The sequence below is a fragment of the Lissotriton helveticus genome, chromosome 12, assembly GCF_964261635.1.
Source record: "Lissotriton helveticus chromosome 12, aLisHel1.1, whole genome shotgun sequence".
Taxonomy (NCBI): Eukaryota; Metazoa; Chordata; class Amphibia; order Caudata; family Salamandridae; genus Lissotriton; species Lissotriton helveticus.
Genome location: NC_136073.1, coordinates 665,603,331 through 665,675,419, shown reverse-complemented (window position 1 = coordinate 665,675,419; position 72,089 = coordinate 665,603,331).

The following is a 72,089-nucleotide window of genomic DNA, read 5'->3' as shown; positions in this document are numbered from 1 at the left end:
TGTGAGCAGCCTACGCTGTCACTTGAATAGCAATGAGATATTTTCTATACGTTCAAATATAGGTGCTAGAGTTGTGTGGAGAGTGATAGCAAAGGAGGCTTAAGATTTAGAGATATGCTAGGTTGAAAATGAATTTGAGATTTGACTGGTTTTTGAGACGTGGATGTTCATAATATTATAGACGTCATACTACAGATTAATAACCCTTTATCAAAATCTCTTTGTTGTTGTGTTGCATTGGTTTGGAAATATTCAAGTTCTGTTCATAGACTAACAGTGGACTTTTCCATTTGCAGAATATATTGAATGACCAGCAGAGGCAGTGTTTCAGAAGAAAATTTCTCTGAGTTGCTGAGACCAAAAAGAAACGAAAAAAAAATTCAGCAGCCTTCGGCGTGATTTACCTATTTAAATGGTGAGTCAAACTCTCAATTTATCATTTTGCTTGTCCTTAAAAGTAGTTCATAGCACTGGGGTCTTCCGCATGAATATTATTTGTCAAGAAGAAAGTGATAGGGATGGCGCTATGGGCATCATGATAGCTTTTTAAAGACGTTGATTGTCTACAAGGCTGACAATCCTATTTTAAATACTCATGCTAGCAATATGTCATCCGAGGAAATTAGTGTCTTTGAGGCTGGAATGATGTCTTGTATTAGAGCAATTGACTTACTCTCTCATGGAGGGAAGCTAATTTAACCTTCCTCCCTTCACACTGAATGTGGGACTCTTATACTGAAGAAGGATTGCTCTTTAGGATACTCTGTGTTCTTGTACCTCCGGCCCTCTTTGAAAGGGGAGCCCAATGCTTTCAATGTTGCCGAGCCCTTTCCCATTACACCTCCTACTTGGCTTTAAGTCATAATTACAGATCACTACCTACTGCGGAATTGCTAATGCCTCAATTTTCTGTGTAATTGTCACCGATGGCGATTGGTCAAGTGTTCCCTGACATCGTAAAGCTACAGCAGGATGTCATCTGACATGAGGGCGAGCAATAGGATACATTTATCATGGTAGTGAAATGGGTAGTAGGATAGACAGGACTCCCAGCTGAAGGCAAATATGGTGAGATGAATGAAGCAAGGGCATTATTTGAAACTTATTTGTTTGACGGTGTCGGAGATCATAATATTCTCAGGTGCTCTATAGGTTACCTGATAGGGATGTGCAAGAATGGAGACGTCAGAATCTGTTGTTCATAGTTTTTCTCATTCCCACTAACTGTAGCATAAACCTTCCTCCATAAACTTATCAGATCACTTAATGGTTATTGGTATACCATAACTTAAAAGAATTGCTGTGAGCAGCCTACGCTGTCACTTGAATAGCAATGAGATGTTTTCTATACGTTCAAATATAGGTGTTAGAGTTGTGTGGAGAGTGATTAGGATTTAGAGGTATGCTAGGTTGAAAATAAATTTGAGATTTGACTGGTTTTTGAGACGTGGATGTTCATAATATTATAGACGTCATAGTACAGATTAATAACCCTTTATCAAAATCTCTTTGTTGTTGTGTTGCATTGGTTTGGAAATATTCAAGTTCTGTTAATAGACTAACAGTGGACTTTTCCATCTGCAGAATATATTGAATGACCAGCAGAGGCAGTGTTTCAGAAGAAAATTTCTCTGAGTTGCTGAGACCAAAAAGAAACTGAAAAAAAAATTTCAGCAGCCTTCGGCGTGATTTACATATTTAAATGGTGAGTCAAACTCTCAATTTATCATTTTGCTTGTCCTTAAAAGAAGTTCATAGCAGTGGGGTCGTCCGCATGAATATTATTTGTCAAGAATAAAGCGATTACGATGGCGCTATGGGCATCATGTTAGCTTTTTAAAGACGTTGATTGTCTACAAGGCTGACAATCCTATTTTAAATACTCGTGCTAGCAATACGTCATCCGAGGAAATAAGTGTCTTTGAGGCTGGAATGAGGTGTCTTGTATTAGAGCAATTGACTTACTCTCTCATGGAGGGAAGCTAATCAATGCTTTCAATGTTGCAGAGCTCTTTCCCATTACACCTCCTACTTGGCTTAGAGTCATAATTACAGATCACTACCTAGTGCGGAATTGCTAATGCCTCATTGTTCTGTGTAATTGTCACCTATGGCGATTGGTCGAGTGTTCCCTGACATCTTAAAGCTACAGCAGGATGTCATCTGACATGAGGGCGAGCAATACGATACATTTATCATGGTATTAAAATAGGTAGTAGGATAGACAGGACTCCCTGCTGAAGGCAAAGATGGTGAGATGAATGAAACAAGGGCATTATTTGAGACTTATTTATTTGACGGTGTCGGTGATCATAATATTCTCAGGTTCTCTATAGGTTAACTGATAGGGATGTGCAAGAATGAAGATGTCAGAAACTGTTGTTCATAGTTTTTCTCATTCCCACTAACTGTAGCATAAACCTTCCTCTATAAACTTATCAGATCACTTAATGGTTATTGGTGTACCATAACCTAAAAGAATTGCAGTGAGCAGCCTACGCTGTCACTTGAATAGCAATGAGATATTTTCTATACGTTCATATATAGGTGTTAGAGTTGTGTGGAGAGTGATAGCAAAGGAGGCTTAGGATTTAGAGATATGCTAGGTTGAAAATGAATTTGAGATTTGACTGGTTTTTGAGACGTGGATGTTCATAATATTATAGACGTCATAGTACAGATTAATAACCCTTTATCAAAATCTCTTTGTTGTTGTGTTGCATTGGTTTGGAAATATTCAAGTTCTGTTCATAGACTAACAGTGGACTTTTCCATTTGTAGAATATATTGAATGACCAGCAGAGGCAGTGTTTCAGAAGAAAATTTCTCTGAGTTGCTGAGACCAAAAAGAAACGAAAAAAAAAGTTCAGCAGCCTTTAGGCGTGATTTACCTATTTAAATGGTGAGTCAAACTCTCAATTTATCATTTTGCTTGTCCTTAAAAGTAGTTCATAGCACTGGGGTCTTCCGCATGAATATTATTTGTCAAGAAGAAAGTGATAGGGATGGCGCTATGGGCATCATGATAGCTTTTTAAAGACGTTGATTGTCTACAAGGCTGACAATCCTATTTTAAATACTCATGCTAGCAATATGTCATCCGAGGAAATTAGTGTCTTTGAGGCTGGAATGAGGTGTCTTGTATTAGAGCAATTGACTTACTCTCTCATGGAGGGAAGCTAATTTAACCTTCCTCCCTTCACACTGAATGTGGGACTCTTATACTGAAGAAGGATTGCTCTTTAGGATACTCTGTGTTCTTGTACCTCCGGCCCTCTTTCAAAAGGGGAGCCCAATGCTTTCAATGTTGCAGAGCCCTTTCCCATTACACCTCCTACTTGGCTTTAAGTCATAATTACAGATCACTACCTACTGCGGAATTGCTAATGCCTCAATTTTCTGTGCAATTGTCACCGATGGCGATTGGTCAAGTGTTCCCTGACATCATAAAGCTACAGCAGGATGTCATCTGACATGAGGGCGAGCAATAGGATACATTTATCATGGTAGTGAAATGGGTAGTAGGATAGACAGGACTCCCAGCTGAAGGCAAATATGGTGAGATGAATGAAGCAAGGGCATTATTTAAAACTTATTTGTTTGACGGTGTCGGAGATCATAATATTCTCAGGTGCTCTATAGGTTAACTGATAGGGATGTGCTAGAATGGAGACGTCAGAATCTGTTGTTCATAGTTTTTCTCATTCCCACTAACTGTAGCATAAACCTTCCTCCATAAACTTATCAGATCACTTAATGGTTATTGGTATACCATAACTTAAAAGAATTGCTGTGAGCAGCCTACGCTGTCACTTGAATAGCAATGAGATGTTTTCTATACGTTCAAATATAGGTGTTAGAGTTGTGTGGAGAGTGATAGCAAAGGAGGCTTAGGATTTAGAGGTATGCTAGGTTGAAAATAAATTTGAGATTTGACTGGTTTTTGAGACGTGGATGTTCATAATATTATAGACGTCATAGTACAGATTAATAACCCTTTATCAAAATCTCTTTGTTGTTGTGTTGCATTGGTTTGGAAATATTCAAGTTCTGTTCATAGACTAACAGTGGACTTTTCCATTTGCAGAATATATTGAATGACCAGCAGAGGCAGTGTTTCAGAAGAAAATTTCTCTGAGTTGCTGAGACCAAAAAGAAACGGAAAAAAAATTCAGCAGCCTTCGGCGTGATTTACATATTTAAATGGTGAGTCAAACTCTCAATTTATCATTTTGCTTGTCCTTAAAAGAAGTTCATAGCAGTGGGGTCTTCCGCATGAATATTATTTGTCAAGAATAAAGCGATTAAGATGGCGCTATGGGCATCATGTTAGCTTTTTAAAGACGTTGATTGTCTACAAGGCTGACAATCCTATTTTAAATACTCGTGCTAGCAATACGTCATCCGAGGAAATTAGTGTCTTTGAGGCTGGAATGAGGTGTCTTGTATTAGAGCAATTGACTTACTCTCTCATGGAGGGAAGCTAATCAATGCTTTCAATGTTGCAGAGCTCTTTCCCATTACACCTCCTACTTGGCTTAGAGTCATAATTACAGATCACTACCTAGTGCGGAATTGCTAATGCCTCATTGTTCTGTGTAATTGTCACCTATGGCGATTGGTCAAGTGTTCCCTGACATCTTAAAGCTACAGCAGGATGTCATCTGACATGAGGGCGAGCAATACGATACATTTATCATGGTATTAAAATAGGTAGTAGGATAGACAGGACTCCCTGCTGAAGGCAAAGATGGTGAGATGAATGAAACAAGGGCATTATTTGAGACTTATTTATTTGACGGTGTCGGTGATCATAATATTCTCAGGTTCTCTATAGGTTAACTGATAGGGATGTGCAAGAATGAAGATGTCAGAAACTGTTGTTCATAGTTTTTCTCATTCCCACTAACTGTAGCATAAACCTTCCTCTATAAACTTATCAGATCACTTAATGGTTATTGGTGTACCATAACCTAAAAGAATTGCAGTGAGCAGCCTACGCTGTCACTTGAATAGCAATGAGATATTTTCTATACGTTCAAATATAGGTGCTAGAGTTGTGTGGAGAGTGATAGCAAAGGAGGCTTAAGATTTAGAGATATGCTAGGTTGAAAATGAATTTGAGATTTGACTGGTTTTTGAGACGTGGATGTTCATAATATTATAGACGTCATAGTACAGATTAATAACCCTTTATCAAAATCTCTTTGTTGTTGTGTTGCATTGGTTTGGAAATATTCAAGTTCTGTTCATAGACTAACAGTGGACTTTTCCATTTGTAGAATATATTGAATGACCAGCAGAGGCAGTGTTTCAGAAGAAAATTTCTCTGAGTTGCTGAGACCAAAAAGAAACGAAAAAAAAAGTTCAGCAGCCTTTAGGCGTGATTTACCTATTTAAATGGTGAGTCAAACTCTCAATTTATCATTTTGCTTGTCCTTAAAAGTATTTCATAGCATTGGGGTCTTCCGCATGAATATTATTTGTCAAGAAGAAAGTGATAGGGATGGCGCTATGAGCATCATGATAGCTTTTTAAAGACGTTGATTGTCTACAAGGCTGACCATCCTATTTTAAATACTCATGCTAGCAATATGTCATCCGAGGAAATTAGTGTCTTTGAGGCTGGAATGAGGTGTCTTGTATTAGAGCAATTGACTTACTCTCTCATGGAGGGAAGCTAATTTAACCTTCCTCCCTTCACACTGAATGTGGGACTCTTATACTGAAGAAGGATTGCTCTTTAGGATACTCTGTGTTCTTGTACCTCCGGCCCTGTTTCAAAAGGGGAGCCCAATGCTTTCAATGTTGCAGAGCCCTTTCCCATTACACCTCCTACTTGGCTTTAAGTCATAATTACAGATCACTACCTACTGCGGAATTGCTAATGCCTCAATTTTCTGTGTAATTGTCACCGATGGCGATTGGTCAAGTGTTCCCTGACATCATAAAGCTACAGCAGGATGTCATCTGACATGAGGGCGAGCAATAGGATACATTTATCATGGTAGTGAAATGGGTAGTAGGATAGACAGGACTCCCAGCTGAAGGCAAATATGGTGAGATGAATGAAGCAAGGGCATTATTTGAAACTTATTTGTTTGACGGTGTCGGAGATCATAATATTCTCAGGTGCTCTATAGGTTAACTGATAGGGATTTGCAAGAATGGAGACGTCAGAATCTGTTGTTCATAGTTTTTCTCATTCCCACTAACTGTAGCATAAACCTTCCTCCATAAACTTATCAGATCACTTAATGGTTATTGGTGTACCATAACTTAAAAGAATTGCTGTGAGCAGCCTACGCTGTCACTTGAATAGCAATGAGATGTTTTCTATACGTTCAAATATAGGTGTTAGAGTTGTGTGAAGAGTGATAGCAAAGGAGGCTTAGGATTTAGAGGTATGCTAGGTTGAAAATAAATTTGAGATTTGACTGGTTTTTGAGACGTGGATGTTCATAATATTATAGACGTCATAGTACAGATTAATAACCCTTTATCAAAATCTCTTTGTTGTTGTGTTGCATTGGTTTGGAAATATTCAAGTTCTGTTACTAGACTAACAGTGGACTTTTCCATCTGCAGAATATATTGAATGTCCAGCAGAGGCAGTGTTTCAGAAGAAAATTTCTCTGAGTTGCTGAGACCAAAAAGAAACGGAAAAAAAATTCAGCAGCCTTTAGGCGTGATTTACCTATTTTAATGGTGAGTCAAACTCTCAATTTATCATTTTGCTTGTCCTTAAAAGTAGTTCATAGCACTGGGGTCTTCCGCATGAACATTATTTGTCAAGAAGAAAGTGATAGGGATGGCGCTATGGGCATCATGATAGCTTTTTAAAGACGTTGATTGTCTACAAGGCTGACAATCCTATTTTAAATACTCATGCTAGCAATATGTCATCCGAGGAAATTAGTGTCTTTGAGGCTGGAATGAGGTGTCTTGTATTAGAGCAATTGACTTACTCTCTCATGGAGGGAAGCTAATCAATGCTTTCAATGTTACAGAGCTCTTTCCCATTACACCTCCTACTTGGCTTAGAGTCATAATTACAGATCACTACCTAGTGCGGAATTGCTAATGCCTCATTGTTCTGTGTAATTGTCACCTTTGGCGATTGGTCAAGTGTTCCCTGACATCTTAAAGCTACAGCAGGATGTCATCTGACATGAGGGCGAGCAATACAATACATTTATCATGGTATTAAAATAGGTAGTAGGATAGACAGGACTCCCTGCTGAAGGCAAAGATGGTGAGATGAATGAAACAAGGGCATTATTTGAGACTTATTTATTTGACAGTGTCGGTGATCATAATATTCTCAGGTTCTCTATAGGTTAACTGATAGGGATGTGCAAGAATGAAGATGTCAGAAACTGTTGTTCATAGTTTTTCTCATTCCCACTGACTGTAGCATAAACCTTCCTCCATAAACTTATCAGATCACTTAATGGTTATTGGTATACCATAACTTAAAAGAATTGCTGTGAGCAGCCTACGCTGTCACTTGAATAGCAATGAGATGTTTTCTATACGTTCAAATATAGGTGTTAGAGTTGTGTGGAGAGTGATAGCAAAGGAGGCTTAGGATTTAGAGATATGCTAGGTTGAAAATGAATTTGAGATTTGACTGGTTTTTGAGACGTGGATGTTCATAATATTATAGACGTCATAGTACAGATTAATAACCCTTTATCAAAATCTCTTTGTTGTTGTGTTGCATTGGTTTGGAAATATTCAAGTTCTGTTCATAGACTAACAGTGGACTTTTCCATTTGTAGAATATATTGAATGACCAGCAGAGGCAGTGTTTCAGAAGAAAATTTCTCTGAGTTGCTGAGACCAAAAAGAAACGAAAAAAAAAGTTCAGCAGCCTTTAGGCGTGATTTACCTATTTAAATGGTGAGTCAAACTCTCAATTTATCATTTTGCTTGTCCTTAAAAGTAGTTCATAGCACTGGGGTCTTCCGCATGAATATTATTTGTCAAGAATAAAGCGATTACGATGGCGCTATGGGCATCATGTTAGCTTTTTAAAGACGTTGATTGTCTACAAGGCTGACAATCCTATTTTAAATACTCGTGCTAGCAATATGTCATCCGAGGAAATTAGTGTATTTGAGGCTGGAATGAGGTGTCTTGTATTAGAGCAATTGACTTACTCTCTCATGGAGGGAAGCTAATCAATGCTTTCAATGTTGCAGAGCTCTTTCCCATTACACCTCCTACTTGGCTTAGAGTCATAATTACAGATCACTACCTAGTGCGGAATTGCTAATGCCTTTATTGTTCTGTGTAATTGTCACCTATGGCGATTGGTCAAGTGTTCCCTGACATCTTAAAGCTACAGCAGGATGTCATCTGACATGAGGGCGAGCAATACGATACATTTATCATGGTATTAAAATAGGTAGTAGGATAGACAGGACTCCCTGCTGAAGGCAAAGATGGTGAGATGAATGAAACAAGGGCATTATTTGAGACTTATTTATTTGACGGTGTCGGTGATCATAATATTCTCAGGTTCTCTATAGGTTAACTGATAGGGATGTGCAAGAATGAAGATGTCAGAAACTGTTGTTCATAGTTTTTCTCATTCCCACTAACTGTAGCATAAACCTTCCTCTATAAACTTATCAGATCACTTAATGGTTATTGGTGTACCATAACCTAAAAGAATTGCAGTGAGCAGCGTACACTGTCACTTGAATAGCAATGAGATCTTTTCTATACGTTCAAATATAGGTGCTAGAGTTGTGTGGAGAGTGATAGCAAAGGAGGCTTAGGATTTAGAGATATGCTAGGTTGAAAATGAATTTGAGATTTGACTGGTTTTTGAGACGTGGATGTTCATAATATTATAGACGTCATAGTACAGATTAATAACCCTTTATCAAAATCTCTTTGTTGTTGTGTTGCATTGGTTTGGAAATATTCAAGTTCTGTTCATAGAATAACAGTGGACTTTTCCATTTGTAGAATATATTGAATGACCAGCAGAGGCAGTGTTTCAGAAGAAAATTTCTCTGAGTTGCTGAGACCAAAAAGAAACGAAAAAAAAAGTTCAGCAGCCTTTAGGCGTGATTTACCTATTTAAATGGTGAGTCAAACTCTCAATTTATCATTTTGCTTGTCCTTAAAAGTATTTCATAGCATTGGGGTCTTCCGCATGAATATTATTTGTCAAGAAGAAAGTGATAGGGATGGCGCTATGGGCATCATGATAGCTTTTTAAAGACGTTGATTGTCTACAAGGCTGACCATCCTATTTTAAATACTCATGCTAGCAATATGTCATCCGAGGAAATTAGTGTCTTTGAGGCTGGAATGAGGTGTCTTGTATTAGAGCAATTGACTTACTCTCTCATGGAGGGAAGCTAATTTAACCTTCCTCCCTTCACACTGAATGTGGGACTCTTATACTGAAGAAGGATTGCTCTTTAGGATACTCTGTGTTCTTGTACCTCCGGCCCTGTTTCAAAAGGGGAGCCCAATGCTTTCAATGTTGCAGAGCCCTTTCCCATTACACCTCCTACTTGGCTTTAAGTCATAATTACAGATCACTACCTACTGCGGAATTGCTAATGCCTCAATTTTCTGTGTAATTGTCACCGATGGCGATTGGTCAAGTGTTCCCTGACATCATAAAGCTACAGCAGGATGTCATCTGACATGAGGGCGAGCAATAGGATACATTTATCATGGTAGTGAAATGGGTAGTAGGATAGACAGGACTCCCAGCTGAAGGCAAATATGGTGAGATGAATGAAGCAAGGGCATTATTTGAAACTTATTTGTTTGACGGTGTCGGAGATCATAATATTCTCAGGTGCTCTATGGGTTAACTGATAGGGATGTGCAAGAATGGAGACGTCAGAATCTGTTGTTCATAGTTTTTCTCATTCCCACTAACTGTAGCATAAACCTTCCTCCATAAACTTATCAGATCACTTAATGGTTATTGGTGTACCATAACTTAAAAGAATTGCTGTGAGCAGCCTACGCTGTCACTTGAATAGCAATGAGATGTTTTCTATACGTTCAAATATAGGTGTTAGAGTTGTGTGAAGAGTGATAGCAAAGGAGGCTTAGGATTTAGAGGTATGCTAGGTTGAAAATAAATTTGAGATTTGACTTGTTTTTGAGACGTGGATGTTCATAATATTATAGACGTCATAGTACAGATTAATAACCCTTTATCAAAATCTCTTTGTTGTTGTGTTGCATTGGTTTGGAAATATTCAAGTTCTGTTCATAGACTAACAGTGGACTTTTCCATTTGTAGAATATATTGAATGACCAGCAGAGGCAGTGTTTCAGAAGAAAATTTCTCTGAGTTGCTGAGACCAAAAAGAAACGAAAAAAAAAGTTCAGCAGCCTTTAGGCGTGATTTACCTATTTTAATGGTGAGTCAAACTCTCAATTTATCATTTTGCTTGTCCTTAAAAGTAGTTCATAGCACTGGGGTCTTCCGCATGAATATTATTTGTCAAGAAGAAAGTGATAGGGATGGCGCTATGGGCATCATGATAGCTTTTTAAAGACGTTGATTGTCTACAAGGCTGACAATCCTATTTTAAATACTCATGCTAGCAATATGTCATCCGAGTAAATTAGTGTCTTTGAGGCTGGAATGAGGTGTCTTGTATTAGAGCAATTGACTTACTCTCTCATGGAGGGAAGCTAATTTAACCTTCCTCCCTTCACACTGAATGTGGGACTCTTATACTGAAGAAGGATTGCTCTTTAGGATACTCTGTGTTCTTGTACCTCCGGCCCTCTTTCAAAAGGGGAGCCCAATGCTTTCAATGTTGCAGAGCCCTTTCCCATTACACCTCCTACTTGGCTTTAAGTCATAATTACAGATCACTACCTACTGCGGAATTGCTAATGCCTCAATTTTCTGTGTAATTGTCACCGATGGTGATTGGTCAAGTGTTCCCTGACATCATAAAGCTACAGCAGGATGTCATCTGACATGAGGGCGAGCAATAGGATACATTTATCATGGTAGTGAAATGGGTAGCAGGATAGACAGGACTCCCAGCTGAAGGCAAATATGGTGAGATGAATGAAGCAAGGGCATTATTTGAAACTTATTTGTTTGACGGTGTCGGAGATCATAATATTCTCAGGTGCTCTATAGGTTAACTGATAGGGATGTGCAAGAATGGAGACGTCAGAATCTGTTGTTCATATTTTTTCTCATTCCCACTAACTGTAGCATAAACCTTCCTCCATAAACTTATCAGATCACTTAATGGTTATTGGTGTACCATAACTTAAAAGAATTGCTGTGAGCAGCCTACGCTGTCACTTGAATAGCAATGAGATGTTTTCTATACGTTCAAATATAGGTGTTAGAGTTGTGTGAAGAGTGATAGCAAAGGAGGCTTAGGATTTAGAGGTATGCTAGGTTGAAAATAAATTTGAGATTTGACTGGTTTTTGAGACGTGGATGTTCATAATATTATAGACGTCATAGTACAGATTAATAACCCTTTATCAAAATCTCTTTGTTGTTGTGTTGCATTGGTTTGGAAATATTCAAGTTCTGTTACTAGACTAACAGTGGACTTTTCCATCTGCAGAATATATTGAATGTCCAGCAGAGGCAGTGTTTCAGAAGAAAATTTCTCTGAGTTGCTGAGACCAAAAAGAAACGGAAAAAAAATTCAGCAGCCTTCGGCGTGATTTACCTATTTAAATGGTGAGTCAAACTCTCAATTTATCATTTTGCTTGTCCTTAAAAGTAGTTCATAGCACTGGGGTCTTCCGCATGAATATTATTTGTCAAGAATAAAGCGATTACGATGGCGCTATGGGCATCATGTTAGCTTTTTAAAGACGTTGATTGTCTACAAGGCTGACAATCCTATTTTAAATACTCGTGCTAGCAATATGTCATCCGAGGAAATTAGTGTATTTGAGGCTGGAATGAGGTGTCTTGTATTAGAGCAATTGACTTACTCTCTCATGGAGGGAAGCTAATCAATGCTTTCAATGTTGCAGAGCTCTTTCCCATTACACCTCCTACTTGGCTTAGAGTCATAATTACAGATCACTACCTAGTGCGGAATTGCTAATGCCTCATTGTTCTGTGTAATTGTCACCTATGGCGATTGGTCAAGTGTTCCCTGACATCTTAAAGCTACAGCAGGATGTCATCTGACATGAGGGCGAGCAATACGATACATTTATCATGGTATTAAAATAGGTAGTAGGATAGACAGGACTCCCTGCTGAAGGCAAAGATGGTGAGATGAATGAAACAAGGGCATTATTTGAGACTTATTTATTTGACGGTGTCGGTGATCATAATATTCTCAGGTTCTCTATAGGTTAACTGATAGGGATGTGCAAGAATGAAGATGTCAGAAACTGTTGTTCATAGTTTTTCTCATTCCCACTAACTGTAGCATAAACCTTCCTCTATAAACTTATCAGATCACTTAATGGTTATTGGTGTACCATAACCTAAAAGAATTGCAGTGAGCAGCGTACACTGTCACTTGAATAGCAATGAGATGTTTTCTATACGTTCAAATATAGGTGCTAGAGTTGTGTGGAGAGTGATAGCAAAGGAGGCTTAGGATTTAGAGATATGCTAGGTTGAAAATGAATTTGAGATTTGACTGGTTTTTGAGACGTGGATGTTCATAATATTATAGACGTCATAGTACAGATTAATAACCCTTTATCAAAATCTCTTTGTTGTTGTGTTGCATTGGTTTGGAAATATTCAAGTTCTGTTCATAGAATAACAGTGGACTTTTCCATTTGTAGAATATATTGAATGACCAGCAGAGGCAGTGTTTCAGAAGAAAATTTCTCTGAGTTGCTGAGACCAAAAAGAAACGAAAAAAAAAGTTCAGCAGCCTTTAGGCGTGATTTACCTATTTAAATGGTGAGTCAAACTCTCAATTTATCATTTTGCTTGTCCTTAAAAGTAGTTCATAGCACTGGGGTCTTCCGCATGAATATTATTTGTCAAGAAGAAAGTGATAGGGATGGCGCTATGGGCATCATGATAGCTTTTTAAAGACGTTGATTGTCTACAAGGCTGACAATCCTATTTTAAATACTCATGCTAGCAATATGTCATCCGAGTAAATTAGTGTCTTTGAGGCTGGAATGAGGTGTCTTGTATTAGAGCAATTGACTTACTCTCTCATGGAGGGAAGCTAATTTAACCTTCCTCCCTTCACACTGAATGTGGGACTCTTATACTGAAGAAGGATTGCTCTTTAGGATACTCTGTGTTCTTGTACCTCCGGCCCTCTTTCAAAAGGGGAGCCCAATGCTTTCAATGTTGCAGAGCCCTTTCCCATTACACCTCCTACTTGGCTTTAAGTCATAATTACAGATCACTACCTACTGCGGAATTGCTAATGCCTCAATTTTCTGTGTAATTGTCACCGATGGTGATTGGTCAAGTGTTCCCTGACATCATAAAGCTACAGCAGGATGTCATCTGACATGAGGGCGAGCAATAGGATACATTTATCATGGTAGTGAAATGGGTAGCAGGATAGACAGGACTCCCAGCTGAAGGCAAATATGGTGAGATGAATGAAGCAAGGGCATTATTTGAAACTTATTTGTTTGACGGTGTCGGAGATCATAATATTCTCAGGTGCTCTATAGGTTAACTGATAGGGATGTGCAAGAATGGAGACGTCAGAATCTGTTGTTCATATTTTTTCTCATTCCCACTAACTGTAGCATAAACCTTCCTCCATAAACTTATCAGATCACTTAATGGTTATTGGTGTACCATAACTTAAAAGAATTGCTGTGAGCAGCCTACGCTGTCACTTGAATAGCAATGAGATGTTTTCTATACGTTCAAATATAGGTGTTAGAGTTGTGTGAAGAGTGATAGCAAAGGAGGCTTAGGATTTAGAGGTATGCTAGGTTGAAAATAAATTTGAGATTTGACTGGTTTTTGAGACGTGGATGTTCATAATATTATAGACGTCATAGTACAGATTAATAACCCTTTATCAAAATCTCTTTGTTGTTGTGTTGCATTGGTTTGGAAATATTCAAGTTCTGTTACTAGACTAACAGTGGACTTTTCCATCTGCAGAATATATTGAATGTCCAGCAGAGGCAGTGTTTCAGAAGAAAATTTCTCTGAGTTGCTGAGACCAAAAAGAAACGGAAAAAAAATTCAGCAGCCTTCGGCGTGATTTACCTATTTAAATGGTGAGTCAAACTCTCAATTTATCATTTTGCTTGTCCTTAAAAGAAGTTCATAGCACTGGGGTCTTCCGCATGAATATTATTTGTCAAGAATAAAGCGATTACGATGGCGCTATGGGCATCATGATAGCTTTTTAAAGACGTTGATTGTCTACAAGGCTGACAATCCTATTTTAAATACTCATGCTAGCAATATGTCATCCGAGGAAATTAGTGTCTTTGAGGCTGGAATGAGGTGTCTTGTATTAGAGCAATTGACTTACTCTCTCATGGAGGGAAGCTAATCAATGCTTTCAATGTTACAGAGCTCTTTCCCATTACACCTCCTACTTGGCTTAGAGTCATAATTACAGATCACTACCTAGTGCGGAATTGCTAATGCCTCATTGTTCTGTGTAATTGTCACCTTTGGCGATTGGTCAAGTGTTCCCTGACATCTTAAAGCTACAGCAGGATGTCATCTGACATGAGGGCGAGCAATACAATACATTTATCATGGTATTAAAATAGGTAGTAGGATAGACAGGACTCCCTGCTGAAGGCAAAGATGGTGAGATGAATGAAACAAGGGCATTATTTGAGACTTATTTATTTGACGGTGTCGGTGATCATAATATTCTCAGGTTCTCTATAGGTTAACTGATAGGGATGTGCAAGAATGAAGATGTCAGAAACTGTTGTTCATAGTTTTTCTCATTCCCACTAACTGTAGCATAAACCTTCCTCCATAAACTTATCAGATCACTTAATGGTTATTGGTATACCATAACTTAAAAGAATTGCTGTGAGCAGCCTACGCTGTCACTTGAATAGCAATGAGATGTTTTCTATACGTTCAAATATAGGTGTTAGAGTTGTGTGGAGAGTGATAGCAAAGGAGGCTTAGGATTTAGAGATATGCTAGGTTGAAAATGAATTTGAGATTTGACTGGTTTTTGAGACGTGGATGTTCATAATATTATAGACGTCATAGTACAGATTAATAACCCTTTATCAAAATCTCTTTGTTGTTGTGTTGCATTGGTTTGGAAATATTCAAGTTCTGTTCATAGACTAACAGTGGACTTTTCCATTTGTAGAATATATTGAATGACCAGCAGAGGCAGTGTTTCAGAAGAAAATTTCTCTGAGTTGCTGAGACCAAAAAGAAACGAAAAAAAAAGTTCAGCAGCCTTTAGGCGTGATTTACCTATTTAAATGGTGAGTCAAACTCTCAATTTATCATTTTGCTTGTCCTTAAAAGTAGTTCATAGCACTGGGGTCTTCCGCATGAATATTATTTGTCAAGAATAAAGCGATTACGATGGCGCTATGGGCATCATGTTAGCTTTTTAAAGACGTTGATTGTCTACAAGGCTGACAATCCTATTTTAAATACTCGTGCTAGCAATATGTCATCCGAGGAAATTAGTGTATTTGAGGCTGGAATGAGGTGTCTTGTATTAGAGCAATTGACTTACTCTCTCATGGAGGGAAGCTAATCAATGCTTTCAATGTTGCAGAGCTCTTTCCCATTACACCTCCTACTTGGCTTAGAGTCATAATTACAGATCACTACCTAGTGCGGAATTGCTAATGCCTCATTGTTCTGTGTAATTGTCACCTATGGCGATTGGTCAAGTGTTCCCTGACATCTTAAAGCTACAGCAGGATGTCATCTGACATGAGGGCGAGCAATACGATACATTTATCATGGTATTAAAATAGGTAGTAGGATAGACAGGACTCCCTGCTGAAGGCAAAGATGGTGAGATGAATGAAACAAGGGCATTATTTGAGACTTATTTATTTGACAGTGTCGGTGATCATAATATTCTCAGGTTCTCTATAGGTTAACTGATAGGGATGTGCAAGAATGAAGATGTCAGAAACTGTTGTTCATAGTTTTTCTCATTCCCACTAACTGTAGCATAAACCTTCCTCTATAAACTTATCAGATCACTTAATGGTTATTGGTGTACCATAACCTAAAAGAATTGCAGTGAGCAGCGTACACTGTCACTTGAATAGCAATGAGATCTTTTCTATACGTTCAAATATAGGTGCTAGAGTTGTGTGGAGAGTGATAGCAAAGGAGGCTTAGGATTTAGAGATATGCTAGGTTGAAAATGAATTTGAGATTTGACTGGTTTTTGAGACGTGGATGTTCATAATATTATAGACGTCATAGTACAGATTAATAACCCTTTATCAAAATCTCTTTGTTGTTGTGTTGCATTGGTTTGGAAATATTCAAGTTCTGTTCATAGAATAACAGTGGACTTTTCCATTTGTAGAATATATTGAATGACCAGCAGAGGCAGTGTTTCAGAAGAAAATTTCTCTGAGTTGCTGAGACCAAAAAGAAACGAAAAAAAAAGTTCAGCAGCCTTTAGGCGTGATTTACCTATTTAAATGGTGAGTCAAACTCTCAATTTATCATTTTGCTTGTCCTTAAAAGTATTTCATAGCATTGGGGTCTTCCGCATGAATATTATTTGTCAAGAAGAAAGTGATAGGGATGGCGCTATGGGCATCATGATAGCTTTTTAAAGACGTTGATTGTCTACAAGGCTGACCATCCTATTTTAAATACTCATGCTAGCAATATGTCATCCGAGGAAATTAGTGTCTTTGAGGCTGGAATGAGGTGTCTTGTATTAGAGCAATTGACTTACTCTCTCATGGAGGGAAGCTAATTTAACCTTCCTCCCTTCACACTGAATGTGGGACTCTTATACTGAAGAAGGATTGCTCTTTAGGATACTCTGTGTTCTTGTACCTCCGGCCCTGTTTCAAAAGGGGAGCCCAATGCTTTCAATGTTGCAGAGCCCTTTCCCATTACACCTCCTACTTGGCTTTAAGTCATAATTACAGATCACTACCTACTGCGGAATTGCTAATGCCTCAATTTTCTGTGTAATTGTCACCGATGGCGATTGGTCAAGTGTTCCCTGACATCATAAAGCTACAGCAGGATGTCATCTGACATGAGGGCGAGCAATAGGATACATTTATCATGGTAGTGAAATGGGTAGTAGGATAGACAGGACTCCCAGCTGAAGGCAAATATGGTGAGATGAATGAAGCAAGGGCATTATTTGAAACTTATTTGTTTGACGGTGTCGGAGATCATAATATTCTCAGGTGCTCTATAGGTTAACTGATAGGGATGTGCAAGAATGGAGACGTCAGAATCTGTTGTTCATAGTTTTTCTCATTCCCACTAACTGTAGCATAAACCTTCCTCCAGAAACTTATCAGATCACTTAATGGTTATTGGTGTACCATAACTTAAAAGAATTGCTGTGAGCAGCCTACGCTGTCACTTGAATAACAATGAGATGTTTTCTATACGTTCAAATATAGGTGTTAGAGTTGTGTGAAGAGTGATAGCAAAGGAGGCTTAGGATTTAGAGGTATGCTAGGTTGAAAATAAATTTGAGATTTGACTGGTTTTTGAGACGTGGATGTTCATAATATTATAGACGTCATAGTACAGATTAATAACCCTTTATCAAAATCTCTTTGTTGTTGTGTTGCATTGGTTTGGAAATATTCAAGTTCTGTTACTAGACTAACAGTGGACTTTTCCATCTGCAGAATATATTGAATGTCCAGCAGAGGCAGTGTTTCAGAAGAAAATTTCTCTGAGTTGCTGAGACCAAAAAGAAACGGAAAAAAAATTCAGCAGCCTTCGGCATGATTTACCTATTTAAATGGTGAGTCAAACTCTCAATTTATCATTTTGCTTGTCCTTAAAAGAAGTTCATAGCAGTGGGGTCTTCCGCATGAATATTATTTGTCAAGAATAAAGCGATTACGATGGCGCTATGGGCATCATGTTAGCTTTTTAAAGACGTTGATTGTCTACAAGGCTGACAATCCTATTTTAAATACTCGTGCTAGCAATACGCCATCCGAGGAAATTAGTGTCTTTGAGGCTGGAATGAGGTGTCTTGTATTAGAGCAATTGACTTACTCTCTCATGGAGGGAAGCTAATCAATGCTTTCAATGTTGCAGAGCTCTTTCCCATTACACCTCCTACTTGGCTTAGAGTCATAATTACAGATCACTACCTAGTGCGGAATTGCTAATGCCTCATTGTTCTGTGTAATTGTCACCTTTGGCGATTGGTCAAGTGTTCCCTGACATCTTAAAGCTACAGCAGGATGTCATCTGACATGAGGGCGAGCAATACGATACATTTATCATGGTATTAAAATAGGTAGTAGGATAGACAAGACTCCCTGCTGAAGGCAAAGATGGTGAGATGAATGAAACAAGGGCATTATTTGAGACATTTATTTGACGGTGTCGGTGATCATAATATTCTCAGGTTCTCTATAGGTTAACTGATAGGGATGTGCAAGAATGAAGATGTCAGAAACAGTTGTTCATAGTTTTTCTCATTCCCACTAACTGTAGCATAAACCTTCCTCCATAAACTTATCAGATCACTTAATGGTTATTGGTATACCATAACTTAAAAGAATTGCTGTGAGCAGCCTACGCTGTCACTTGAATAGCAATGAGATGTTTTCTATACGTTCAAATATAGGTGTTAGAGTTGTGTGGAGAGTGATAGCAAAGGAGGCTTAGGATTTAGAGATATGCTAGGTTGAAAATGAATTTGAGATTTGACTGGTTTTTGAGACGTGGATGTTCATAATATTATAGACGTCATAGTACAGATTAATAACCCTTTATCAAAATCTCTTTGTTGTTGTGTTGCAATGGTTTGGAAATATTCAAGTTCTGTTCATAGACTAACAGTGGACTTTTCCATTTGTAGAATATATTGAATGACCAGCAGAGGCAGTGTTTCAGAAGAAAATTTCTCTGAGTTGCTGAGACCAAAAAGAAACGAAAAAAAAAGTTCAGCAGCCTTTAGGCGTGATTTACCTATTTAAATGGTGAGTCAAACTCTCAATTTATCATTTTGCTTGTCCTTAAAAGTAGTTCATAGCACTGGGGTCTTCCGCATGAATATTATTTGTCAAGAATAAAGCGATTACAATGGCGCTATGGGCATCATGTTAGCTTTTTAAAGACGTTGATTGTCTACAAGGCTGACAATCCTATTTGAAATACTCGTGCTAGCAATATGTCATCCGAGGAAATTAGTGTCTTTGAGGCTGGAATGAGGTGTCTTGTATTAGAGCAATTGACTTACTCTCTCATGGAGGGAAGATAATCAATGCTTTCAATGTTGCAGAGCTCTTTCCCATTACACCTCCTACTTGGCTTAAAGTCATAATTACAGATCACTACCTAGTGCGGAATTGCTAATGCCTCATTGTTCTGTGTAATTGTCACCTTTGGCGATTGGTCAAGTGTTCCCTGACATCTTAAAGCTACAGCAGGATGTCATCTGACATGAGGGCGAGCAATACAATACATTTATCATGGTATTAAAATAGGTAGTAGGATAGACAGGACTCCCTGCTGAAGGCAAAGATGGTGAGATGAATGAAACAAGGGCATTATTTGAGACGTATTTATTTGACGGTGTCGGTGATCATAATATTCTCAGGTTCTCTATAGGTTAACTGATAGGGATGTGCAAGAATGAAGATGTCAGAAACTGTTGTTCATAGTTTTTCTCATTCCCACTAACTGTAGCATAAACCTTCCTCCATAAACTTATCAGATCACTTAATAGTTATTGGTATACCATAACTTAAAAGAATTGCTGTGAGCAGCCTACGCTGTCACTTGAATAGCAATGAGATGTTTTCTATACGTTCAAATATAGGTGTTAGAGTTGTGTGGAGAGTGATAGCAAAGGAGGCTTAGGATTTAGAGATATGCTAGGTTGAAAATGAATTTGAGATTTGACTGGTTTTTGAGACGTGGATGTTCATAATATTATAGACGTCATAGTACAGATTAATAACCCTTTATCAAAATCTCTTTGTTGTTGTGTTGCATTGGTTTGGAAATATTCAAGTTCTGTTCATAGACTAACAGTGGACTTTTCCATTTGTAGAATATATTGAATGACCAGCAGAGGCAGTGTTTCAGAAGAAAATTTCTCTGAGTTGCTGAGACCAAAAAGAAACGAAAAAAAAAGTTCAGCAGCCTTTAGGCGTGATTTACCTATTTAAATGGTGAGTCAAACTCTCAATTTATCATTTTGCTTGTCCTTAAAAGTAGTTCATAGCACTGGGGTCTTCCGCATGAATATTATTTGTCAAGAATAAAGCGATTACGATGGCGCTATGGGCATCATGTTAGCTTTTTAAAGACGTTGATTGTCTACAAGGCTGACAATCCTATTTTAAATACTCGTGCTAGCAATATGTCATCCGAGGAAATTAGTGTATTTGAGGCTGGAATGAGGTGTCTTGTATTAGAGCAATTGACTTACTCTCTCATGGAGGGAAGCTAATCAATGCTTTCAATGTTGCAGAGCTCTTTCCCATTACACCTCCTACTTGGCTTAGAGTCATAATTACAGATCACTACCTAGTGCGGAATTGCTAATGCCTCATTGTTCTGTGTAATTGTCACCTATGGCGATTGGTCAAGTGTTCCCTGACATCTTAAAGCTACAGCAGGATGTCATCTGACATGAGGGCGAGCAATACGATACATTTATCATGGTATTAAAATAGGTAGTAGGATAGACAGGACTCCCTGCTGAAGGCAAAGATGGTGAGATGAATGAAACAAGGGCATTATTTGAGACTTATTTATTTGACGGTGTCGGTGATCATAATATTCTCAGGTTCTCTATAGGTTAACTGATAGGGATGTGCAAGAATGAAGATGTCAGAAACTGTTGTTCATAGTTTTTCTCATTCCCACTAACTGTAGCATAAACCTTCCTCTATAAACTTATCAGATCACTTAATGGTTATTGGTGCACCATAACCTAAAAGAATTGCAGTGAGCAGCGTACACTGTCACTTGAATAGCAATGAGATCTTTTCTATACGTTCAAATATAGGTGCTAGAGTTGTGTGGAGAGTGATAGCAAAGGAGGCTTAGGATTTAGAGATATGCTAGGTTGAAAATGAATTTGAGATTTGACTGGTTTTTGAGACGTGGATGTTCATAATATTATAGACGTCATAGTACAGATTAATAACCCTTTATCAAAATCTCTTTGTTGTTGTGTTGCATTGGTTTGGAAATATTCAAGTTCTGTTCATAGAATAACAGTGGACTTTTCCATTTGTAGAATATATTGAATGACCAGCAGAGGCAGTGTTTCAGAAGAAAATTTCTCTGAGTTGCTGAGACCAAAAAGAAACGAAAAAAAAAGTTCAGCAGCCTTTAGGCGTGATTTGCCTATTTAAATGGTGAGTCAAACTCTCAATTTATCATTTTGCTTGTCCTTAAAAGTATTTCATAGCATTGGGGTCTTCCGCATGAATATTATTTGTCAAGAAGAAAGTGATAGGGATGGCGCTATGGGCATCATGATAGCTTTTTAAAGACGTTGATTGTCTACAAGGCTGACCATCCTATTTTAAATACTCATGCTAGCAATATGTCATCCGAGGAAATTAGTGTCTTTGAGGCTGGAATGAGGTGTCTTGTATTAGAGCAATTGACTTACTCTCTCATGGAGGGAAGCTAATTTAACCTTCCTCCCTTCACACTGAATGTGGGACTCTTATACTGAAGAAGGATTGCTCTTTAGGATACTCTGTGTTCTTGTACCTCCGGCCCTGTTTCAAAAGGGGAGCCCAATGCTTTCAATGTTGCAGAGCCCTTTCCCATTACACCTCCTACTTGGCTTTAGGTCATAATTACAGATCACTACCTACTGCGGAATTGCTAATGCCTCAATTTTCTGTGTAATTGTCACCGATGGCGATTGGTCAAGTGTTCCCTGACATCATAAAGCTACAGCAGGATGTCATCTGACATGAGGGCGAGCAATAGGATACATTTATCATGGTAGTGAAATGGGTAGTAGGATAGACAGGACTCCCAGCTGAAGGCAAATATGGTGAGATGAATGAAGCAAGGGCATTATTTGAAACTTATTTGTTTGACGGTGTCGGAGATCATAATATTCTCAGGTGCTCTATAGGTTAACTGATAGGGATGTGCAAGAATGGAGACGTCAGAATCTGTTGTTCATAGTTTTTCTCATTCCCACTAACTGTAGCATAAACCTTCCTCCATAAACTTATCAGATCACTTAATGGTTATTGGTGTACCATAACTTAAAAGAATTGCTGTGAGCAGCCTACGCTGTCACTTGAATAGCAATGAGATGTTTTCTATACGTTCAAATATAGGTGTTAGAGTTGTGTGAAGAGTGATAGCAAAGGAGGCTTAGGATTTAGAGGTATGCTAGGTTGAAAATAAATTTGAGATTTGACTGGTTTTTGAGACGTGGATGTTCATAATATTATAGACGTCATAGTACAGATTAATAACCCTTTATCAAAATCTCTTTGTTGTTGTGTTGCATTGGTTTGGAAATATTCAAGTTCTGTTACTAGACTAACAGTGGACTTTTCCATCTGCAGAATATATTGAATGTCCAGCAGAGGCAGTGTTTCAGAAGAAAATTTCTCTGAGTTGCTGAGACCAAAAAGAAACGGAAAAAAAATTCAGCAGCCTTCGGCGTGATTTACCTATTTAAATGGTGAGTCAAACTCTCAATTTATCATTTTGCTTGTCCTTAAAAGAAGTTCATAGCAGTGGGGTCTTCCGCATGAATATTATTTGTCAAGAATAAAGCGATTACGATGGCGCTATGGGCATCATGTTAGCTTTTTAAAGACGTTGATTGTCTACAAGGCTGACAATCCTATTTTAAATACTCGTGCTAGCAATACGCCATCCGAGGAAATTAGTGTCTTTGAGGCTGGAATGAGGTGTCTTGTATTAGAGCAATTGACTTACTCTCTCATGGAGGGAAGCTAATCAATGCTTTCAATGTTGCAGAGCTCTTTCCCATTACACCTCCTACTTGGCTTAGAGTCATAATTACAGATCACTACCTAGTGCGGAATTGCTAATGCCTCATTGTTCTGTGTAATTGTCACCTTTGGCGATTGGTCAAGTGTTCCCTGACATCTTAAAGCTACAGCAGGATGTCATCTGACATGAGGGCGAGCAATACGATACATTTATCATGGTATTAAAATAGGTAGTAGGATAGACAGGACTCCCTGCTGAAGGCAAAGATGGTCAGATGAATGAAACAAGGGCATTATTTGAGACATTTATTTGACGGTGTCGGTGATCATAATATTCTCAGGTTCTCTATAGGTTAACTGATAGGGATGTGCAAGAATGAAGATGTGAGAAACAGTTGTTCATAGTTTTTCTCATTCCCACTAACTGTAGCATAAACCTTCCTCCATAAACTTATCAGATCACTTAATGGTTATTGGTATACCATAACTTAAAAGAATTGCTGTGAGCAGCCTACGCTGTCACTTGAATAGCAATGAGATGTTTTCTATACGTTCAAATATAGGTGTTAGAGTTGTGTGGAGAGTGATAGCAAAGGAGGCTTAGGATTTAGAGATATGCTAGGTTGAAAATGAATTTGAGATTTGACTGGTTTTTGAGACGTGGATGTTCATAATATTATAGACGTCATAGTACAGATTAATAACCCTTTATCAAAATCTCTTTGTTGTTGTGTTGCAATGGTTTGGAAATATTCAAGTTCTGTTCATAGACTAACAGTGGACTTTTCCATTTGTAGAATATATTGAATGACCAGCAGAGGCAGTGTTTCAGAAGAAAATTTCTCTGAGTTGCTGAGACCAAAAAGAAACGAAAAAAAAAGTTCAGCAGCCTTTAGGCGTGATTTACCTATTTAAATGGTGAGTCAAACTCTCAATTTATCATTTTGCTTGTCCTTAAAAGTAGTTCATAGCACTGGGGTCTTCCGCATGAATATTATTTGTCAAGAATAAAGCGATTACAATGGCGCTATGGGCATCATGTTAGCTTTTTAAAGACGTTGATTGTCTACAAGGCTGACAATCCTATTTGAAATACTCGTGCTAGCAATATGTCATCCGAGGAAATTAGTGTCTTTGAGGCTGGAATGAGGTGTCTTGTATTAGAGCAATTGACTTACTCTCTCATGGAGGGAAGATAATCAATGCTTTCAATGTTGCAGAGCTCTTTCCCATTACACCTCCTACTTGGCTTAAAGTCATAATTACAGATCACTACCTAGTGCGGAATTGCTAATGCCTCATTGTTCTGTGTAATTGTCACCTTTGGCGATTGGTCAAGTGTTCCCTGACATCTTAAAGCTACAGCAGGATGTCATCTGACATGAGGGCGAGCAATACAATACATTTATCATGGTATTAAAATAGGTAGTAGGATAGACAGGACTCCCTGCTGAAGGCAAAGATGGTGAGATGAATGAAACAAGGGCATTATTTGAGACTTATTTATTTGACGGTGTCGGTGATCATAATATTCTCAGGTTCTCTATAGGTTAACTGATAGGGATGTGCAAGAATGAAGATGTCAGAAACTGTTGTTCATAGTTTTTCTCATTCCCACTAACTGTAGCATAAACCTTCCTCCATAAACTTATCAGATCACTTAATGGTTATTGGTATACCATAACTTAAAAGAATTGCTGTGAGCAGCCTACGCTGTCACTTGAATAGCAATGAGATGTTTTCTATACGTTCAAATATAGGTGTTAGAGTTGTGTGGAGAGTGATAGCAAAGGAGGCTTAGGATTTAGAGATATGCTAGGTTGAAAATTAATTTGAGATTTGACTGGTTTTTGAGACGTGGATGTTCATAATATTATAGACGTCATAGTACAGATTAATAACCCTTTATCAAAATCTCTTTGTTGTTGTGTTGCATTGGTTTGGAAATATTCAAGTTCTGTTCATAGAATAACAGTGGACTTTTCCATTTGTAGAATATATTGAATGACCAGCAGAGGCAGTGTTTCAGAAGAAAATTTCTCTGAGTTGCTGAGACCAAAAAGAAACGAAAAAAAAAGTTCAGCAGCCTTTAGGCGTGATTTACCTATTTAAATGGTGAGTCAAACTCTCAATTTATCATTTTGCTTGTCCTTAAAAGTATTTCATAGCATTGGGGTCTTCCGCATGAATATTATTTGTCAAGAAGAAAGTGATAGGGATGGCGCTATGGGCATCATGATAGCTTTTTAAAGACGTTGATTGTCTACAAGGCTGACCATCCTATTTTAAATACTCATGCTAGCAATATGTCATCCGAGGAAATTAGTGTCTTTGAGGCTGGAATGAGGTGTCTTGTATTAGAGCAATTGACTTACTCTCTCATGGAGGGAAGCTAATTTAACCTTCCTCCCTTCACACTGAATGTGGGACTCTTATACTGAAGAAGGATTGCTCTTTAGGATACTCTGTGTTCTTGTACCTCCGGCCCTGTTTCAAAAGGGGAGCCCAATGCTTTCAATGTTGCAGAGCCCTTTCCCATTACACCTCCTACTTGGCTTTAAGTCATAATTACAGATCACTACCTACTGCGGAATTGCTAATGCCTCAATTTTCTGTGTAATTGTCACCGATGGCGATTGGTCAAGTGTTCCCTGACATCATAAAGCTACAGCAGGATGTCATCTGACATGAGGGCGAGCAATAGGATACATTTATCATGGTAGTGAAATGGGTAGTAGGATAGACAGGACTCCCAGCTGAAGGCAAATATGGTGAGATGAATGAAGCAAGGGCATTATTTGAAACTTATTTGTTTGACGGTGTCGGAGATCATAATATTCTCAGGTGCTCTATAGGTTAACTGATAGGGATGTGCAAGAATGGAGACGTCAGAATCTGTTGTTCATAGTTTTTCTCATTCCCACTAACTGTAGCATAAACCTTCCTCCATAAACTTATCAGATCACTTAATGGTTATTGGTGTACCATAACTTAAAAGAATTGCTGTGAGCAGCCTACGCTGTCACTTGAATAACAATGAGATGTTTTCTATACGTTCAAATATAGGTGTTAGAGTTGTGTGAAGAGTGATAGCAAAGGAGGCTTAGGATTTAGAGGTATGCTAGGTTGAAAATAAATTTGAGATTTGACTGGTTTTTGAGACGTGGATGTTCATAATATTATAGACGTCATAGTACAGATTAATAACCCTTTATCAAAATCTCTTTGTTGTTGTGTTGCATTGGTTTGGAAATATTCAAGTTCTGTTACTAGACTAACAGTGGACTTTTCCATCTGCAGAATATATTGAATGTCCAGCAGAGGCAGTGTTTCAGAAGAAAATTTCTCTGAGTTGCTGAGACCAAAAAGAAACGGAAAAAAAATTCAGCAGCCTTCGGCGTGATTTACCTATTTAAATGGTGAGTCAAACTCTCAATTTATCATTTTGCTTGTCCTTAAAAGAAGTTCATAGCAGTGGGGTCTTCCGCATGAATATTATTTGTCAAGAATAAAGCGATTACGATGGCGCTATGGGCATCATGTTAGCTTTTTAAAGACGTTGATTGTCTACAAGGCTGACAATCCTATTTTAAATACTCGTGCTAGCAATACGCCATCCGAGGAAATTAGTGTCTTTGAGGCTGGAATGAGGTGTCTTGTATTAGAGCAATTGACTTACTCTCTCATGGAGGGAAGCTAATCAATGCTTTCAATGTTGCAGAGCTCTTTCCCATTACACCTCCTACTTGGCTTAGAGTCATAATTACAGATCACTACCTAGTGCGGAATTGCTAATGCCTCATTGTTCTGTGTAATTGTCACCTTTGGCGATTGGTCAAGTGTTCCCTGACATCTTAAAGCTACAGCAGGATGTCATCTGACATGAGGGCGAGCAATACGATACATTTATCATGGTATTAAAATAGGTAGTAGGATAGACAGGACTCCCTGCTGAAGGCAAAGATGGTGAGATGAATGAAACAAGGGCATTATTTGAGACTTATTTATTTGACGGTGTCGGTGATCATAATATTCTCAGGTTCTCTATAGGTTAACTGATAGGGATGTGCAAGAATGAAGATGTCAGAAACTGTTGTTCATAGTTTTTCTCATTCCCACTAACTGTAGCATAAACCTTCCTCTATAAACTTATCAGATCACTTAATGGTTATTGGTGTACCATAACCTAAAAGAATTGCAGTGAGCAGCGTACACTGTCACTTGAATAGCAATGAGATCTTTTCTATACGTTCAAATATAGGTGCTAGAGTTGTGTGGAGAGTGATAGCAAAGGAGGCTTAGGATTTAGAGATATGCTAGGTTGAAAATGAATTTGAGATTTGACTGGTTTTTGAGACGTGGATGTTCATAATATTATAGACGTCATAGTACAGATTAATAACCCTTTATCAAAATCTCTTTGTTGTTGTGTTGCATTGGTTTGGAAATATTCAAGTTCTGTTACTAGACTAACAGTGGACTTTTCCATCTGCAGAATATATTGAATGTCCAGCAGAGGCAGTGTTTCAGAAGAAAATTTCTCTGAGTTGCTGAGACCAAAAAGAAACGGAAAAAAAATTCAGCAGCCTTTAGGCGTGATTTACCTATTTTAATGGTGAGTCAAACTCTCAATTTATCATTTTGCTTGTCCTTAAAAGTAGTTCATAGCACTGGGGTCTTCCGCATGAACATTATTTGTCAAGAAGAAAGTGATAGGGATGGCGCTATGGGCATCATGATAGCTTTTTAAAGACGTTGATTGTCTACAAGGCTGACAATCCTATTTTAAATACTCATGCTAGCAATATGTCATCCGAGGAAATTAGTGTCTTTGAGGCTGGAATGAGGTGTCTTGTATTAGAGCAATTGACTTACTCTCTCATGGAGGGAAGCTAATCAATGCTTTCAATGTTACAGAGCTCTTTCCCATTACACCTCCTACTTGGCTTAGAGTCATAATTACAGATCACTACCTAGTGCGGAATTGCTAATGCCTCATTGTTCTGTGTAATTGTCACCTTTGGCGATTGGTCAAGTGTTCCCTGACATCTTAAAGCTACAGCAGGATGTCATCTGACATGAGGGCGAGCAATACAATACATTTATCATGGTATTAAAATAGGTAGTAGGATAGACAGGACTCCCTGCTGAAGGCAAAGATGGTGAGATGAATGAAACAAGGGCATTATTTGAGACTTATTTATTTGACGGTGTCGGTGATCATAATATTCTCAGGTTCTCTATAGGTTAACTGATAGGGATGTGCAAGAATGAAGATGTCAGAAACTGTTGTTCATAGTTTTTCTCATTCCCACTAACTGTAGCATAAACCTTCCTCCATAAACTTATCAGATCACTTAATGGTTATTGGTATACCATAACTTAAAAGAATTGCTGTGAGCAGCCTACGCTGTCACTTGAATAGCAATGAGATGTTTTCTATACGTTCAAATATAGGTGTTAGAGTTGTGTGGAGAGTGATAGCAAAGGAGGCTTAGGATTTAGAGATATGCTAGGTTGAAAATGAATTTGAGATTTGACTGGTTTTTGAGACGTGGATGTTCATAATATTATAGACGTCATAGTACAGATTAATAACCCTTTATCAAAATCTCTTTGTTGTTGTGTTGCATTGGTTTGGAAATATTCAAGTTCTGTTCATAGACTAACAGTGGACTTTTCCATTTGTAGAATATATTGAATGACCAGCAGAGGCAGTGTTTCAGAAGAAAATTTCTCTGAGTTGCTGAGACCAAAAAGAAACGAAAAAAAAAGTTCAGCAGCCTTTAGGCGTGATTTACCTATTTAAATGGTGAGTCAAACTCTCAATTTATCATTTTGCTTGTCCTTAAAAGTAGTTCATAGCACTGGGGTCTTCCGCATGAATATTATTTGTCAAGAATAAAGCGATTACGATGGCGCTATGGGCATCATGTTAGCTTTTTAAAGACGTTGATTGTCTACAAGGCTGACAATCCTATTTTAAATACTCGTGCTAGCAATATGTCATCCGAGGAAATTAGTGTATTTGAGGCTGGAATGAGGTGTCTTGTATTAGAGCAATTGACTTACTCTCTCATGGAGGGAAGCTAATCAATGCTTTCAATGTTGCAGAGCTCTTTCCCATTACACCTCCTACTTGGCTTAGAGTCATAATTACAGATCACTACCTAGTGCGGAATTGCTAATGCCTCATTGTTCTGTGTAATTGTCACCTATGGCGATTGGTCAAGTGTTCCCTGACATCTTAAAGCTACAGCAGGATGTCATCTGACATGAGGGCGAGCAATACGATACATTTATCATGGTATTAAAATAGGTAGTAGGATAGACAGGACTCCCTGCTGAAGGCAAAGATGGTGAGATGAATGAAACAAGGGCATTATTTGAGACTTATTTATTTGACGGTGTCGGTGATCATAATATTCTCAGGTTCTCTATAGGTTAACTGATAGGGATGTGCAAGAATGAAGATGTCAGAAACTGTTGTTCATAGTTTTTCTCATTCCCACTAACTGTAGCATAAACCTTCCTCTATAAACTTATCAGATCACTTAATGGTTATTGGTGCACCATAACCTAAAAGAATTGCAGTGAGCAGCGTACACTGTCACTTGAATAGCAATGAGATCTTTTCTATACGTTCAAATATAGGTGCTAGAGTTGTGTGGAGAGTGATAGCAAAGGAGGCTTAGGATTTAGAGATATGCTAGGTTGAAAATGAATTTGAGATTTGACTGGTTTTTGAGACGTGGATGTTCATAATATTATAGACGTCATAGTACAGATTAATAACCCTTTATCAAAATCTCTTTGTTGTTGTGTTGCATTGGTTTGGAAATATTCAAGTTCTGTTCATAGAATAACAGTGGACTTTTCCATTTGTAGAATATATTGAATGACCAGCAGAGGCAGTGTTTCAGAAGAAAATTTCTCTGAGTTGCTGAGACCAAAAAGAAACGAAAAAAAAAGTTCAGCAGCCTTTAGGCGTGATTTGCCTATTTAAATGGTGAGTCAAACTCTCAATTTATCATTTTGCTTGTCCTTAAAAGTATTTCATAGCATTGGGGTCTTCCGCATGAATATTATTTGTCAAGAAGAAAGTGATAGGGATGGCGCTATGGGCATCATGATAGCTTTTTAAAGACGTTGATTGTCTACAAGGCTGACCATCCTATTTTAAATACTCATGCTAGCAATATGTCATCCGAGGAAATTAGTGTCTTTGAGGCTGGAATGAGGTGTCTTGTATTAGAGCAATTGACTTACTCTCTCATGGAGGGAAGCTAATTTAACCTTCCTCCCTTCACACTGAATGTGGGACTCTTATACTGAAGAAGGATTGCTCTTTAGGATACTCTGTGTTCTTGTACCTCCGGCCCTGTTTCAAAAGGGGAGCCCAATGCTTTCAATGTTGCAGAGCCCTTTCCCATTACACCTCCTACTTGGCTTTAGGTCATAATTACAGATCACTACCTACTGCGGAATTGCTAATGCCTCAATTTTCTGTGTAATTGTCACCGATGGCGATTGGTCAAGTGTTCCCTGACATCATAAAGCTACAGCAGGATGTCATCTGACATGAGGGCGAGCAATAGGATACATTTATCATGGTAGTGAAATGGGTAGTAGGATAGACAGGACTCCCAGCTGAAGGCAAATATGGTGAGATGAATGAAGCAAGGGCATTATTTGAAACTTATTTGTTTGACGGTGTCGGAGATCATAATATTCTCAGGTGCTCTATAGGTTAACTGATAGGGATGTGCAAGAATGGAGACGTCAGAATCTGTTGTTCATAGTTTTTCTCATTCCCACTAACTGTAGCATAAACCTTCCTCCATAAACTTATCAGATCACTTAATGGTTATTGGTGTACCATAACTTAAAAGAATTGCTGTGAGCAGCCTACGCTGTCACTTGAATAGCAATGAGATGTTTTCTATACGTTCAAATATAGGTGTTAGAGTTGTGTGAAGAGTGATAGCAAAGGAGGCTTAGGATTTAGAGGTATGCTAGGTTGAAAATAAATTTGAGATTTGACTGGTTTTTGAGACGTGGATGTTCATAATATTATAGACGTCATAGTACAGATTAATAACCCTTTATCAAAATCTCTTTGTTGTTGTGTTGCATTGGTTTGGAAATATTCAAGTTCTGTTACTAGACTAACAGTGGACTTTTCCATCTGCAGAATATATTGAATGTCCAGCAGAGGCAGTGTTTCAGAAGAAAATTTCTCTGAGTTGCTGAGACCAAAAAGAAACGGAAAAAAAATTCAGCAGCCTTCGGCGTGATTTACCTATTTAAATGGTGAGTCAAACTCTCAATTTATCATTTTGCTTGTCCTTAAAAGAAGTTCATAGCAGTGGGGTCTTCCGCATGAATATTATTTGTCAAGAATAAAGCGATTACGATGGCGCTATGGGCATCATGTTAGCTTTTTAAAGACGTTGATTGTCTACAAGGCTGACAATCCTATTTTAAATACTCGTGCTAGCAATACGCCATCCGAGGAAATTAGTGTCTTTGAGGCTGGAATGAGGTGTCTTGTATTAGAGCAATTGACTTACTCTCTCATGGAGGGAAGCTAATCAATGCTTTCAATGTTGCAGAGCTCTTTCCCATTACACCTCCTACTTGGCTTAGAGTCATAATTACAGATCACTACCTAGTGCGGAATTGCTAATGCCTCATTGTTCTGTGTAATTGTCACCTTTGGCGATTGGTCAAGTGTTCCCTGACATCTTAAAGCTACAGCAGGATGTCATCTGACATGAGGGCGAGCAATACGATACATTTATCATGGTATTAAAATAGGTAGTAGGATAGACAGGACTCCCTGCTGAAGGCAAAGATGGTGAGATGAATGAAACAAGGGCATTATTTGAGACATTTATTTGACGGTGTCGGTGATCATAATATTCTCAGGTTCTCTATAGGTTAACTGATAGGGATGTGCAAGAATGAAGATGTGAGAAACAGTTGTTCATAGTTTTTCTCATTCCCACTAACTGTAGCATAAACCTTCCTCCATAAACTTATCAGATCACTTAATGGTTATTGGTATACCATAACTTAAAAGAATTGCTGTGAGCAGCCTACGCTGTCACTTGAATAGCAATGAGATGTTTTCTATACGTTCAAATATAGGTGTTAGAGTTGTGTGGAGAGTGATAGCAAAGGAGGCTTAGGATTTAGAGATATGCTAGGTTGAAAATGAATTTGAGATTTGACTGGTTTTTGAGACGTGGATGTTCATAATATTATAGACGTCATAGTACAGATTAATAACCCTTTATCAAAATCTCTTTGTTGTTGTGTTGCAATGGTTTGGAAATATTCAAGTTCTGTTCATAGACTAACAGTGGACTTTTCCATTTGTAGAATATATTGAATGACCAGCAGAGGCAGTGTTTCAGAAGAAAATTTCTCTGAGTTGCTGAGACCAAAAAGAAACGAAAAAAAAAGTTCAGCAGCCTTTAGGCGTGATTTACCTATTTAAATGGTGAGTCAAACTCTCAATTTATCATTTTGCTTGTCCTTAAAAGTAGTTCATAGCACTGGGGTCTTCCGCATGAATATTATTTGTCAAGAATAAAGCGATTACAATGGCGCTATGGGCATCATGTTAGCTTTTTAAAGACGTTGATTGTCTACAAGGCTGACAATCCTATTTGAAATACTCGTGCTAGCAATATGTCATCCGAGGAAATTAGTGTCTTTGAGGCTGGAATGAGGTGTCTTGTATTAGAGCAATTGACTTACTCTCTCATGGAGGGAAGATAATCAATGCTTTCAATGTTGCAGAGCTCTTTCCCATTACACCTCCTACTTGGCTTAAAGTCATAATTACAGATCACTACCTAGTGCGGAATTGCTAATGCCTCATTGTTCTGTGTAATTGTCACCTTTGGCGATTGGTCAAGTGTTCCCTGACATCTTAAAGCTACAGCAGGATGTCATCTGACATGAGGGCGAGCAATACAATACATTTATCATGGTATTAAAATAGGTAGTAGGATAGACAGGACTCCCTGCTGAAGGCAAAGATGGTGAGATGAATGAAACAAGGGCATTATTTGAGACTTATTTATTTGACGGTGTCGGTGATCATAATATTCTCAGGTTCTCTATAGGTTAACTGATAGGGATGTGCAAGAATGAAGATGTCAGAAACTGTTGTTCATAGTTTTTCTCATTCCCACTAACTGTAGCATAAACCTTCCTCCATAAACTTATCAGATCACTTAATGGTTATTGGTATACCATAACTTAAAAGAATTGCTGTGAGCAGCCTACGCTGTCACTTGAATAGCAATGAGATGTTTTCTATACGTTCAAATATAGGTGTTAGAGTTGTGTGGAGAGTGATAGCAAAGGAGGCTTAGGATTTAGAGATATGCTAGGTTGAAAATGAATTTGAGATTTGACTGGTTTTTGAGACGTGGATGTTCATAATATTATAGACGTCATAGTACAGATTAATAACCCTTTATCAAAATCTCTTTGTTGTTGTGTTGCATTGGTTTGGAAATATTCAAGTTCTGTTCATAGACTAACAGTGGACTTTTCCATTTGTAGAATATATTGAATGACCAGCAGAGGCAGTGTTTCAGAAGAAAATTTCTCTGAGTTGCTGAGACCAAAAAGAAACGAAAAAAAAAGTTCAGCAGCCTTTAGGCGTGATTTACCTATTTAAATGGTGAGTCAAACTCTCAATTTATCATTTTGCTTGTCCTTAAAAGTAGTTCATAGCACTGGGGTCTTCCGCATGAATATTATTTGTCAAGAATAAAGCGATTACGATGGCGCTATGGGCATCATGTTAGCTTTTTAAAGACGTTGATTGTCTACAAGGCTGACAATCCTATTTTAAATACTCGTGCTAGCAATATGTCATCCGAGGAAATTAGTGTATTTGAGGCTGGAATGAGGTGTCTTGTATTAGAGCAATTGACTTACTCTCTCATGGAGGGAAGCTAATCAATGCTTTCAATGTTGCAGAGCTCTTTCCCATTACACCTCCTACTTGGCTTAGAGTCATAATTACAGATCACTACCTAGTGCGGAATTGCTAATGCCTCATTGTTCTGTGTAATTGTCACCTATGGCGATTGGTCAAGTGTTCCCTGACATCTTAAAGCTACAGCAGGATGTCATCTGACATGAGGGCGAGCAATACGATACATTTATCATGGTATTAAAATAGGTAGTAGGATAGACAGGACTCCCTGCTGAAGGCAAAGATGGTGAGATGAATGAAACAAGGGCATTATTTGAGACTTATTTATTTGACGGTGTCGGTGATCATAATATTCTCAGGTTCTCTATAGGTTAACTGATAGGGATGTGCAAGAATGAAGATGTCAGAAACTGTTGTTCATAGTTTTTCTCATTCCCACTAACTGTAGCATAAACCTTCCTCTATAAACTTATCAGATCACTTAATGGTTATTGGTGTACCATAACCTAAAAGAATTGCAGTGAGCAGCGTACACTGTCACTTGAATAGCAATGAGATCTTTTCTATACGTTCAAATATAGGTGCTAGAGTTGTGTGGAGAGTGATAGCAAAGGAGGCTTAGGATTTAGAGATATGCTAGGTTGAAAATGAATTTGAGATTTGACTGGTTTTTGAGACGTGGATGTTCATAATATTATAGACGTCATAGTACAGATTAATAACCCTTTATCAAAATCTCTTTGTTGTTGTGTTGCACTGGTTTGGAAATATTCAAGTTCTGTTCATAGAATAACAGTGGACTTTTCCATTTGTAGAATATATTGAATGACCAGCAGAGGCAGTGTTTCAGAAGAAAATTTCTCTGAGTTGCTGAGACCAAAAAGAAACGAAAAAAAAAGTTCAGCAGCCTTTAGGCGTGATTTACCTATTTAAATGGTGAGTCAAACTCTCAATTTATCATTTTGCTTGTCCTTAAAAGTATTTCATAGCATTGGGGTCTTCCGCATGAATATTATTTGTCAAGAAGAAAGTGATAGGGATGGCGCTATGGGCATCATGATAGCTTTTTAAAGACGTTGATTGTCTACAAGGCTGACCATCCTATTTTAAATACTCATGCTAGCAATATGTCATCCGAGGAAATTAGTGTCTTTGAGGCTGGAATGAGGTGTCTTGTATTAGAGCCATTGACTTACTCTCTCATGGAGGGAAGCTAATTTAACCTTCCTCCCTTCACACTGAATGTGGGACTCTTATACTGAAGAAGGATTGCTCTTTAGGATACTCTGTGTTCTTGTACCTCCGGCCCTGTTTCAAAAGGGGAGCCCAATGCTTTCAATGTTGCAGAGCCCTTTCCCATTACACCTCCTACTTGGCTTTAAGTCATAATTACAGATCACTACCTACTGCGGAATTGCTAATGCCTCAATTTTCTGTGTAATTGTCACCGATGGCGATTGGTCAAGTGTTCCCTGACATCATAAAGCTACAGCAGGATGTCATCTGACATGAGGGCGAGCAATAGGATACATTTATCATGGTAGTGAAATGGGTAGTAGGATAGACAGGACTCCCAGCTGAAGGCAAATATGGTGAGATGAATGAAGCAAGGGCATTATTTGAAACTTATTTGTTTGACGGTGTCGGAGATCATAATATTCTCAGGTGCTCTATAGGTTAACTGATAGGGATGTGCAAGAATGGAGACGTCAGAATCTGTTGTTCATAGTTTTTCTCATTCCCACTAACTGTAGCATAAACCTTCCTCCATAAACTTATCAGATCACTTAATGGTTATTGGTGTACCATAACTTAAAAGAATTGCTGTGAGCAGCCTACGCTGTCACTTGAATAGCAATGAGATGTTTTCTATACGTTCAAATATAGGTGTTAGAGTTGTGTGAAGAGTGATAGCAAAGGAGGCTTAGGATTTAGAGGTATGCTAGGTTGAAAATAAATTTGAGATTTGACTGGTTTTTGAGACGTGGATGTTCATAATATTATAGACGTCATAGTACAGATTAATAACCCTTTATCAAAATCTCTTTGTTGTTGTGTTGCATTGGTTTGGAAATATTCAAGTTCTGTTACTAGACTAACAGTGGACTTTTCCATCTGCAGAATATATTGAATGTCCAGCAGAGGCAGTGTTTCAGAAGAAAATTTCTCTGAGTTGCTGAGACCAAAAAGAAACGGAAAAAAAATTCAGCAGCCTTCGGCGTGATTTACCTATTTAAATGGTGAGTCAAACTCTCAATTTATCATTTTGCTTGTCCTTAAAAGTAGTTCATAGCACTGGGGTCTTCCGCATGAATATTATTTGTCAAGAATAAAGCGATTACGATGGCGCTATGGGCATCATGTTAGCTTTTTAAAGACGTTGATTGTCTACAAGGCTGACAATCCTATTTTAAATACTCGTGCTAGCAATATGTCATCCGAGGAAATTAGTGTATTTGAGGCTGGAATGAGGTGTCTTGTATTAGAGCAATTGACTTACTCTCTCATGGAGGGAAGCTAATCAATGCTTTCAATGTTGCAGAGCTCTTTCCCATTACACCTCCTACTTGGCTTAGAGTCATAATTACAGATCACTACCTAGTGCGGAATTGCTAATGCCTCATTGTTCTGTGTAATTGTCACCTATGGCGATTGGTCAAGTGTTCCCTGACATCTTAAAGCTACAGCAGGATGTCATCTGACATGAGGGCGAGCAATACGATACATTTATCATGGTATTAAAATAGGTAGTAGGATAGACAGGACTCCCTGCTGAAGGCAAAGATGGTGAGATGAATGAAACAAGGGCATTTGAGACTTATTTATTTGACGGTGTCGGTGATCATAATATTCTCAGGTTCTCTATAGGTTAACTGATAGGGATGTGCAAGAATGAAGATGTCAGAAACTGTTGTTCATAGTTTTTCTCATTCCCACTAACTGTAGCATAAACCTTCCTCTATAAACTTATCAGATCACTTAATGGTTATTGGTGTACCATAACCTAAAAGAATTGCAGTGAGCAGCGTACACTGTCACTTGAATAGCAATGAGATCTTTTCTATACGTTCAAATATAGGTGCTAGAGTTGTGTGGAGAGTGATAGCAAAGGAGGCTTAGGATTTAGAGGTATGCCAGGTTGAAAATGAATTTGAGATTTGACTGGTTTTTGAGACGTGGATGTTCATAATATTATAGACGTCATAGTACAGATTAATAACCCTTTATCAAAATCTCTTTGTTGTTGTGTTGCATTGGTTTGGAAATATTCAAGTTCTGTTCATAGAATAACAGTGGACTTTTCCATTTGTAGAATATATTGAATGACCAGCAGAGGCAGTGTTTCAGAAGAAAATTTCTCTGAGTTGCTGAGACCAAAAAGAAACGAAAAAAAAAGTTCAGCAGCCTTTAGGCGTGATTTACCTATTTAAATGGTGAGTCAAACTCTCAATTTATCATTTTGCTTGTCCTTAAAAGTATTTCATAGCATTGGGGTCTTCCGCATGAATATTATTTGTCAAGAAGAAAGTGATAGGGATGGCGCTATGGGCATCATGATAGCTTTTTAAAGACGTTGATTGTCTACAAGGCTGACCATCCTATTTTAAATACTCATGCTAGCAATATGTCATCCGAGGAAATTAGTGTCTTTGAGGCTGGAATGAGGTGTCTTGTATTAGAGCAATTGACTTACTCTCTCATGGAGGGAAGCTAATTTAACCTTCCTCCCTTCACACTGAATGTGGGACTCTTATACTGAAGAAGGATTGCTCTTTAGGATACTCTGTGTTCTTGTACCTCCGGCCCTGTTTCAAAAGGGGAGCCCAATGCTTTCAATGTTGCAGAGCCCTTTCCCATTACACCTCCTACTTGGCTTTAAGTCATAATTACAGATCACTACCTACTGCGGAATTGCTAATGCCTCAATTTTCTGTGTAATTGTCACCGATGGCGATTGGTCAAGTGTTCCCTGACATCATAAAGCTACAGCAGGATGTCATCTGACATGAGGGCGAGCAATAGGATACATTTATCATGGTAGTGAAATGGGTAGTAGGATAGACAGGACTCCCAGCTGAAGGCAAATATGGTGAGATGAATGAAGCAAGGGCATTATTTGAAACTTATTTGTTTGACGGTGTCGGAGATCATAATATTCTCAGGTGCTCTATAGGTTAACTGATAGGGATGTGCAAGAATGGAGACGTCAGAATCTGTTGTTCATAGTTTTTCTCATTCCCACTAACTGTAGCATAAACCTTCCTCCATAAACTTATCAGATCACTTAATGGTTATTGGTGTACCATAACTTAAAAGAATTGCTGTGAGCAGCCTACGCTGTCACTTGAATAACAATGAGATGTTTTCTATACGTTCAAATATAGGTGTTAGAGTTGTGTGAAGAGTGATAGCAAAGGAGGCTTAGGATTTAGAGGTATGCTAGGTTGAAAATAAATTTGAGATTTGACTGGTTTTTGAGACGTGGATGTTCATAATATTATAGACGTCATAGTACAGATTAATAACCCTTTATCAAAATCTCTTTGTTGTTGTGTTGCATTGGTTTGGAAATATTCAAGTTCTGTTACTAGACTAACAGTGGACTTTTCCATCTGCAGAATATATTGAATGTCCAGCAGAGGCAGTGTTTCAGAAGAAAATTTCTCTGAGTTGCTGAGACCAAAAAGAAACGGAAAAAAAATTCAGCAGCCTTCGGCGTGATTTACCTATTTAAATGGTGAGTCAAACTCTCAATTTATCATTTTGCTTGTCCTTAAAAGAAGTTCATAGCAGTGGGGTCTTCCGCATGAATATTATTTGTCAAGAATAAAGCGATTACGATGGCGCTATGGGCATCATGTTAGCTTTTTAAAGACGTTGATTGTCTACAAGGCTGACAATCCTATTTTAAATACTCGTGCTAGCAATACGCCATCCGAGGAAATTAGTGTCTTTGAGGCTGGAATGAGGTGTCTTGTATTAGAGCAATTGACTTACTCTCTCATGGAGGGAAGCTAATCAATGCTTTCAATGTTGCAGAGCTCTTTCCCATTACACCTCCTACTTGGCTTAGAGTCATAATTACAGATCACTACCTAGTGCGGAATTGCTAATGCCTCATTGTTCTGTGTAATTGTCACCTTTGGCGATTGGTCAAGTGTTCCCTGACATCTTAAAGCTACAGCAGGATGTCATCTGACATGAGGGCGAGCAATACGATACATTTATCATGGTATTAAAATAGGTAGTAGGATAGACAGGACTCCCTGCTGAAGGCAAAGATGGTGAGATGAATGAAACAAGGGCATTATTTGAGACTTATTTATTTGACGGTGTCGGTGATCATAATATTCTCAGGTTCTCTATAGGTTAACTGATAGGGATGTGCAAGAATGAAGATGTCAGAAACTGTTGTTCATAGTTTTTCTCATTCCCACTAACTGTAGCATAAACCTTCCTCTATAAACTTATCAGATCACTTAATGGTTATTGGTGTACCATAACCTAAAAGAATTGCAGTGAGCAGCGTACACTGTCACTTGAATAGCAATGAGATCTTTTCTATACGTTGAAATATAGGTGCTAGAGTTGTGTGGAGAGTGATAGCAAAGGAGGCTTAGGACTTAGAGATATGCTAGGTTGAAAATGAATTTGAGATTTGACTGGTTTTTGAGACGTGGATGTTCATAATATTATAGACGTCATAGTACAGATTAATAACCCTTTATCAAAATCTCTTTGTTGTTGTGTTGCATTGGTTTGGAAATATTCAAGTTCTGTTACTAGACTAACAGTGGACTTTTCCATCTGCAGAATATATTGAATGTCCAGCAGAGGCAGTGTTTCAGAAGAAAATTTCTCTGAGTTGCTGAGACCAAAAAGAAACGGAAAAAAAATTCAGCAGCCTTTAGGCGTGATTTACCTATTTTAATGGTGAGTCAAACTCTCAATTTATCATTTTGCTTGTCCTTAAAAGTAGTTCATAGCACTGGGGTCTTCCGCATGAACATTATTTGTCAAGAAGAAAGTGATAGGGATGGCGCTATGGGCATCATGATAGCTTTTTAAAGACGTTGATTGTCTACAAGGCTGACAATCCTATTTTAAATACTCATGCTAGCAATATGTCATCCGAGGAAATTAGTGTCTTTGAGGCTGGAATGAGGTGTCTTGTATTAGAGCAATTGACTTACTCTCTCATGGAGGGAAGCTAATCAATGCTTTCAATGTTACAGAGCTCTTTCCCATTACACCTCCTACTTGGCTTAGAGTCATAATTACAGATCACTACCTAGTGCGGAATTGCTAATGCCTCATTGTTCTGTGTAATTGTCACCTTTGGCGATTGGTCAAGTGTTCCCTGACATCTTAAAGCTACAGCAGGATGTCATCTGACATGAGGGCGAGCAATACAATACATTTATCATGGTATTAAAATAGGTAGTAGGATAGACAGGACTCCCTGCTGAAGGCAAAGATGGTGAGATGAATGAAACAAGGGCATTATTTGAGACTTATTTATTTGACGGTGTCGGTGATCATAATATTCTCAGGTTCTCTATAGGTTAACTGATAGGGATGTGCAAGAATGAAGATGTCAGAAACTGTTGTTCATAGTTTTTCTCATTCCCACTAACTGTAGCATAAACCTTCCTCCATAAACTTATCAGATCACTTAATGGTTATTGGTATACCATAACTTAAAAGAATTGCTGTGAGCAGCCTACGCTGTCACTTGAATAGCAATGAGATGTTTTCTATACGTTCAAATATAGGTGTTAGAGTTGTGTGGAGAGTGATAGCAAAGGAGGCTTAGGATTTAGAGATATGCTAGGTTGAAAATGAATTTGAGATTTGACTGGTTTTTGAGACGTGGATGTTCATAATATTATAGACGTCATAGTACAGATTAATAACCCTTTATCAAAATCTCTTTGTTGTTGTGTTGCATTGGTTTGGAAATATTCAAGTTCTGTTCATAGACTAACAGTGGACTTTTCCATTTGTAGAATATATTGAATGACCAGCAGAGGCAGTGTTTCAGAAGAAAATTTCTCTGAGTTGCTGAGACCAAAAAGAAACGAAAAAAAAAGTTCAGCAGCCTTTAGGCGTGATTTACCTATTTAAATGGTGAGTCAAACTCTCAATTTATCATTTTGCTTGTCCTTAAAAGTAGTTCATAGCACTGGGGTCTTCCGCATGAATATTATTTGTCAAGAATAAAGCGATTACGATGGCGCTATGGGCATCATGTTAGCTTTTTAAAGACGTTGATTGTCTACAAGGCTGACAATCCTATTTTAAATACTCGTGCTAGCAATATGTCATCCGAGGAAATTAGTGTATTTGAGGCTGGAATGAGGTGTCTTGTATTAGAGCAATTGACTTACTCTCTCATGGAGGGAAGCTAATCAATGCTTTCAATGTTGCAGAGCTCTTTCCCATTACACCTCCTACTTGGCTTAGAGTCATAATTACAGATCACTACCTAGTGCGGAATTGCTAATGCCTCATTGTTCTGTGTAATTGTCACCTATGGCGATTGGTCAAGTGTTCCCTGACATCTTAAAGCTACAGCAGGATGTCATCTGACATGAGGGCGAGCAATACGATACATTTATCATGGTATTAAAATAGGTAGTAGGATAGACAGGACTCCCTGCTGAAGGCAAAGATGGTGAGATGAATGAAACAAGGGCATTATTTGAGACTTATTTATTTGACGGTGTCGGTGATCATAATATTCTCAGGTTCTCTATAGGTTAACTGATAGGGATGTGCAAGAATGAAGATGTCAGAAACTGTTGTTCATAGTTTTTCTCATTCCCACTAACTGTAGCATAAACCTTCCTCTATAAACTTATCAGATCACTTAATGGTTATTGGTGCACCATAACCTAAAAGAATTGCAGTGAGCAGCGTACACTGTCACTTGAATAGCAATGAGATCTTTTCTATACGTTCAAATATAGGTGCTAGAGTTGTGTGGAGAGTGATAGCAAAGGAGGCTTAGGATTTAGAGATATGCTAGGTTGAAAATGAATTTGAGATTTGACTGGTTTTTGAGACGTGGATGTTCATAATATTATAGACGTCATAGTACAGATTAATAACCCTTTATCAAAATCTCTTTGTTGTTGTGTTGCATTGGTTTGGAAATATTCAAGTTCTGTTCATAGAATAACAGTGGACTTTTCCATTTGTAGAATATATTGAATGACCAGCAGAGGCAGTGTTTCAGAAGAAAATTTCTCTGAGTTGCTGAGACCAAAAAGAAACGAAAAAAAAAGTTCAGCAGCCTTTAGGCGTGATTTGCCTATTTAAATGGTGAGTCAAACTCTCAATTTATCATTTTGCTTGTCCTTAAAAGTATTTCATAGCATTGGGGTCTTCCGCATGAATATTATTTGTCAAGAAGAAAGTGATAGGGATGGCGCTATGGGCATCATGATAGCTTTTTAAAGACGTTGATTGTCTACAAGGCTGACCATCCTATTTTAAATACTCATGCTAGCAATATGTCATCCGAGGAAATTAGTGTCTTTGAGGCTGGAATGAGGTGTCTTGTATTAGAGCAATTGACTTACTCTCTCATGGAGGGAAGCTAATTTAACCTTCCTCCCTTCACACTGAATGTGGGACTCTTATACTGAAGAAGGATTGCTCTTTAGGATACTCTGTGTTCTTGTACCTCCGGCCCTGTTTCAAAAGGGGAGCCCAATGCTTTCAATGTTGCAGAGCCCTTTCCCATTACACCTCCTACTTGGCTTTAAGTCATAATTACAGATCACTACCTACTGCGGAATTGCTAATGCCTCAATTTTCTGTGTAATTGTCACCGATGGCGATTGGTCAAGTGTTCCCTGACATCATAAAGCTACAGCAGGATGTCATCTGACATGAGGGCGAGCAATAGGATACATTTATCATGGTAGTGAAATGGGTAGTAGGATAGACAGGACTCCCAGCTGAAGGCAAATATGGTGAGATGAATGAAGCAAGGGCATTATTTGAAACTTATTTGTTTGACGGTGTCGGAGATCATAATATTCTCAGGTGCTCTATAGGTTAACTGATAGGGATGTGCAAGAATGGAGACGTCAGAATCTGTTGTTCATAGTTTTTCTCATTCCCACTAACTGTAGCATAAACCTTCCTCCATAAACTTATCAGATCACTTAATGGTTATTGGTGTACCATAACTTAAAAGAATTGCTGTGAGCAGCCTACGCTGTCACTTGAATAGCAATGAGATGTTTTCTATACGTTCAAATATAGGTGTTAGAGTTGTGTGAAGAGTGATAGCAAAGGAGGCTTAGGATTTAGAGGTATGCTAGGTTGAAAATAAATTTGAGATTTGACTGGTTTTTGAGACGTGGATGTTCATAATATTATAGACGTCATAGTACAGATTAATAACCCTTTATCAAAATCTCTTTGTTGTTGTGTTGCATTGGTTTGGAAATATTCAAGTTCTGTTACTAGACTAACAGTGGACTTTTCCATCTGCAGAATATATTGAATGTCCAGCAGAGGCAGTGTTTCAGAAGAAAATTTCTCTGAGTTGCTGAGACCAAAAAGAAACGGAAAAAAAATTCAGCAGCCTTCGGCGTGATTTACCTATTTAAATGGTGAGTCAAACTCTCAATTTATCATTTTGCTTGTCCTTAAAAGAAGTTCATAGCAGTGGGGTCTTCCGCATGAATATTATTTGTCAAGAATAAAGCGATTACGATGGCGCTATGGGCATCATGTTAGCTTTTTAAAGACGTTGATTGTCTACAAGGCTGACAATCCTATTTTAAATACTCGTGCTAGCAATACGCCATCCGAGGAAATTAGTGTCTTTGAGGCTGGAATGAGGTGTCTTGTATTAGAGCAATTGACTTACTCTCTCATGGAGGGAAGCTAATCAATGCTTTCAATGTTGCAGAGCTCTTTCCCATTACACCTCCTACTTGGCTTAGAGTCATAATTACAGATCACTACCTAGTGCGGAATTGCTAATGCCTCATTGTTCTGTGTAATTGTCACCTTTGGCGATTGGTCAAGTGTTCCCTGACATCTTAAAGCTACAGCAGGATGTCATCTGACATGAGGGCGAGCAATACGATACATTTATCATGGTATTAAAATAGGTAGTAGGATAGACAGGACTCCCTGCTGAAGGCAAAGATGGTGAGATGAATGAAACAAGGGCATTATTTGAGACATTTATTTGACGGTGTCGGTGATCATAATATTCTCAGGTTCTCTATAGGTTAACTGATAGGGATGTGCAAGAATGAAGATGTGAGAAACAGTTGTTCATAGTTTTTCTCATTCCCACTAACTGTAGCATAAACCTTCCTCCATAAACTTATCAGATCACTTAATGGTTATTGGTATACCATAACTTAAAAGAATTGCTGTGAGCAGCCTACGCTGTCACTTGAATAGCAATGAGATGTTTTCTATACGTTCAAATATAGGTGTTAGATTTGTGTGGAGAGTGATAGCAAAGGAGGCTTAGGATTTAGAGATATGCTAGGTTGAAAATGAATTTGAGATTTGACTGGTTTTTGAGACGTGGATGTTCATAATATTATAGACGTCATAGTACAGATTAATAACCCTTTATCAAAATCTCTTTGTTGTTGTGTTGCAATGGTTTGGAAATATTCAAGTTCTGTTCATAGACTAACAGTGGACTTTTCCATTTGTAGAATATATTGAATGACCAGCAGAGGCAGTGTTTCAGAAGAAAATTTCTCTGAGTTGCTGAGACCAAAAAGAAACGAAAAAAAAAGTTCAGCAGCCTTTAGGCGTGATTTACCTATTTAAATGGTGAGTCAAACTCTCAATTTATCATTTTGCTTGTCCTTAGAAGTAGTTCATAGCACTGGGGTCTTCCGCATGAATATTATTTGTCAAGAATAAAGCGATTACAATGGCGCTATGGGCATCATGTTAGCTTTTTAAAGACGTTGATTGTCTACAAGGCTGACAATCCTATTTGAAATACTCGTGCTAGCAATATGTCATCCGAGGAAATTAGTGTCTTTGAGGCTGGAATGAGGTGTCTTGTATTAGAGCAATTGACTTACTCTCTCATGGAGGGAAGATAATCAATGCTTTCAATGTTGCAGAGCTCTTTCCCATTACACCTCCTACTTGGCTTAAAGTCATAATTACAGATCACTACCTAGTGCGGAATTGCTAATGCCTCATTGTTCTGTGTAATTGTCACCTTTGGCGATTGGTCAAGTGTTCCCTGACATCTTAAAGCTACAGCAGGATGTCATCTGACATGAGGGCGAGCAATACAATACATTTATCATGGTATTAAAATAGGTAGTAGGATAGACAGGACTCCCTGCTGAAGGCAAAGATGGTGAGATGAATGAAACAAGGGCATTATTTGAGACTTATTTATTTGACGGTGTCGGTGATCATAATATTCTCAGGTTCTCTATAGGTTAACTGATAGGGATGTGCAAGAATGAAGATGTCAGAAACTGTTGTTCATAGTTTTTCTCATTCCCACTAACTGTAGCATAAACCTTCCTCCATAAACTTATCAGATCACTTAATGGTTATTGGTATACCATAACTTAAAAGAATTGCTGTGAGCAGCCTACGCTGTCACTTGAATAGCAATGAGATGTTTTCTATACGTTCAAATATAGGTGTTAGAGTTGTGTGGAGAGTGATAGCAAAGGAGGCTTAGGATTTAGAGATATGCTAGGTTGAAAATGAATTTGAGATTTGACTGGTTTTTGAGACGTGGATGTTCATAATATTATAGACGTCATAGTACAGATTAATAACCCTTTATCAAAATCTCTTTGTTGTTGTGTTGCATTGGTTTGGAAATATTCAAGTTCTGTTCATAGACTAACAGTGGACTTTTCCATTTGTAGAATATATTGAATGACCAGCAGAGGCAGTGTTTCAGAAGAAAATTTCTCTGAGTTGCTGAGACCAAAAAGAAACGAAAAAAAAAGTTCAGCAGCCTTTAGGCGTGATTTACCTATTTAAATGGTGAGTCAAACTCTCAATTTATCATTTTGCTTGTCCTTAAAAGTAGTTCATAGCACTGGGGTCTTCCGCATGAATATTATTTGTCAAGAATAAAGCGATTACGATGGCGCTATGGGCATCATGTTAGCTTTTTAAAGACGTTGATTGTCTACAAGGCTGACAATCCTATTTTAAATACTCGTGCTAGCAATATGTCATCCGAGGAAATTAGTGTATTTGAGGCTGGAATGAGGTGTCTTGTATTAGAGCAATTGACTTACTCTCTCATGGAGGGAAGCTAATCAATGCTTTCAATGTTGCAGAGCTCTTTCCCATTACACCTCCTACTTGGCTTAGAGTCATAATTACAGATCACTACCTAGTGCGGAATTGCTAATGCCTCATTGTTCTGTGTAATTGTCACCTATGGCGATTGGTCAAGTGTTCCCTGACATCTTAAAGCTACAGCAGGATGTCATCTGACATGAGGGCGAGCAATACGATACATTTATCATGGTATTAAAATAGGTAGTAGGATAGACAGGACTCCCTGCTGAAGGCAAAGATGGTGAGATGAATGAAACAAGGGCATTATTTGAGACTTATTTATTTGACGGTGTCGGTGATCATAATATTCTCAGGTTCTCTATAGGTTAACTGATAGGGATGTGCAAGAATGAAGATGTCAGAAACTGTTGTTCATAGTTTTTCTCATTCCCACTAACTGTAGCATAAACCTTCCTCTATAAACTTATCAGATCACTTAATGGTTATTGGTGTACCATAACCTAAAAGAATTGCAGTGAGCAGCGTACACTGTCACTTGAATAGCAATGAGATGTTTTCTATACGTTCAAATATAGGTGTTAGAGTTGTGTGGAGAGTGATAGCAAAGGAGGCTTAGGATTTAGAGATATGCTAGGTTGAAAATGAATTTGAGATTTGACTGGTTTTTGAGACGTGGATGTTCATAATATTATAGACGTCATAGTACAGATTAATAACCCTTTATCAAAATCTCTTTGTTGTTGTGTTGCATTGGTTTGGAAATATTCAAGTTCTGTTCATAGACTAACAGTGGACTTTTCCATTTGTAGAATATATTGAATGACCAGCAGAGGCAGTGTTTCAGAAGAAAATTTCTCTGAGTTGCTGAGACCAAAAAGAAACGAAAAAAAAAGTTCAGCAGCCTTTAGGCGTGATTTACCTATTTAAATGGTGAGTCAAACTCTCAATTTATCATTTTGCTTGTCCTTAAAAGTAGTTCATAGCACTGGGGTCTTCCGCATGAATATTATTTGTCAAGAATAAAGCGATTACGATGGCGCTATGGGCATCATGTTAGCTTTTTAAAGACGTTGATTGTCTACAAGGCTGACAATCCTATTTTAAATACTCGTGCTAGCAATATGTCATCCGAGGAAATTAGTGTATTTGAGGCTGGAATGAGGTGTCTTGTATTAGAGCAATTGACTTACTCTCTCATGGAGGGAAGCTAATCAATGCTTTCAATGTTGCAGAGCTCTTTCCCATTACACCTCCTACTTGGCTTAGAGTCATAATTACAGATCACTACCTAGTGCGGAATTGCTAATGCCTCATTGTTCTGTGTAATTGTCACCTATGGCGATTGGTCAAGTGTTCCCTGACATCTTAAAGCTACAGCAGGATGTCATCTGACATGAGGGCGAGCAATACGATACATTTATCATGGTATTAAAATAGGTAGTAGGATAGACAGGACTCCCTGCTGAAGGCAAAGATGGTGAGATGAATGAAACAAGGGCATTATTTGAGACTTATTTATTTGACGGTGTCGGTGATCATAATATTCTCAGGTTCTCTATAGGTTAACTGATAGGGATGTGCAAGAATGAAGATGTCAGAAACTGTTGTTCATAGTTTTTCTCATTCCCACTAACTGTAGCATAAACCTTCCTCTATAAACTTATCAGATCACTTAATGGTTATTGGTGTACCATAACCTAAAAGAATTGCAGTGAGCAGCGTACACTGTCACTTGAATAGCAATGAGATCTTTTCTATACGTTCAAATATAGGTGCTAGAGTTGTGTGGAGAGTGATAGCAAAGGAGGCTTAGGATTTAGAGATATGCTAGGTTGAAAATGAATTTGAGATTTGACTGGTTTTTGAGACGTGGATGTTCATAATATAGACGTCATAGTACAGATTAATAACCCTTTATCAAAATCTCTTTGTTGTTGTGTTGCACTGGTTTGGAAATATTCAAGTTCTGTTCATAGAATAACAGTGGACTTTTCCATTTGTAGAATATATTGAATGACCAGCAGAGGCAGTGTTTCAGAAGAAAATTTCTCTGAGTTGCTGAGACCAAAAAGAAACGAAAAAAAAAGTTCAGCAGCCTTTAGGCGTGATTTACCTATTTAAATGGTGAGTCAAACTCTCAATTTATCATTTTGCTTGTCCTTAAAAGTATTTCATAGCATTGGGGTCTTCCGCATGAATATTATTTGTCAAGAAGAAAGTGATAGGGATGGCGCTATGGGCATCATGATAGCTTTTTAAAGACGTTGATTGTCTACAAGGCTGACCATCCTATTTTAAATACTCATGCTAGCAATATGTCATCCGAGGAAATTAGTGTCTTTGAGGCTGGAATGAGGTGTCTTGTATTAGAGCCATTGACTTACTCTCTCATGGAGGGAAGCTAATTTAACCTTCCTCCCTTCACACTGAATGTGGGACTCTTATACTGAAGAAGGATTGCTCTTTAGGATACTCTGTGTTCTTGTACCTCCGGCCCTGTTTCAAAAGGGGAGCCCAATGCTTTCAATGTTGCAGAGCCCTTTCCCATTACACCTCCTACTTGGCTTTAAGTCATAATTACAGATCACTACCTACTGCGGAATTGCTAATGCCTCAATTTTCTGTGTAATTGTCACCGATGGCGATTGGTCAAGTGTTCCCTGACATCATAAAGCTACAGCAGGATGTCATCTGACATGAGGGCGAGCAATAGGATACATTTATCATGGTAGTGAAATGGGTAGTAGGATAGACAGGACTCCCAGCTGAAGGCAAATATGGTGAGATGAATGAAGCAAGGGCATTATTTGAAACTTATTTGTTTGACGGTGTCGGAGATCATAATATTCTCAGGTGCTCTATAGGTTAACTGATAGGGATGTGCAAGAATGGAGACGTCAGAATCTGTTGTTCATAGTTTTTCTCATTCCCACTAACTGTAGCATAAACCTTCCTCCATAAACTTATCAGATCACTTAATGGTTATTGGTGTACCATAACTTAAAAGAATTGCTGTGAGCAGCCTACGCTGTCACTTGAATAGCAATGAGATGTTTTCTATACGTTCAAATATAGGTGTTAGAGTTGTGTGAAGAGTGATAGCAAAGGAGGCTTAGGATTTAGAGGTATGCTAGGTTGAAAATAAATTTGAGATTTGACTGGTTTTTGAGACGTGGATGTTCATAATATTATAGACGTCATAGTACAGATTAATAACCCTTTATCAAAATCTCTTTGTTGTTGTGTTGCATTGGTTTGGAAATATTCAAGTTCTGTTACTAGACTAACAGTGGACTTTTCCATCTGCAGAATATATTGAATGTCCAGCAGAGGCAGTGTTTCAGAAGAAAATTTCTCTGAGTTGCTGAGACCAAAAAGAAACGGAAAAAAAATTCAGCAGCCTTCGGCGTGATTTACCTATTTAAATGGTGAGTCAAACTCTCAATTTATCATTTTGCTTGTCCTTAAAAGAAGTTCATAGCAGTGGGGTCTTCCGCATGAATATTATTTGTCAAGAATAAAGCGATTACGATGGCACTATGGGCATCATGTTAGCTTTTTAAAGACGTTGATTGTCTACAAGGCTGACAATCCTATTTTAAATACTCGTGCTAGCAATACGCTATCTGAGGAAATTAGTGTCTTTGAGGCTGGAATGAGGTGTCTTGTATTAGAGCAATTGACTTACTCTCTCATGGAGGGAAGCTAATCAATGCTTTCAATGTTGCAGAGCTCTTTCCCATTACACCTCCTACTTGGCTTAGAGTCATAATTACAGATCACTACCTAGTGCGGAATTGCTAATGCCTCATTGTTCTGTGTAATTGTCACCTTTGGCGATTGGTCAAGTGTTCCCTGACATCTTAAAGCTACAGCAGGATGTCATCTGACATGAGGGCGAGCAATACGATACATTTATCATGGTATTAAAATAGGTAGTAGGATAGACAGGACTCCCTGCTGAAGGCAAAGATGGTGAGATGAATGAAACAAGGGCATTATTTGAGACATTTATTTGACGGTGTCGGTGATCATAATATTCTCAGGTTCTCTATAGGTTAACTGATAGGGATGTGCAAGAATGAAGATGTCAGAAACAGTTGTTCATAGTTTTTCTCATTCCCACTAACTGTAGCATAAACCTTCCTCCATAAACTTATCAGATCACTTAATGGTTATTGGTATACCATAACTTAAAAGAATTGCTGTGAGCAGCCTACGCTGTCACTTGAATAGCAATGAGATGTTTTCTATACGTTCAAATATAGGTGTTAGAGTTGTGTGGAGAGTGATAGCAAAGGAGGCTTAGGATTTAGAGGTATGCTAGGTTGAAAATAAATTTGAGATTTGACTGGTTTTTGAGACGTGGGTGTTCATAATATTACAGACGTCATAGTACAGATTAATAACCCTTTATCAAAATCTCTTTGTTGTTGTGCTGCATTGGTTTGGAAATATTCAAGTTCTGTTAATAGACTAACAGTGGACTTTTCCATTTGCAGAATATATTGAATGAACAGCAGAGGCAGTGTTTCAGAAGAAAATTTCTCTGAGTTGCTGAGACCAAAAAGAAACGAAAAAAAAAATTCAGCAGCCTTCGGCGTGATTTACCTATTTAAATGGTGAGTCAAACTCTCAATTTATCATTTTGCTTGTCCTTAAAAGAAGTTCATAGCACTGGGGTCTTCCGCATGAATATTATTTGTCAAGAATAAAGCGATTACGATGGCGCTATGGGCATCATGTTAGCTTTTTAAAGACGTTGATTGTCTACAAGGCTGACAATCCTATTTGAAATACTCGTGCTAGCAATATGTCATCCGAGGAAATTAGTGTCTTTGAGGCTGGAATGAGGTGTCTTGTATTAGAGCAATTGACTTACTCTCTCATGGAGGGAAGCTAATCAATGCTTTCAATGTTGCAGAGCTCTTTCCCATTACACCTCCTACTTGGCTTAGAGTCATAATTACAGATCACTACCTAGTGCGGAATTGCTAATGCCTCATTGTTCTGTGTAATTGTCACCTATGGCGATTGGTCAAGTGTTCCCTGACATCTTAAAGCTACAGCAGGATGTTATCTGACATGAGGGCGAGCAATACGATACATTTATCATGGTATTAAAATAGGTAGTAGGATAGACAGGACTCCCTGCTGAAGGCAAAGATGGTGAGATGAATGAAACAAGGGCATTATTTGAGACTTATTTATTTGACGGTGTCGGTGATCATAATATTCTCAGGTTCTCTATAGGTTAACTGATAGGGATGTGCAAGAATGAAGATGTCAGAAACTGTTGTTCATAGTTTTTCTCATTCCCACTAACTGTAGCATAAACCTTCCTCTATAAACTTATCAGATCACTTTATGGTTATTGGTGTACCATAACCTAAAAGAATTGCAGTGAGCAGCCTACGCTGTCACTTGAATAGCAATGAGATCTTTTCTATACGTTCAAATATAGGTGTTAGAGTTGTGTGGAGAGTGATAGCAAAGGAGGCTTAGGATTTAGAGGTATGCCAGGTTGAAAATAAATTTGAGATTTGACTGGTTTTTGAGACGTGGATTTTCCTAATATTACAGACGTCATAGTACAGATTAATAACCCTTTATCAAAATCTCTTTGTTGTTGTGTTGCATTGGTTTGGAAATATTCAAGTTCTGTTAATAGACTAACAGTGGACTTTTCCATTTGCACAATATATTGAATGACCAGCAGAGGCAGTGTTTCAGAAGAAAATTTCTCTGAGTTGCTGAGACCAAAAAGAAACGAAAAAAAAAGTTCAGCAGCCTTTAGGCGTGATTTACCTATTTAAATGGTGAGTCAAACTCTCAATTTATCATTTTGCTTGTCCTTAAAAGTAGTTCATAGCACTGGGGTCTTCCGCATGAATATTATTTGTCAAGAATAAAGCGATTACGATGGCGCTATGGGCATCATGTTAGCTTTTTAAAGACGTTGATTGTCTACAAGGCTGACAATCCTATTTTAAATACTCGTGCTAGCAATATGTCATCCGAGGAAATTAGTGTATTTGAGGCTGGAATGAGGTGTCTTGTATTAGAGCAATTGACTTACTCTCTCATGGAGGGAAGCTAATCAATGCTTTCAATGTTGCAGAGCTCTTTCCCATTACACCTCCTACTTGGCTTAGAGTCATAATTACAGATCACTACCTAGTGCGGAATTGCTAATGCCTCATTGTTCTGTGTAATTGTCACCTATGGCGATTGGTCAAGTGTTCCCTGACATCTTAAAGCTACAGCAGGATGTCATCTGACATGAGGGCGAGCAATACGATACATTTATCATGGTATTAAAATAGGTAGTAGGATAGACAGGACTCCCTGCTGAAGGCAAAGATGGTGAGATGAATGAAACAAGGGCATTATTTGAGACTTATTTATTTGACGGTGTCGGTGATCATAATATTCTCAGGTTCTCTATAGGTTAACTGATAGGGATGTGCAAGAATGAAGATGTCAGAAACTGTTGTTCATAGTTTTTCTCATTCCCACTAACTGTAGCATAAACCTTCCTCTATAAACTTATCAGATCACTTAATGGTTATTGGTGTACCATAACCTAAAAGAATTGCAGTGAGCAGCGTACACTGTCACTTGAATAGCAATGAGATGTTTTCTATACGTTCAAATATAGGTGTTAGAGTTGTGTGGAGAGTGATAGCAAAGGAGGCTTAGGATTTAGAGATATGCTAGGTTGAAAATGAATTTGAGATTTGACTGGTTTTTGAGACGTGGATGTTCATAATATTATAGACGTCATAGTACAGATTAATAACCCTTTATCAAAATCTCTTTGTTGTTGTGTTGCATTGGTTTGGAAATATTCAAGTTCTGTTCATAGACTAACAGTGGACTTTTCCATTTGTAGAATATATTGAATGACCAGCAGAGGCAGTGTTTCAGAAGAAAATTTCTCTGAGTTGCTGAGACCAAAAAGAAACGAAAAAAAAAGTTCAGCAGCCTTTAGGCGTGATTTACCTATTTAAATGGTGAGTCAAACTCTCAATTTATCATTTTGCTTGTCCTTAAAAGTAGTTCATAGCACTGGGGTCTTCCGCATGAATATTATTTGTCAAGAATAAAGCGATTACGATGGCGCTATGGGCATCATGTTAGCTTTTTAAAGACGTTGATTGTCTACAAGGCTGACAATCCTATTTTAAATACTCGTGCTAGCAATATGTCATCCGAGGAAATTAGTGTATTTGAGGCTGGAATGAGGTGTCTTGTATTAGAGCAATTGACTTACTCTCTCATGGAGGGAAGCTAATCAATGCTTTCAATGTTGCAGAGCTCTTTCCCATTACACCTCCTACTTGGCTTAGAGTCATAATTACAGATCACTACCTAGTGCGGAATTGCTAATGCCTCATTGTTCTGTGTAATTGTCACCTATGGCGATTGGTCAAGTGTTCCCTGACATCTTAAAGCTACAGCAGGATGTCATCTGACATGAGGGCGAGCAATACGATACATTTATCATGGTATTAAAATAGGTAGTAGGATAGACAGGACTCCCTGCTGAAGGCAAAGATGGTGAGATGAATGAAACAAGGGCATTATTTGAGACTTATTTATTTGACGGTGTCGGTGATCATAATATTCTCAGGTTCTCTATAGGTTAACTGATAGGGATGTGCAAGAATGAAGATGTCAGAAACTGTTGTTCATAGTTTTTCTCATTCCCACTAACTGTAGCATAAACCTTCCTCTATAAACTTATCAGATCACTTAATGGTTATTGGTGTACCATAACCTAAAAGAATTGCAGTGAGCAGCGTACACTGTCACTTGAATAGCAATGAGATCTTTTCTATACGTTCAAATATAGGTGCTAGAGTTGTGTGGAGAGTGATAGCAAAGGAGGCTTAGGATTTAGAGATATGCTAGGTTGAAAATGAATTTGAGATTTGACTGGTTTTTGAGACGTGGATGTTCATAATATAGACGTCATAGTACAGATTAATAACCCTTTATCAAAATCTCTTTGTTGTTGTGTTGCACTGGTTTGGAAATATTCAAGTTCTGTTCATAGAATAACAGTGGACTTTTCCATTTGTAGAATATATTGAATGACCAGCAGAGGCAGTGTTTCAGAAGAAAATTTCTCTGAGTTGCTGAGACCAAAAAGAAACGAAAAAAAAAGTTCAGCAGCCTTTAGGCGTGATTTACCTATTTAAATGGTGAGTCAAACTCTCAATTTATCATTTTGCTTGTCCTTAAAAGTATTTCATAGCATTGGGGTCTTCCGCATGAATATTATTTGTCAAGAAGAAAGTGATAGGGATGGCGCTATGGGCATCATGATAGCTTTTTAAAGACGTTGATTGTCTACAAGGCTGACCATCCTATTTTAAATACTCATGCTAGCAATATGTCATCCGAGGAAATTAGTGTCTTTGAGGCTGGAATGAGGTGTCTTGTATTAGAGCCATTGACTTACTCTCTCATGGAGGGAAGCTAATTTAACCTTCCTCCCTTCACACTGAATGTGGGACTCTTATACTGAAGAAGGATTGCTCTTTAGGATACTCTGTGTTCTTGTACCTCCGGCCCTGTTTCAAAAGGGGAGCCCAATGCTTTCAATGTTGCAGAGCCCTTTCCCATTACACCTCCTACTTGGCTTTAAGTCATAATTACAGATCACTACCTACTGCGGAATTGCTAATGCCTCAATTTTCTGTGTAATTGTCACCGATGGCGATTGGTCAAGTGTTCCCTGACATCATAAAGCTACAGCAGGATGTCATCTGACATGAGGGCGAGCAATAGGATACATTTATCATGGTAGTGAAATGGGTAGTAGGATAGACAGGACTCCCAGCTGAAGGCAAATATGGTGAGATGAATGAAGCAAGGGCATTATTTGAAACTTATTTGTTTGACGGTGTCGGAGATCATAATATTCTCAGGTGCTCTATAGGTTAACTGATAGGGATGTGCAAGAATGGAGACGTCAGAATCTGTTGTTCATAGTTTTTCTCATTCCCACTAACTGTAGCATAAACCTTCCTCCATAAACTTATCAGATCACTTAATGGTTATTGGTGTACCATAACTTAAAAGAATTGCTGTGAGCAGCCTACGCTGTCACTTGAATAGCAATGAGATGTTTTCTATACGTTCAAATATAGGTGTTAGAGTTGTGTGAAGAGTGATAGCAAAGGAGGCTTAGGATTTAGAGGTATGCTAGGTTGAAAATAAATTTGAGATTTGACTGGTTTTTGAGACGTGGATGTTCATAATATTATAGACGTCATAGTACAGATTAATAACCCTTTATCAAAATCTCTTTGTTGTTGTGTTGCATTGGTTTGGAAATATTCAAGTTCTGTTACTAGACTAACAGTGGACTTTTCCATCTGCAGAATATATTGAATGTCCAGCAGAGGCAGTGTTTCAGAAGAAAATTTCTCTGAGTTGCTGAGACCAAAAAGAAACGGAAAAAAAATTCAGCAGCCTTCGGCGTGATTTACCTATTTAAATGGTGAGTCAAACTCTCAATTTATCATTTTGCTTGTCCTTAAAAGAAGTTCATAGCAGTGGGGTCTTCCGCATGAATATTATTTGTCAAGAATAAAGCGATTACGATGGCACTATGGGCATCATGTTAGCTTTTTAAAGACGTTGATTGTCTACAAGGCTGACAATCCTATTTTAAATACTCGTGCTAGCAATACGCTATCTGAGGAAATTAGTGTCTTTGAGGCTGGAATGAGGTGTCTTGTATTAGAGCAATTGACTTACTCTCTCATGGAGGGAAGCTAATCAATGCTTTCAATGTTGCAGAGCTCTTTCCCATTACACCTCCTACTTGGCTTAGAGTCATAATTACAGATCACTACCTAGTGCGGAATTGCTAATGCCTCATTGTTCTGTGTAATTGTCACCTTTGGCGATTGGTCAAGTGTTCCCTGACATCTTAAAGCTACAGCAGGATGTCATCTGACATGAGGGCGAGCAATACGATACATTTATCATGGTATTAAAATAGGTAGTAGGATAGACAGGACTCCCTGCTGAAGGCAAAGATGGTGAGATGAATGAAACAAGGGCATTATTTGAGACATTTATTTGACGGTGTCGGTGATCATAATATTCTCAGGTTCTCTATAGGTTAACTGATAGGGATGTGCAAGAATGAAGATGTCAGAAACAGTTGTTCATAGTTTTTCTCATTCCCACTAACTGTAGCATAAACCTTCCTCCATAAACTTATCAGATCACTTAATGGTTATTGGTATACCATAACTTAAAAGAATTGCTGTGAGCAGCCTACGCTGTCACTTGAATAGCAATGAGATGTTTTCTATACGTTCAAATATAGGTGTTAGAGTTGTGTGGAGAGTGATAGCAAAGGAGGCTTAGGATTTAGAGGTATGCTAGGTTGAAAATAAATTTGAGATTTGACTGGTTTTTGAGACGTGGGTGTTCATAATATTACAGACGTCATAGTACAGATTAATAACCCTTTATCAAAATCTCTTTGTTGTTGTGCTGCATTGGTTTGGAAATATTCAAGTTCTGTTAATAGACTAACAGTGGACTTTTCCATTTGCAGAATATATTGAATGAACAGCAGAGGCAGTGTTTCAGAAGAAAATTTCTCTGAGTTGCTGAGACCAAAAAGAAACGAAAAAAAAAATTCAGCAGCCTTCGGCGTGATTTACCTATTTAAATGGTGAGTCAAACTCTCAATTTATCATTTTGCTTGTCCTTAAAAGAAGTTCATAGCACTGGGGTCTTCCGCATGAATATTATTTGTCAAGAATAAAGCGATTACGATGGCGCTATGGGCATCATGTTAGCTTTTTAAAGACGTTGATTGTCTACAAGGCTGACAATCCTATTTGAAATACTCGTGCTAGCAATATGTCATCCGAGGAAATTAGTGTCTTTGAGGCTGGAATGAGGTGTCTTGTATTAGAGCAATTGACTTACTCTCTCATGGAGGGAAGCTAATCAATGCTTTCAATGTTGCAGAGCTCTTTCCCATTACACCTCCTACTTGGCTTAGAGTCATAATTACAGATCACTACCTAGTGCGGAATTGCTAATGCCTCATTGTTCTGTGTAATTGTCACCTATGGCGATTGGTCAAGTGTTCCCTGACATCTTAAAGCTACAGCAGGATGTTATCTGACATGAGGGCGAGCAATACGATACATTTATCATGGTATTAAAATAGGTAGTAGGATAGACAGGACTCCCTGCTGAAGGCAAAGATGGTGAGATGAATGAAACAAGGGCATTATTTGAGACTTATTTATTTGACGGTGTCGGTGATCATAATATTCTCAGGTTCTCTATAGGTTAACTGATAGGGATGTGCAAGAATGAAGATGTCAGAAACTGTTGTTCATAGTTTTTCTCATTCCCACTAACTGTAGCATAAACCTTCCTCTATAAACTTATCAGATCACTTTATGGTTATTGGTGTACCATAACCTAAAAGAATTGCAGTGAGCAGCCTACGCTGTCACTTGAATAGCAATGAGATCTTTTCTATACGTTCAAATATAGGTGTTAGAGTTGTGTGGAGAGTGATAGCAAAGGAGGCTTAGGATTTAGAGGTATGCCAGGTTGAAAATAAATTTGAGATTTGACTGGTTTTTGAGACGTGGATTTTCCTAATATTACAGACGTCATAGTACAGATTAATAACCCTTTATCAAAATCTCTTTGTTGTTGTGTTGCATTGGTTTGGAAATATTCAAGTTCTGTTAATAGACTAACAGTGGACTTTTCCATTTGCAGAATATATTGAATGACCAGCAGAGGCAGTGTTTCAGAAGAAAATTTCTTTGAGTTGCTGAGACCAAAAAGAAACGAAAAAAAAAGTTCAGCAGCCTTTAGGCGTGATTTACCTATTTAAATGGTGAGTCAAACTCTCAATTTATCATTTTGCTTGTCCTTAAAAGAAGTTCATAGCACTGGGGTCTTCCGCATGAATATTATTTGTCAAGAATAAAGCGATTACGATGGCGCTATGGGCATCATGTTAGCTTTTTAAAGACGTTGATTGTCTACAAGGCTGACAATCCTATTTTAAATACTCATGCTAGCAATATGTCATCCGAGGAAATTAGTGTCTTTGAGGCTGGAATGAGGTGTCTTGTATTAGAGCAATTGACTTACTCTCTCATGGAGGGAAGCTAATCAATGCTTTCAATGTTGCAGAGCTCTTTCCCATTACACCTCCTACTTGGCTTAGAGTCATAATTACAGATCACTACCTAGTGCGGAATTGCTAATGCCTCATTGTTCTGTGTAATTGTCACCTTTGGCGATTGGTCAAGTGTTCCCTGACATCTTAAAGCTACAGCAGGATGTCATCTGACATGAGGGCGAGCAATACAATACATTTATCATGGTATTAAAATAGGTAGTAGGATAGACAGGACTCCCTGCTGAAGGCAAAGATGGTGAGATGAATGAAACAAGGGCATTATTTGAGACTTATTTATTTGACGGTGTCGGTGATCATAATATTCTCAGGTTCTCTATAGGTTAACTGATAGGGATGTGCAAGAATGAAGATGTCAGAAACTGTTGTTCATAGTTTTTCTCATTCCCACTAACTGTAGCATAAACCTTCCTCCATAAACTTATCAGATCACTTAATGGTTATTGGTATACCATAACTTAAAAGAATTGCTGTGAGCAGCCTACGCTGTCACTTGAATAGCAATGAGATGTTTTCTATACGTTCAAATATAGGTGTTAGAGTTGTGTGGAGAGTGATAGCAAAGGAGGCTTAGGATTTAGAGATATGCTAGGTTGAAAATAAATTTGAGATTTGACTGGTTTTTGAGACGTGGATTTTCCTAATATTACAGACGTCATAGTACAGATTAATAACCCTTTATCAAAATCTCTTTGTTGTTGTGTTGCATTGGTTTGGAAATATTCAAGTTCTGTTAATAGACTAACAGTGGACTTTTCCATTTGCACAATATATTGAATGACCAGCAGAGGCAGTGTTTCAGAAGAAAATTTCTCTGAGTTGCTGAGACCAAAAAGAAACGAAAAAAAAAATTCAGCAGCCTTCGGCGTGATTTACCTATTTAAATGGTGAGTCAAACTCTTAATTTATCATTTTGCTTGTCCTTAAAAGAAGTTCATAGCACTGGGGTCTTCCGCATGAATATTATTTGTCAAGAATAAAGCGATTACGATGGCGCTATGGGCATCATGTTAGCTTTTTAAAGACGTTGATTGTCTACAAGGCTGACAATCCTATTTTAAATACTCGTGCTAGCAATATGTCATCCGAGGAAATTAGTGTCTTTGAGGCTGGAATGAGGTGTCTTGTATTAGAGCAATTGACTTACTCTCTCATGGAGGGAAGCTAATCAATGCTTTCAATGTTGCAGAGCTCTTTCCCATTACACCTCCTACTTGGCTTAGAGTCATAATTACAGATCACTACCTAGTGCGGAATTGCTAATGCCTCATTGTTCTGTGTAATTGTCACCTATGGCGATTGGTCAAGTGTTCCCTGACATCTTAAAGCTACAGCAGGATGTCATCTGACATGAGGGCGAGCAATACGATACATTTATCATGGTATTAAAATAGGTAGTAGGATAGACAGGACTCCCTGCTGAAGGCAAAGATGGTGAGATGAATGAAACAAGGGCATTATTTGAGACTTATTTATTTGACGGTGTCGGTGATCATAATATTCTCAGGTTCTCTATAGGTTAACCGATAGGGATGTGCAAGAATGAAGATGTCAGAAACTGTTGTTCATAGTTTTTCTCATTCCCACTAACTGTCGCATAAACCTTCCTCTATAAACTTATCAGATCACTTCATGGTTATTGGTGTACCATAACCTAAAAGAATTGCAGTGAGCAGCCTACGCTGTCACTTGAATAGCAATGAGATCTTTTCTATACGTTCAAATATAGGTGTTAGAGTTGTGTGGAGAGTGATAGCAAAGGAGGCTTAGGATTTAGAGGTATGCCAGGTTGAAAATAAATTTGAGATTTGACTGGTTTTTGAGACGTGGATTTTCCTAATATTACAGACGTCATAGTACAGATTAATAACCCTTTATCAAAATCTCTTTGTTGTTGTGTTGCATTGGTTTGGAAATATTCAAGTTCTGTTAATAGACTAACAGTGGACTTTTCCAATTTAGCAGAATATATTGAATGAACAGCAGAGGCAGTGTTTCAGAAGAAAATTTCTCTGAGTTGCTGAGACCAAAAAGAAACGAAAAAAAAAATTCAGCAGCCTTCGGCGTGATTTACCTATTTAAATGGTGAGTCAAACTCTCAATTTATCATTTTGCTTGTCCTTAAAAGAAGTTCATAGCACTGGGGTCTTCCGCATGAATATTATTTGTCAAGAATAAAGCGATTACGATGGCGCTATGGGCATCATGTTAGCTTTTTAAAGACGTTGATTGTCTACAAGGCTGACAATCCTATTTTAAATACTCGTGCTAGCAATATGTCATCCGAGGAAATTAGTGTCTTTGAGGCTGGAATGAGGTGTCTTGTATTAGAGCAATTGACTTACTCTCTCATGGAGGGAAGCTAATCAATGCTTTCAATGTTGCAGAGCTCTTTCCCATTACACCTCCTACTTGGCTTAGAGTCATAATTACAGATCACTACCTAGTGCGGAATTGCTAATGCCTCATTGTTCTGTGTAATTGTCACCTATGGCGATTGGTCAAGTGTTCCCTGACATCTTAAAGCTACAGCAGGATGTCATCTGACATGAGGGCGAGCAATACGATACATTTATCATGGTATTAAAATAGGTAGTAGGATAGACAGGACTCCCTGCTGAAGGCAAAGATGGTGAGATGAATGAAACAAGGGCATTATTTGAGACTTATTTATTTGACGGTGTCGGTGATCATAATATTCTCAGGTTCTCTATAGGTTAACTGATAGGGATGTGCAAGAATGAAGATGTCAGAAACTGTTGTTCATAGTTTTTCTCATTCCCACTAACTGTAGCATAAACCTTCCTCTATAAACTTATCAGATCACTTCATGGTTATTGGTGTACCATAACCTAAAAGAATTGCAGTGAGCAGCCTACGCTGTCACTTGAATAGCAATGAGATCTTTTCTATACGTTCAAATATAGGTGTTAGAGTTGTGTGGAGAGTGATAGCAAAGGAGGCTTAGGATTTAGAGGTATGCCAGGTTAAAAATAAATTTGAGATTTGACTGGTTTTTGAGACGTGGATTTCCTAATATTACAGACGTCATAGTACAGATTAATAACCCTTTATCAAAATCTCTTTGTTGTTGTGTTGCATTGGTTTAGAAATATTCAAGTTCTGTTAATAGACTAACAGTGGACTTTTCCAATTTAGCAGAATATATTGAATGAACAGCAGAGGCAGTGTTTCAGAAGAAAATTTCTCTGAGTTGCTGAGACCAAAAAGAAACGAAAAAAAAAATTCAGCAGCCTTCGGCGTGATTTACCTATTTAAATGGTGAGTCAAACTCTCAATTTATCATTTTGCTTGTCCTTAAAAGAAGTTCATAGCACTGGGGTCTTCCGCATGAATATTATTTGTCAAGAATAAAGCGATTACGATGGCGCTATGGGCATCATGTTAGCTTTTTAAAGACGTTGATTGTCTACAAGGCTGACAATCCTATTTGAAATACTCGTGCTAGCAATATGTCATCCGAGGAAATTAGTGTCTTTGAGGCTGGAATGAGGTGTCTTGTATTAGAGCAATTGACTTACTCTCTCATGGAGGGAAGCTAATCAATGCTTTCAATGTTGCAGAGCTCTTTCCCATTACACCTCCTACTTGGCTTAAAGTCATAATTACAGATCACTACCTAGTGCGGAATTGCTAATGCCTCATTGTTCTGTGTAATTGTCACCTATGGCGATTGGTCAAGTGTTCCCTGACATCTTAAAGCTACAGCAGGTTGTCATCTGGCATGAGGGCGAGCAATACGATACATTTATCATGGTATTAAAATAGGTAGTAGGATAGACGGGACTCCCTGCTGAAGGCAAAGATGGTGAGATGAATGAAACAAGGGCATTATTTGAGACTTATTTATTTGACGGTGTCGGTGATCATAATATTCTCAGGTTCTCTATAGGTTAACCGATAGGGATGTGCAAGAATGAAGATGTCAGAAACTGTTGTTCATAGTTTTTCTCATTCCCACTAACTGTAGCATAAACCTTCCTCTATAAACTTATCAGATCACTTCATGGTTATTGGTGTACCATAACCTAAAAGAATTGCAGTGAGCAGCCTACGCTGTCACTTGAATAGCAATGAGATCTTTTCTATACGTTCAAATATAGGTGTTAGAGTTGTGTGGAGAGTGATAGCAAAGGAGGCTTAGGATTTAGAGGTATGCCCGGTTGAAAATAAATTTGAGATTTGACTGGTTTTTGAGACGTGGATTTTCCTAATATTACAGACGTCATAGTACAGATTAATAACCCTTTATCAAAATCTCTTTGTTGTTGTGTTGCATTGGTTTGGAAATATTCAAGTTCTGTTAATAGACTAACAGTGGACTTTTCCATTTGCACAATATATTGAATGACCAGCAGAGGCAGTGTTTCAGAAGAAAATTTCTCTGAGTTGCTGAGACCAAAAAGAAACGGAAAAAAAAATTCAGCAGCCTTCGGCGTGATTTACCTATTTAAATGGTGAGTCAAACTCTTAATTTATCATTTTGCTTGTCCTTAAAAGAAGTTCATAGCACTGGGGCTTCCGCATGAATATTATTTGTCAAGAATAAAGCGATTACGATGGCGCTATGGGCATCATGTTAGCTTTTTAAAGACGTTGATTGTCTACAAGGCTGACAATCCTATTTTAAATACTCGTGCTAGCAATATGTCATCCGAGGAAATTAGTGTCTTTGAGGCTGGAATGAGGTGTCTTGTATTAGAGCAATTGACTTACTCTCTCATGGAGGGAAGCTAATCAATGCTTTCAATGTTGCAGAGCTCTTTCCCATTACACCTCCTACTTGGCTTAGAGTCATAATTACAGATCACTACCTAGTGCGGAATTGCTAATGCCTCATTGTTCTGTCTAATTGTCACCTATGGCGATTGGTCAAGTGTTCCCTGACATCTTAAAGCTACAGCAGGATGTCATCTGACATGAGGGCGAGCAATACGATACATTTATCATGGTATTAAAATAGGTAGTAGGATAGACAGGACTCCCTGCTGAAGGCAAAGATGGTGAGATGAATGAAACAAGGGCATTATTTGAGACTTATTTATTTGACGGTGTCGGTGATCATAATATTCTCAGGTTCTCTATAGGTTAACTGATAGGGATGTGCAAGAATGAAGATGTCAGAAACTGTTGTTCATAGTTTTTCTCATTCCCACTAACTGTAGCATAAACCTTCCTCTATAAACTTATCAGATCACTTCATGGTTATTGGTGTACCATAACCTAAAAGAATTGCAGTGAGCAGCCTACGCTGTCACTTGAATAGCAATGAGATCTTTTCTATACGTTCAAATATAGGTGTTAGAGTTCTGTGGAGAGTGATAGCAAAGGAGGCTTAGGATTTAGAGGTATGCCAGGTTGAAAATAAATTTGAGATTTGACTGGTTTTTGAGACGTGGATTTTCCTAATATTATAGACGTCATAGTACAGATTAATAACCCTTTATCAAAATCTCTTTGTTGTTGTGTTGCACTGGTTTGGAAATATTCAAGTTCTGTTCATAGAATAACAGTGGACTTTTCCATTTGTAGAATATATTGAATGACCAGCAGAGGCAGTGTTTCAGAAGAAAATTTCTCTGAGTTGCTGAGACCAAAAAGAAACGAAAAAAAAAGTTCAGCAGCCTTTAGGCGTGATTTACCTATTTAAATGGTGAGTCAAACTCTCAATTTATCATTTTGCTTGTCCTTAAAAGTATTTCATAGCATTGGGGTCTTCCGCATGAATATTATTTGTCAAGAAGAAAGTGATAGGGATGGCGCTATGGGCATCATGATAGCTTTTTAAAGACGTTGATTGTCTACAAGGCTGACCATCCTATTTTAAATACTCATGCTAGCAATATGTCATCCGAGGAAATTAGTGTCTTTGAGGCTGGAATGAGGTGTCTTGTATTAGAGCCATTGACTTACTCTCTCATGGAGGGAAGCTAATTTAACCTTCCTCCCTTCACACTGAATGTGGGACTCTTATACTGAAGAAGGATTGCTCTTTAGGATACTCTGTGTTCTTGTACCTCCGGCCCTGTTTCAAAAGGGGAGCCCAATGCTTTCAATGTTGCAGAGCCCTTTCCCATTACACCTCCTACTTGGCTTTAAGTCATAATTACAGATCACTACCTACTGCGGAATTGCTAATGCCTCAATTTTCTGTGTAATTGTCACCGATGGCGATTGGTCAAGTGTTCCCTGACATCATAAAGCTACAGCAGGATGTCATCTGACATGAGGGCGAGCAATAGGATACATTTATCATGGTAGTGAAATGGGTAGTAGGATAGACAGGACTCCCAGCTGAAGGCAAATATGGTGAGATGAATGAAGCAAGGGCATTATTTGAAACTTATTTGTTTGACGGTGTCGGAGATCATAATATTCTCAGGTGCTCTATAGGTTAACTGATAGGGATGTGCAAGAATGGAGACGTCAGAATCTGTTGTTCATAGTTTTTCTCATTCCCACTAACTGTAGCATAAACCTTCCTCCATAAACTTATCAGATCACTTAATGGTTATTGGTGTACCATAACTTAAAAGAATTGCTGTGAGCAGCCTACGCTGTCACTTGAATAGCAATGAGATGTTTTCTATACGTTCAAATATAGGTGTTAGAGTTGTGTGAAGAGTGATAGCAAAGGAGGCTTAGGATTTAGAGGTATGCTAGGTTGAAAATAAATTTGAGATTTGACTGGTTTTTGAGACGTGGATGTTCATAATATTATAGACGTCATAGTACAGATTAATAACCCTTTATCAAAATCTCTTTGTTGTTGTGTTGCATTGGTTTGGAAATATTCAAGTTCTGTTACTAGACTAACAGTGGACTTTTCCATCTGCAGAATATATTGAATGTCCAGCAGAGGCAGTGTTTCAGAAGAAAATTTCTCTGAGTTGCTGAGACCAAAAAGAAACGGAAAAAAAATTCAGCAGCCTTCGGCGTGATTTACCTATTTAAATGGTGAGTCAAACTCTCAATTTATCATTTTGCTTGTCCTTAAAAGAAGTTCATAGCAGTGGGGTCTTCCGCATGAATATTATTTGTCAAGAATAAAGCGATCACGATGGCGCTATGGGCATCATGTTAGCTTTTTAAAGACGTTGATTGTCTACAAGGCTGACAATCCTATTTTAAATACTCGTGCTAGCAATACGCTATCTGAGGAAATTAGTGTCTTTGAGGCTGGAATGAGGTGTCTTGTATTAGAGCAATTGACTTACTCTCTCATGGAGGGAAGCTAATCAATGCTTTCAATGTTGCAGAGCTCTTTCCCATTACACCTCCTACTTGGCTTAGAGTCATAATTACAGATCACTACCTAGTGCGGAATTGCTAATGCCTCATTGTTCTGTGTAATTGTCACCTTTGGCGATTGGTCAAGTGTTCCCTGACATCTTAAAGCTACAGCAGGATGTCATCTGACATGAGGGCGAGCAATACGATACATTTATCATGGTATTAAAATAGGTAGTAGGATAGACAGGACTCCCTGCTGAAGGCAAAGATGGTGAGATGAATGAAACAAGGGCATTATTTGAGACATTTATTTGACGGTGTCGGTGATCATAATATTCTCAGGTTCTCTATAGGTTAACTGATAGGGATGTGCAAGAATGAAGATGTCAGAAACAGTTGTTCATAGTTTTTCTCATTCCCACTAACTGTAGCATAAACCTTCCTCCATAAACTTATCAGATCACTTAATGGTTATTGGTATACCATAACTTAAAAGAATTGCTGTGAGCAGCCTACGCTGTCACTTGAATAGCAATGAGATGTTTTCTATACGTTCAAATATAGGTGTTAGAGTTGTGTGGAGAGTGATAGCAAAGGAGGCTTAGGATTTAGAGGTATGCTAGGTTGAAAATAAATTTGAGATTTGACTGGTTTTTGAGACGTGGGTGTTCATAATATTACAGACGTCATAGTACAGATTAATAACCCTTTATCAAAATCTCTTTGTTGTTGTGCTACATTGGTTTGGAAATATTCAAGTTCTGTTAATAGACTAACAGTGGACTTTTCCATTTGCAGAATATATTGAATGAACAGCAGAGGCAGTGTTTCAGAAGAAAATTTCTCTGAGTTGCTGAGACCAAAAAGAAACGAAAAAAAAAATTCAGCAGCCTTCGGCGTGATTTACCTATTTAAATGGTGAGTCAAACTCTCAATTTATCATTTTGCTTGTCCTTAAAAGAAGTTCATAGCACTGGGGTCTTCCGCATGAATATTATTTGTCAAGAATAAAGCGATTACGATGGCGCTATGGGCATCATGTTAGCTTTTTAAAGACGTTGATTGTCTACAAGGCTGACAATCCTATTTGAAATACTCGTGCTAGCAATATGTCATCCGAGGAAATTAGTGTCTTTGAGGCTGGAATGAGGTGTCTTGTATTAGAGCAATTGACTTACTCTCTCATGGAGGGAAGCTAATCAATGCTTTCAATGTTGCAGAGCTCTTTCCCATTACACCTCCTACTTGGCTTAGAGTCATAATTACAGATCACTACCTAGTGCGGAATTGCTAATGCCTCATTGTTCTGTGTAATTGTCACCTATGGCGATTGGTCAAGTGTTCCCTGACATCTTAAAGCTACAGCAGGTTGTCATCTGACATGAGGGCGAGCAATACGATACATTTATCATGGTATTAAAATAGGTAGTAGGATAGACAGGACTCCCTGCTGAAGGCAAAGATGGTGAGATGAATGAAACAAGGGCATTATTTGAGACTTATTTATTTGACGGTGTCGGTGATCATAATATTCTCAGGTTCTCTATAGTTTAACCGATAGGGATGTGCAAGAATAAAGATGTCAGAAACTGTTGTTCATAGTTTTTCTCATTCCCACTAACTGTAGCATAAACCTTCCTCTATAAACTTATCAGATCACTTAATGGTTATTGGTGTACCATAACCTAAAAGAATTGCAGTGAGCAGCCTACGCTGTCACTTGAATAGCAATGAGATCTTTTCTATACGTTCAAACATAGGTGTTAGATTTGTGTGGAGAGTGATAGCAAAGGAGGCTTAGGATTTAGAGGTATGCCAGGTTTAAAATAAATTTGAGATTTGACTGGTTTTTGAGACGTGGATTTTCATAATATTACAGACGTCATAGTACAGATTAATAACCCTTTATCAAAATCTCTTTGTTGTTGTGTTGCATTGGTTTGGAAATATTCAAGTTCTGTTAATAGACTAACAGTGGACTTTTCCATTTGCACAATATATTGAATGACCAGCAGAGGCAGTGTTTCAGAAGAAAATGTCTCTGAGTTGCTGAGACCAAAAAGAAACGAAAAAAAAAATTCAGCAGCCTTCGGCGTGATTTACCTATTTAAATGGTGAGTCAAACTCTTAATTTATCATTTTGCTTGTCCTTAAAAGAAGTTCATAGCACTGGGGTCTTCCGCATGAATATTATTTGTCAAGAATAAAGCGATTACGATGGCGCTATGGGCATCATGTTAGCTTTTTAAAGACGTTGATTGTCTACAAGGCTGACAATCCTATTTTAAATACTCGTGCTAGCAATATGTCATCCGAGGAAATTAGTGTCTTTGAGGCTGGAATGAGGTGTCTTGTATTAGAGCAATTGACTTACTCTCTCATGGAGGGAAGCTAATCAATGCTTTCAATGTTGCAGAGCTCTTTCCCATTACACCTCCTACTTGGCTTAGAGTCATAATTACAGATCACTACCTAGTGCGGAATTGCTAATGCCTCATTGTTCTGTGTAATTGTCACCTATGGCGATTGGTCAAGTGTTCCCTGACATCTTAAAGCTAACGCAGGATGTCATCTGACATGTTGGCGAGCAATACGATACATTTATCATGGTATTAAAATAGGTAGTAGGATAGACAGGACTCCCTGCTGAAGGCAAAGATGGTGAGATGAATGAAACAAGGGCATTATTTGAGACTTATTTATTTGACGGTGTCGGTGATCATAATATTCTCAGGTTCTCTATAGGTTAACTGATAGGGATGTGCAAGAATGAAGATGTCAGAAACTGTTGTTCATAGTTTTTCTCATTCCCACTAACTGTAGCATAAACCTTCCTCTATAAACTTATCAGATCACTTCATGGCTATTGGTGTACCATAACCTAAAAGAATTGCAGTGAGCAGCCTACGCTGTCACTTGAATAGCAATGAGATCTTTTCTATACGTTCAAATATAGGTGTTAGAGTTGTGTGGAGAGTGATAGCAAAGGAGGCTTAGGATTTAGAGGTATGCCAGGTTGAAAATAAATTTGAGATTTGACTGGTTTTTGAGACGTGGATTTTCCTAATATTACAGACGTCATAGTACAGATTAATAACCCTTTATCAAAATCTCTTTGTTGTTGTGTTGCATTGGTTTGGAAATATTCAAGTTCTGTTAATAGACTAACAGTGGACTTTTCCAATTTAGCAGAATATATTGAATGAACAGCAGAGGCAGTGTTTCAGAAGAAAATTTCTCTGAGTTGCTGAGACCAAAAAGAAACGAAAAAAAAAATTCAGCAGCCTTCGGCGTGATTTACCTATTTAAATGGTGAGTCAAACTCTCAATTTATCATTTTGCTTGTCCTTAAAAGAAGTTCATAGCACTGGGGTCTTCCGCATGAATATTATTTGTCAAGAATAAAGCGATTACGATGGCGCTATGGGCATCATGTTAGCTTTTTAAAGACGTTGATTGTCTACAAGGCTGACAATCCTATTTGAAATACTCGTGCTAGCAATATGTCATCCGAGGAAATTAGTGTCTTTGAGGCTGGAATGAGGTGTCTTGTATTAGAGCAATTGACTTACTCTCTCATGGAGGGAAGCTAATCAATGCTTTCAATGTTGCAGAGCTCTTTCCCATTACACCTCCTACTTGGCTTAAAGTCATAATTACAGATCACTACCTAGTGCGGAATTGCTAATGCCTCATTGTTCTGTGTAATTGTCACCTATGGCGATTGGTCAAGTGTTCCCTGACATCTTAAAGCTACAGCAGGTTGTCATCTGACATGAGGGCGAGCAATACGATACATTTATCATGGTATTAAAATAGGTAGTAGGATAGACAGGACTCCCTGCTGAAGGCAAAGATGGTGAGATGAATGAAACAAGGGCATTATTTGAGACTTATTTATTTGACGGTGTCGGTGATCATAATATTCTCAGGTTCTCTATAGGTTAACCGATAGGGATGTGCAAGAATGAAGATGTCAGAAACTGTTGTTCATAGTTTTTCTCATTCCCACTAACTGTAGCATAAACCTTCCTCTATAAACTTATCAGATCACTTAATGGTTATTGGTGTACCATAACCTAAAAGAATTGCAGTGAGCAGCCTACGCTGTCACTTGAATAGCAATGAGATCTTTTCTATACGTTCAAACATAGGTGTTAGATTTGTGTGGAGAGTGATAGCAAAGGAGGCTTAGGATTTAGAGGTATGCCAGGTTTAAAATAAATTTGAGATTTGACTGGTTTTTGAGACGTGGATTTTCATAATATTACAGACGTCATAGTACAGATTAATAACCCTTTATCAAAATCTCTTTGTTGTTGTGTTGCATTGGTTTGGAAATATTCAAGTTCTGTTAATAGACTAACAGTGGACTTTTCCATTTGCACAATATATTGAATGACCAGCAGAGGCAGTGTTTCAGAAGAAAATTTCTCTGAGTTGCTGAGACCAAAAAGAAACGGAAAAAAAAATTCAGCAGCCTTCGGCGTGATTTACCTATTTAAATGGTGAGTCAAACTCTTAATTTATCATTTTGCTTGTCCTTAAAAGAAGTTCATAGCACTGGGGTCTTCCGCATGAATATTATTTGTCAAGAATAAAGCGATTACGATGGCGCTATGGGCATCATGTTAGCTTTTTAAAGACGTTGATTGTCTACAAGGCTGACAATCCTATTTGAAATACTCGTGCTAGCAATATGTCATCCGAGGAAATTAGTGTCTTTGAGGCTGGAATGAGGTGTCTTGTATTAGAGCAATTGACTTACTCTCTCATGGAGGGAAGCTAATCAATGCTTTCAATGTTGCAGAGCTCTTTCCCATTACACCTCCTACTTGGCTTAGAGTCATAATTACAGATCACTACCTAGTGCGGAATTGCTAATGCCTCATTGTTCTGTGTAATTGTCACCTATGGCGATTGGTCAAGTGTTCCCTGACATCTTAAAGCTACAGCAGGATGTCATCTGACATGAGGGCGAGCAATACGATACATTTATCATGGTATTAAAATAGGTAGTAGGATAGACAGGACTCCCTGCTGAAGGCAGAGATGGTGAGATGAATGAAACAAGGGCATTATTTGAGACGTATTTATTTGACGGTGTCGGTGATCATAATATTCTCAGGTTCTCTATAGGTTAACTGATAGGGATGTGCAAGAATGAAGATGTCAGAATCTGTTGTTCATAGTTTTTCTCATTCCCACTAACTGTAGCATAAACCTTCCTTTATAAACTTATCAGATCACTTAATGGTTATTGGTGTACCATAACCTAAAAGAATTGCAGTGAGCAGCCTACGCTGTCACTTGAATAGCAATGAGATCTTTTCTATACGTTCAAACATAGGTGTTAGATTTGTGTGGAGAGTGATAGCAAAGGAGGCTTAGGATTTAGAGGTATGCCAGGTTTAAAATAAATTTGAGATTTGACTGGTTTTTGAGACGTGGATTTTCATAATATTACAGACGTCATAGTACAGATTAATAACCCTTTATCAAAATCTCTTTGTTGTTGTGTTGCATTGGTTTGGAAATATTCACGTTCTGTTAATAGACTAACAGTGGACTTTTCCATTTGCACAATATATTGAATGACCAGCAGAGGCAGTGTTTCAGAAGAAAATTTCTCTGAGTTGCTGAGACCAAAAAGAAACGAAAAAAAAAATTCAGCAGCCTTCGGCGTGATTTACCTATTTAAATGGTGAGTCAAACTCTTAATTTATCATTTTGCTTGTCCTTAAAAGAAGTTCATAGCACTGGGGTCTTCCGCATGAATATTATTTGTCAAGAATAAAGCGATTACGATGGCGCTATGGGCATCATGTTAGCTTTTTAAAGACGTTGATTGTCTACAAGGCTGACAATCCTATTTGAAATACTCGTGCTAGCAATATGTCATCCGAGGAAATTAGTGTCTTTGAGGCTGGAATGAGGTGTCTTGTATTAGAGCAATTGACTTACTCTCTCATGGAGGGAAGCTAATCAATGCTTTCAATGTTGCAGAGCTCTTTCCCATTACACCTCCTACTTGGCTTAAAGTCATAATTACAGATCACTACCTAGTGCGGAATTGCTAATGCCTCATTGTTCTGTGTAATTGTCACCTATGGCGATTGGTCAAGTGTTCCCTGACATCTTAAAGCTACAGCAGGTTGTCATCTGGCATGAGGGCGAGCAATACGATACATTTATCATGGTATTAAAATAGGTAGTAGGATAGACGGGACTCCCTGCTGAAGGCAAAGATGGTGAGATGAATGAAACAAGGGCATTATTTGA